The sequence below is a fragment of the Fulmarus glacialis genome, unplaced genomic scaffold (genome assembly GCF_000690835.1).
Source record: "Fulmarus glacialis isolate BGI_N327 unplaced genomic scaffold, ASM69083v1 scaffold26488, whole genome shotgun sequence".
NCBI classification, from domain to species: Eukaryota; Metazoa; Chordata; class Aves; order Procellariiformes; family Procellariidae; genus Fulmarus; species Fulmarus glacialis.
This window is the reverse complement of record NW_009228003.1, coordinates 1-52,099: the sequence shown is the minus strand read 5'-3', so window position 1 is coordinate 52,099 and position 52,099 is coordinate 1. Positions and strand designations below refer to the sequence as shown.

The window sequence follows — 52,099 nt, the reverse complement described above, 5'->3', positions numbered from 1 at the left end:
GATGCAGCCCAGGATACGGTTGGCCTTATATGTATGCATATAAAATATATATATAGAAAAATTGCTGTTGGGCCATGAAAAATGGTCCTGTGCTCTTGTTTGGGTTCCTCCCCATAAGGCTGCAGAGTTCCGTGTGTGCTTTTGCTCCAGATTCTCCACAGTCTGTCTGATGGGGCATCCGTCCCTGCCTACATCTACCTCAGGGTCATAGTTTAATGACATGACTATGTAGGATAAGAAATGGCCCAATAACAAAAATCCTTCTTGTGCCTTCCTTCCGTCCCTTGCCTTCATTTAGTGATCTTTTTGTATGAATTAAAAAGATGTTTGGAGGAAATGCAGAACTTTCTAGCTTGAGCATGACACATTGGAGACATCAGTTTGCCTAAAGGTGCCTGTAAGAAAATGTAGGTTTCATTCATCAAATCTTTTGCATATTTTCTAGAAAGACCACAATTCTCAATATGCAGGGGAACTTTTTAAACTTACAAATACTCATGTCTCTTCATTTTTAATTTCTTCTGTCTTGAGTAAATCCCTCGATCATGTCAATTGGAGTTTTATTTGCAATAGAATACAAAAAAGGAGGAGTTAGATCTTAACTTTGTATACATTCAGTAAGCTAGCAATTTGAGGTATGAATGTGCCTTGAAAGCCATATGGAATACTGGGGCCCAAAACCACAAGAAAGAAAATTTATGATTTGGCTTTGTAGCAATTGTGGATTGTATATTCTGGGGGGAATCCTGTAAGTCCTTACTTATGCCTCAGCTAGGCAAAATGCCCATTATTCTCAAGTCATATGCCCGAAATATTACTGGGTAAGGCTGTGGCATAAATTATTTTGGATTTTATATGCAGTAAAGCACTAGAAACTGGAGGTGGTGGCAGCAAGCAGAAAGCAATTTGCTGCAGAGTCAACAAATACCACATCAGCCACAATGGTATGCACAGCAATTGGGTTTTGCTCCCATTTTTTTAAGTTTGAAAACTTAGTGTTTTGTACACTTTTTTGCATGCTTGTCATCTGCCAGGGAAACAGATTTCTGGGTGAATTCCACTAAGCTTCAGTGAAAGCAGTAAAAAAAGTAATAGTTATCAGCTAGAAGGCACTTGGCCAATCATTGTTTTCTGCCCAGTTACTTTTTTTTTTTTTCCCTTTTCATGTGAAACTTCTAAATTAGAACATGTTAAATGTACTGCACTGCTCACTGACAGGTCAATGTCAAGTCTATTGTGGATGAAATAAAACTGCAGAGCATTACAGACTTCACATATTGAGAGAATTACATGCTTTTCCCTGGGACATTTCCAACAAGCGCTTTTATCTAAATATAATATATGTTGGAGGCAAATTTGACATTGTTTCAGTAGCTGAAGGTTTTTACCCTTCATGTTAGCGGCCCTGCGTGCGATTTATGCTGAGGTACTCGGAGGCGATTCACCAGAGTTATTTGAATGTGGTTGGAGAATCTGCTTGCATTTCATATTATGAAACAGATCATCAGTTTTCAGCCGTGAGGGAAAAAAAAATAGGCGCGTGCATGAGTCATCCTGCCTTTGTGCAGAATGATGCAGTGATGTTACAGACTGGCTCTAACTACGAGGCCCAGGTTTTAGGGGTTGAATCTAAAACCAAAGCAGCAGTATTGTTACGAGCAGAAAACTGCAAGAAATGAGACAAGGCATTGGAAATCCTGGGCGTCTATGCAACTGAAACTTACTTTTTTAACAGAAACCAGTAATTTGGGAAGCCAAGATCTGTCCTGGAGGCCTCAGTGCCATCTTCAGCAATGAAATAAAATCTCTGGCTACTTTTGGCATGAATTACTTGGTAGTCACCAAGTATTTTTGTTGTCAATGTGGAGTCATTTTCCCTTGTGGTTATTGGCTTGCATATCACTTTTTATGCTTCATTCTTCCATGTGGATTGCTTGCACCTTAGCTTTTTAGAATCAAACTGTTAAAGGGATGAGTGTAGCTACTCTTTCCTTACCTGTGGAAAAAACTAAATGTCAAAAACATCAAAAGGAAAGAAACCATAAAGAAGAATGTACACAAGCTGGACCTCTCAGAAGACTTTTTCTTTCCCATGCTTAACTGTTTTGCCATGCAAACAAGATAACAATCTCACAGCCAGATCCTTAACCAATGTAAATAATCTAAAGATTTTGCTCAGCTGAAACAAAAAAATTAGTTGTTAAAATGCACATTGTTTTATGTTTTAGGTATTTTAGATCGAGGTTTAAAGTAGGAGAAAGGCTTCTAAAGATATGGTAGGAAATTAAGGATGCAAGATCTGACAGAAAGAACGTTCTTCTGCTAACCCATTGAATAAGTGGTACTCAGCAGAAGAATAATAATCCTTGAACTCTTTGGAGCTATGAAAAATAAGAAAGGATATTAGAAACACACAGTATGAAAATGATGTAAATGAGAAGGGAATGCATTGAAAGGTGTGTCAGTCTTTATTTTTCCTAGAGAACTATGTGGATATCTGGGTAATTTGCCCGCTCAGGAGTATAGGCTGTGTAGCTCCGGAGGATGTGTGGGTGAAAAGAGTAAAAATATTTGTGAGACAGAGGTAAATTATGAGCAGAATGAGAAGGCACGTACCTTCTGTAAATGGAAGATGGTAGTGTTTAAGTCCAGTAGGTGCCACCGTATAATCTAGTCTAACTTTCCATACCTACCTAAGAAATAATGGAATTTCACCAAGTTCTGTCCATAATGAACCCCCAAATTGGTATTTCACTGTAGTATAATTTCCAAAAAGGCATCCATCTTAATGTGGAGATGCAAGAGATGGATGTTCCATCATTTCTTGTATATTTAATCACCCTCACTCTTAAAAACATGTGCTTCATTTCCAGTTTTAATTTGTCTGGGTTTAATTTCCAGCCATTGGTTAATTTTATCCACTTGTCTCTCCTACATTCAATGTGAAAAAAATGGTGCATGTCAAATTGAGAAATATGTGAAAAATACGGGTGTTAATAACAGCATTCATGCACAACATTGGACTGAGAACTGTGGTGGCATGTCTGCATGTCTCCAGCATAATCCCCTGTTTTCACTCTCTACATCTTTTTGAAACATGAGCATTTTGGACTGAAATTCTGCTCGTTCCTTCATAAAAATGAATCTTCTTGAGCAGGTCTGAGCAGAATGCTGGCGGCTCTTGTTGAATTATGGAGGAATGATTAGAAGAAACAGTTTTCTTCACAACTGCCCCCCACCATTCACCACATTTTTAGATATGACTTGAACGAAATACAGCTGATGTTTGACACGCAAAGCTTGACAGAGGCATAATCCTCTGGAAGCATGTGTATTTGTTATATTTTTCTGAGGTGAAGATTGATCAGTTGTTTATATCCACGTTTCGAAGCGTTCCTATCATAACACAAATTAAATGAACAATAAAAAAATTAAAAACATACGCAATCATAAATAAAAGGGGACTGAATATCAGCAGTGACACAAAGAGCACTCCCCAGTGGATGTTATAACAGAGTCCATCCTCACCCCGCCCATCCTTTCAGGAAGAGCCTGGGTAAATAGCAGGGCGTTCTAAGAGCACAGAAGGCCAACAAATGCAGCTTCTATAGACTGAGTCTGGCAGTGAAATTTGTCATCAAGGACGTTTTACTGACGTCCTCCATCTGTCATCAGTTTGGAGATATAGAAGTCAACAGATGTCACTTCAACTGCTGTGGTGTTGTTAGGCAATGAAGGGTGAAGGTCTTAGAAGCAGGTTAGATTGCAAATGGAGGTGCAACAGTTTCATACAGGATGAATGATCTCATTTCTTGGGGTGGACCACAGAGAAAATCAATCTCTAATAGATGTAAAGGCTTCTAGATAACAAAGTTGTGTGCGGAAGAGCTTGCTGAATAGGTACAGTTGCATCTAATTGAGGTACGTGTTGAGAGGGCAGTGCTATGAATGCAAGATGTTTTTGCAGGCAGGAGAAAGGGAAGACAGACTGGCATTTGAGTGAATCATGGGGGAAAGAAGAGGCAGATCTGGGTTGCCTGTTTAAGTTAAAAATCTAGTCTTAAAGGCTTTTGTTCTGTTTGGAAATTTTTCATGTATTTCTGACACCTTTGAGGTGGAATCAAAGCTCAGATCCAGAGCTCTTCTTTCTCCCTGCTTCCTCTAGAATGGAGTAGTGTGATCCAGCTTAAATTAGGCGTTGCTTTTTTCCACCCCTGTGAAAAATGAAAAAGAATTTAGATTCATCAGGTTTAGCTTACGACACACTGAGGGCAGGTAGTGCTACAAATTATTAAGTTTCTCTTTAATCAGAATACACACCATTTAGAACAGGGACCAGATCTTCCCCTCTCTTTATAAAATGCCTACTGTAGCAAGTCCCTGAGCTTGATCAGGAAATTTCAGTGCTGTCATAATTCAGAGAATAAATAATAACATAGTAGTACTGGGCAAGAAACTCTAAAACCAAAGTGCCTCAGATAATGTTTGAACTGGTTTGCGGTTTCAAGTGGAAACCAGTTGAAGCTGGATTGTATGAAATGGCTTCAGCCTCATAATCATCCTAGCTATTACCAAGTTTCTTACTGGGTTATAACTTTATTTAAATTCAGTGCTCGACACAAAATAGAGAGGGTGCTGAATCTCTCTGAAGAAGTTCTGAGGCAGATGGCCTCATCGCATATATTCCCAGTCCAGCAGAATTATTTTCCACTCTAGGCTGTAGAGTCCCCCCATTCAGTCTAAGGGTAACGTTTCAGACTTACTCAAATAATCAGGAGATTTGTTGTTGACTTCAGGAGGTTTGGGATTTCAATCCTGGAGATATAAATCTGTCCTACCCGCTCAACAGGGCAGAACATCTGTTGTTACTTGTTATCCCTACCTAGCGTGGTGGGAGATGTCCTCTCACGTAGAGGAGATGCTCAGTCTCCTGTACTTGAGTTGTGCTGCGTGGGAGGTATGATAGACTCAGCACTAATGCTTTACTAGAACAACTTATCAATAACGCACAGAGGTTACACTGCTTTTTCTCATGTCAGAAACATAGAGAAGGTAACAGGAGAAGCAGCCAACACTCTGCTATTTTTTTTTCTTTTAGTTGACATTTAGACCAAAGGCGTGTTATCCTTGGTAACAAGGTATAGGATGGTTTCCAAGTCATCATCTTTTCATCTGAATACTTAATAAGAGGTGTCGCGTATCAGAAGGCTTGGCGTACCTCTTTGAGATCACACTGTGCCTCGTGGTCTCGTTGCCTGAGATAGCTGGAACAGCTAACTGTAGGGAGACACTTGCCTGCAAAGACTTTGAACTGTTACACAGAAGGTGACAAATGGATATAAGGTTAGTTTAATTTAGTTGTGGGGTGTGTATGCATGCTGGGCAGCAAGGCTATTCTCCAAGGGTGGAGAAACAACACAGGCCAGTGTGGATCATCAGATTCCCATCTGTCTGAATGGGAAACAGAGCTGGAATCTTTATTATGTTTACTCTTGGTCTAAAGAATGTCAAAAGATGTAGGCAAGTGGAAGATAAACTCTGAAGAGCTCCCAATTGATTTTGCTTGTGATGGGTAGCTAGGGAGAGCTCTAACAGTGGGAGACTGAGTCAGTCTTCCCACGCCCAGTGGAGGGTGCACGAATTCATGTGTTTGCCTGTGGTTTACTTTCTATGTGAAATTTGTTTGACACCATAGGCAGCAGAGGAGGAGGAGACTACTTAGATAACTAAGGAAGAGAGTGGTGTGCCAGCTGAGTTAGGGTGAATGAACTCAGTGCGTGGGGATTGAGAGAATGGCGAGATGAACAATGTAGTCAGAAGAGCTTATTTTTCATGGGCAGAAATGGCATTTGTCTAACTTGCACCATCTTTCCTATGACTGAATTTCTTCATGGAAAGTCAATGGCAGTTAGGGTGACTATGTTGAATCGTTTCATAAATGATCCTGCTGTCAGTTTGCTCACAGCGTGGTCATTAGCCCATTAATTAACATAGCCAACCTGAACCTCCATTTTCAGCCTACTCTACTGTCAGTCTGTGGTGGCTACTCAGGTCTACTCCAGCAAGTCTTGTATTTCCCAAGCAAGCAAAATGCCTGTAGAAGTACAATCTGGGAAGTAGTGTTAACGTAACTGTAAAGAAAATATGATATAGATCTATAAAATACTGCTATTAATTGTTGATATGACCGTTTCCAGATTACTGGGGATGTTTCATGCATCCAAGCTGGTGAACAGAATTGAATACTTAAGGTGATCCTTATGGGTGGAGCCCATATCTGGTGTACTTGCTCACAGTAGGAAACCGCTGTGATATGCAGTGAGGTAGTGGATATACTTAAAAGGATATAGAGAAAGATTGTCAGCTTTCTTAACAGATGATCTATGTGATAAGTGTCCAAGGGCAGGAAATACATATCTCTTTTCATTTGACTTATTTAATGGGTACCATTTGGTGGGAGTTTTTTGCTTTGGGTATTTTTTTCTTTCTTTTTTTAGTTTTCTGAGCAACTGGTGGTTTTTAAGCAGGTGTTTTGAAGAGGCTTTTAAAAGTGGTTGTTCTCCTTGCTGTGTAAGAGTGTTCTGTGTGCGTACAGAGAGTAGGATAAACTACTTCATCCTCCTGTGGTCTCACTGCAAAGACAAATCCTGAGCCATAGGCACTGGGAATCGATTCAGTCATGGCCATTATCCAGCTGCCACAGGCTAAGAGCAGCATGCCCTCTCCTGTGCCCTTACCTTTGGAGTTCAGTGCTAAAAAGATCATAGGCTTCTTGCAGCCAGAACATCTTACTAACAAGTGGGCTTTTTGTGGTCAGTTTGCTAATGCAGTTTTATTCCAGAGAGAGTCTCTTTCTTCTGCAAATTAAAGACCCCATTGGTTTATGATTGTATTTATACGCTTTCTGTTCTAGACCTAAATGAAATGTTGATCCCCCTTTAAATTGCTTACAAATGACAGGAAGTGGTTTTCCTTGCCTTCCCTGCGTCACCTCTAGTGCTTTTATTTCATCTCTTTCCTTTCTTCCTCTTTCCTCTACTCTGATCCTTCATGGCTGTGCTGCTCATGGTTTTCACCCTCTGAGAGGAGCTGTTTCTACAAAGAAAAGGTTGCAAGCTCTTGAAGTGGAGCATGAAAGTAGCAAATCAAATCCTTCATACGCTGAGGCCGAGAAAAGTTGCATGGGATGAAAACGCTGTTCCAGGTCTGGCAAGTGGCTGAACCATGTTGGTTTTTAACTTTGATTTTTCATTTTTAAAGGAAAATTGGGATAATTCAATCTCTGCTGAACTTATACTTTCACCCTTCTTTCAGAAAAGGAGAAAAGCAGTATCAGAACAAGGCGATGGGAGAGCCTGGGACCCAAAGAGTCCAATTCATGACTAAATTAAAATGTTTTAATTGCTTTTAATGTTAAAATAGTCCTTGAAACACAGGTTTAACTGTGCTTGTTTTTACTCGGTGCAGAGCTCTTTTTTCTCTATGTGCATTGTTGTACAGCTAACTTAGATGGGTGACTACATAAGGAAAGGTGACTTCTTAACCATTGTGTATCAGATCATTGCTGGAAGCAAAGTAAACGAATGTCCTGACTGGGTCTGGCACATGTTAGCTTCCTATTTCACTTTCCCTGCACAAAAAGTTAAGAGGAATGCAGGCCTTTCCCTTTATCTCACACAGTAATAATGCACCTCAGCAAAGATTTGAATGGGCTGCAGGATTATTAGGATTGTAATGTCTTGCTTTCCTTTTCAAGTAGGATGAAACTAAATGTAATCATCTGTTGGGTTAGATGAACACAATGGGTTCTCAGCTGTAGGCTTTCATCACAGCGGCGATCTTGTATGATTTGGCCTGGCAGGGCTTCGGGCTCACAAAAATTTTGTAGGTGTCAGATGTTTGGCACTCAGAACCGAGCACTGAGAGCCGTTGTCATGCTTGTGTCTCCCTGCTTTCTAGTCTTTCAATTTTAGAATACTGTCACCAATTTAAGCATGTTATATTTAGAGGGCCGCTAATAAAAAGCTGCTTGGTTAAGTTCAGTTTCAGTTACATGGGCTTGAGCGATAGTCTGCTCAAACGCTGTTGTGTGCATTCTGGCAGGATCATGGTGCAGTCTAGCAGGATGTTTGCTCAGCTACGGAGCTGGGCTTTTATGGTTTTGGTGTTTTCTAGGAGCAAAGTGACAGTATGGTGTGGCTGCTGCCTTCACTATGACTATTTTGTCAAGTTCATTTCTGAAAAAAAAACCCAAAACCAAGCTTTGAAACTATGCATCTCAACTTGACAGCTTATTTTCTAAACAGCATATGGCACAGCCACTGCAGCCATGCTTCTTGTAATTTTTCAGTCACAGTGTCCTATATGCTACAGCCCCTTTTTTTCCATATCCCTAATGCTCTGTTGCAGGCTTTCCTACCAGAGAAACGATGATGATGAGGAAGAAGCCGCCAGAGAACGTCGCCGACGGGCTCGACAGGAGAGACTGCGGCAAAAGGAAGAAGGAGATCTATCAGGAGAAGTAACGGAGAAATCAGAAGTTAATGCCCAAAACAGGTAAACATCTGATGTTGTTTACTGACAAGTCAACAGTAAGTTTTGTTCAGAGTAGAGAAGTATCTTGAAGAGGTCTGTTTTGCTACATAAATTTTAAGCACCAGGTTTGACCATCCTTGCTCTGAAGAGGACCTAACACTGTGAGGAGCACCACTGGCGGTGTCTACACAGTGGGGTGGGAGCATCACTGAAGCTGGGCTTGAGGCCATACTCATAACTCATTCCCAGGGTGTCCTCAGGGCTGTTTGTGGGGTAACTCAGCTGGGGCTCATGGAAGGAAATACCTCTGATGCATCCCGCTGTCATTCCCTCAGGCATGACTGCCTCTGGCCTCACAAACCTCCACATCTTTTGTCCTCCTTATAGGGGCCATGGTGTCATGGTGGGCACCGAGGCCTCAAGTTGCCGCTGAAACATGCCTGCAAGGCACTGGGTGTGAGTGCTAGACCTCAGCCCTCATCTGGCATTGTCAGGGTCATACAGCTATAAACAGCAGAAAAGCTTATGGAGTGAGGCGCCTTGTCACAAGCTCAGTGGGCAGAGCTGGCCTTCCAGTCTGTCCATCATTTATTCAGTTTCACATAGTCACAAATAATATATGCAGATTTCCAGTAGCCATAACACAATTGATAGAGCAGACCAGAAATAAACATTGTGATATCAAGCTAATAGATACTGAGCACAAGTAGCATTCCATTAAAGACAAGGAGAATGGATATAGATAGGAAAACAGCAACATTTCTGATTGTAGATTATAATCTTTTTCCACAATAGAGGGAAAAAAAAGCTAGAAAGAGGGAAGAAACCTGCACACAGGAGAATTGAACAGGTGAATTTTGAAAGAGTCAAAAAACCTCTAGGGACTGGAAGCGAGATCCAGTCCTGATACCTACAGGTGTTGAATGCATGTCTTAAATTAGGTGCTCTGCTCACTCCATTTTCTAACAGATTATTGTCCCTGTACAGACAATCACAACCTCACTGCACCCTTAATTGCCAAGCTATCCCATTATGGACTGTATCTGTGGATGTTGTTGCTGAAAAGGAGTAACTTCTTGTTGCTAAAGAAGTTCACTGAAGTCAGAAAGTATCTTGCTTGTGTAGCATCTTCAAAAATTTTGCCTGGTGGGAAGACTGTGCATAAGACATGTACGCCTCAGGCCAAGCTGAAGGGGACCTTAAAGCAAGCTAAGGTCTTCCAAGCATTCTGCTGCAGGGTGCAGAGGGGGAGGATGAATTTTTCAAGGCTGTTCATGTTTCAGCTGCTCCAAGCATCAGGGACTGTTCCAGTGCCTACTGAGGTCAGTAAGACTCCTGGGGACTTCAGTGGCTGTTGGAGCTCGCCTAGAAGGGAACCTTTCCAGGCTCTGACATTGTGAAACATCGCATTCCTATACATATAGAAAAGCTAAAATTAATCCCCGCAACTATTTTGCTAAATTTCGAAGTATGCAACCTGTTGTGTTTTCAGACCATGGAATGATGTTACAGCAAGCTTTTTTCCTAGAAACAGCTAAGTGCATACATTGTTAAAAAGATTTTTTTTTTTTTTTTTAATGCAAAATTGTCACTTTTATGTAGTGTGGCAGAAGAGGAAACGAAGCGTACTACAACCACAGGGGGAACAGATGACGAAGCTGCATTGTTGGAGAGACTGGCAAGACGGGAGGAGAGACGCCAAAAACGTCTACAGGAAGCCATGGAACGTCAAAAGGAATTTGACCCCACGATCACAGATGGGAGCTTGTCACTGCCCAGCAGGAGAGAAGTAAACAATGTGGAAGAAAACGAGACCATGGGGAAAGAGGAAAAGGCTGAAACACGCCGAGGACGCTATGAGATTGAGGAAACAGAAACGGTTACCAAATCATACCAAAGGAACAACTGGAGGCAAGATGGGGAAGAAGAGGAAAAAAAAGAAGAAAAAGACAAGGAGGAGGTACAGGAGGAGAAACCAAAGGAGGTCCCCATAGAGGAAAATCAGGTAGATGTGACAGCAGAAAAATCCACAGATAAAGAAGAGGTAGTAGAAACAAAAAATCTAGCTATAAATGCAGAGGAACACAAAGCAGAGAATGATACAAATGCTGTGCCAGAAGGGGAGCAGAGTATAACTGATGGTGTAGATAAAGAGAAGCTGAGGGATGAGGAAAAGGCTGAGGAAGAAAGGAAGAAAGCAGAAGAAAGGGAGAAACTTGAGGCAGAAGAAAGGGAGAGGTTAAAAGCAGAGGAAGAAAAGAAGGCAGCTGAGGAAAAACAGAAAGCAGAGGAGGAGAAGAGGGCAGCTGAGGAAAGAGAGAGGGCTAAGGCAGAAGAGGAGGGCAGCTGAGGAAAGAGAGAGGGCTAAGGCAGAAGAGGAGAAGAGGGCAGCTGAGGAAAGAGAGAGGGCTAAGGCAGAAGAGGAGAAGAGGGCAGCTGAGGAAAGAGAGAGGGCTAAGGCAGAAGAGGAGAAGAGGGCAGCTGAGGAAAGAGCAAAAGCTAAGGCAGAAGAGGAAAAGAGGGCAGCTGAAGAAAAGGCTAAGCTAGAAGCAGATAAATTAAAGGAAAAACAAAAGATGGAAGAAAAGAAAATAGAAGATAAACAGGTAAAAGAGAAGAAAGTACAAGAGGAAAAACCTGAAGCAGCTTTCCTAAGAAAACAGGTACAGTAAACATTTTGCACCAAAATAAGACACCTGTGGTTTGTGAGAAATGTAATGCAAGAAAAAAAAAAAGATTGAATTGGAATTTCCTCACAGATCTATTCCTGCATTGAAATGACTAATACTCGTGCTCTCTCTTTTTTAAAATAAAGCTCCTTACTTCTGCTTACCAATAATGCAGTGCACAACATGCCTGACCTCACTCCATCGTTCAAAGAAAACCTGCATGTTCAGACTTCTGCATGTTTTTTTGCTGTCTTTTTTTCTCAGCTGCTATAAACGGGCCTAATGCAGTAACACATGAGGTGGAGGCAGACACATCTGGGCACAAAATATTATGAGCACCCGGTAAACTGTGTGAGGAACGTGTGTGTTAAATGCAACCACAAGAGAGGGCTCTCTGCTGGGACATGTGAGCATGATGCCACGCAAGGGAGAAAGGCCCAGATGGGGGAATGGGAGCATTTGGAGAGGGTGGAGGGAACACAACTGCACACGGAGATGTGGGCACAGCAGCATATGATGGAGATGTGGCTGCACATGAACACAGTGTGGAGAAACAAAAGTTGCAAACAGATGTGATATTTTTGTATTAAAAAAAAATTATTAAAACCCCAAAAACAAAGGGGGAAGAAAAAGAGGTTACAGTGGAAGCTAAAAAGGAAAAGTTACCAGATGAGAAGCTCCGACCTACCTCCAAAAAAGATCAGGTAACTTGTAAACCTTTTTGGAAACTCGAGATAAGAAAATAAATTAGGGACCTATAACTGAATGTTGCTTGTTCAGCAAAGTACTTAAGCATGTGCTTCACTTCAAGAACGTGGGTAATCCTGCTGGAATAAATAGGGATGAAGCTACTTATATGCTTAAAATGAAGTAAATGCTTAAGTATTTTGTTCTTTTGGGGCTTTAGAACCAAATCCTGTTTGTCTTAGAAAAAATATTTCAGGAAACTCAGTTCGGTCAATGATACAAGGATGGTTTGCACCCTAGGGATGAATTTTTCAGGACTGTATCAACTAATCATCCTTCCCTGGTTTCCTCCCACTTTTCTGTGAACTTTTTCCCTATGACTGAGACCTACTCTTACAATAATAATAATAATAATCATCATCTAGGCCCTTTGGCGACCTGACTGCCTTAACTAATTATTTTCCCCCAAACTGCAACGCCCCATGATATAAACCATGCACACACAAGATTCTTCTTTTGTTTTAAAGAGAAAATCTACAAAATTTACTGCATTGCATTTCCACTGTAAACACAGGACCTGGTGCCATGGTGTTTTACTGTATGGTAAGTAAATAAGATTTGGGGACCATTTACTCTTCAGGTCACAGCTGGATACAGGTAGCCACGTTCATTGTTGTGTAGCAACTATGTTTTTGGTTCAATGCAGCAGGTATCAAAATATCCCTTGATTCTAATCAGACATCAAGACTGGTCAGGGCCTTGGAGATTTGGACCCATTTGGGTTCAGCCAGGCCTGTGTGGCTTAAAGGGGGAGCCACAACACAGAGATCTAGTAACAGGCAGCTTGCTGCCTCTCCAGCTGCTTGGGAGCATTGAGGGTTGTAGAGGGTGCGGTCCAGTGTCCTTAGTTGTTGGATTAATGTAGAACATGCTGTAGATGCTTAGCTTACCCTCAGAAGGTGAGCAAATCATGTCACAAGGTTCTATGTCCAGTTGCCTTGCTGGCAGGGTATCATATCCAAGGTATTATATTTTGGGTAAGGTACACATGAGATTGAAAAGGCAAATGAAGTGATGAAGATGGTTAGAAGAAAGGTTCCTAATGAACAGGGAGAGAGATTGGCAATACTAGAGTAAGTTACTCTAGAAAGGGGAAGAGTTAAATGAGACCTGATGGAGATTCTTCAAAATAGCGCACTAGAAAAACTAAACAATCACTCTACTCTAAATTAACCCGATTGCGAAAGCAGAGGAAAGAGCTGCGCAAAAAATAAGGGATGGATTATATTAAGAGTTCTTAGAAGACAGAATCGGCTTGTAATATTCACTGTTGCACACTATCTTTGAATATTACAAGTAAATGTAAAAAGGAGGCTGTAACTGACAACAAATACTGATTTTGGGGGGGACTTGAGACACAATCATCCTGCTTGTGTTTATGTGGAGCTCAGTCAATTCCCACTGGAGCTCTCATCATGCTTTTAAACCATAGCCATGGGGCTAGATTATTCCAGGAAATTGGTAAGACTTTTAAAAGTGACTTGCGATTTTAGTGCTTCCATTTTTGGATACTCAAGCTAAGACAATTTAAAAGAGTCCCACTTTTAGTGCAATGCTGAATACCCATCCACTGAAAGGTAAATCTTTTGCATGTGTAACAAACTGAGCATTCAAAGTGTTTTGCTCAGTTCTGAAAAATCTCAGTTGTTGCTTCTTGGCTTGTGAAGAAAAATTGACAATCTCAGACTCTAAACCAAGTCAAGGTCAGGCTCCCATCTCCACTCCTTCCCCCCTTCAGAAGGACATAAAAATTCAACGAGGCCTATTTCTGAACCATATATGCAGTTAAGAGGATGGCAGTACATCATGAACAAGATCCTGAAGGAATACAGTGTATTACATAATCAGATTTTGCTTTTGCAGTTGTGCAACACAACCACATGCCCTTTCCTAATGTGACCAAAATCTGGCCTTCAAAGTTCAGGTTTTGATCAAATTAGCAAGCAAAATCTGTCTCCTTTTCTGAACTGCCCCACAATTTTTGGTTCTCAAAAGTGGCCTGGAAAGTTCATAAGAACAAGCTTTCTCATGATGTGAGACTCCTGGTATTTCCTGCTTCCAGTTTGGCTAGACATGCTGCAACAGTTGCTTTTCTCATGGTATTTGGGTATGGTAGCTGGCTCTAAATGGAAGCCCTAGGCCCAGATGCCCACAGCTTTTAAGTCACCAAGTAATTGAGCCCAAATAAGGAATCAAATTTGCCAAGTGGCCCCAACCTCAGTAACTGGTTCACTACGATCTGAAGGTGTTCTAACACTAGATTTAGGAATCTCAACTCTCAAATATTAGCATAACACCCTAACAGGAAAGAAGCAGTGTAGAGCAAGATTAAAATATAAATGAATGAAGCTGGAAATCAGCTAAACATGCTTTTGGTCGTGTTCTATCTTGACTTGATGGTCAAGATTCATGAGAGCATGTGAACTGTTTTCAGTTCAGGTAATACCACCTGTCTACTCCCACTGGAGTCAGTCTAGTCCTTTTTACTGAATTCAACAGAAGCTGAATTAGCCTGTAATTTAGGGAAGCACTGAGCCAAGGGAAAGTACTTTTTCTGTTGCCTGCCTTTGGAATGGGACACAATGGTTTCTGTTTCTGTGCTAATCCATCTCTGTTTTGGCATTAAAATTAGTAGGAGAAGGATCGGGCCCGAAAGCTGTGAAATGTTTCTGTAATATCTTGTTTTATCGTCTTTTTGAATAAAGAGGCCAAGCTGTATTAATGGTTTTCTCAAGTGCAGGCACATTACCATAAATTCTACTGGCTTCTGAAATGCTATTTCCTAACCTATTAATTTTTAAACTATATTGTTTTAATATTAGTTTTCTCAGCGATTTCAATTAAGATGTAAGAGATATGAACCTCCCCAGTGGACTTCAATATATCAGGCAGCTGGAAGTATTGGCTTTTTAATGAGACTTAGAAAGGTCTTGATGAAAATCTCAGCAAAGGAAATCCTATGCTCTCAAAATCCCAATGCAGACATCCTGGCATGTGAAATCTTGCAACAATCAACATCGCCGGTTTCAGTATCACCCTGACTGGGACTGAAGGGTTAGGAGATTGCTAACAGGCAGCAGAGATTTTTGCTGTGAACATGATCACTAGCTACAATCTTGCCCAGATTTGGGAGCACCCAAAAGATGTTACTGTATGATGGCATTCATTAGGCTCAATGAATAGCCCTGGTTGTCTCAGCCCTGCTCCTAGAAAACAGAAAACCATTCCCTGAGGCTGCTAGCAATAATGGCCTTGTTTGCTAGTGGTCATAGCATCATGGCCAAAGAATGCATGGTCATGGAAACTGAACTCCCCTCTTGTCTGTCAGGACTCTTCTGCCAGGTCGTGGCTGAAGCCCGTTGGCAGGAGAGGGTGGGGAAAGCCTGCGCTGCTGCTGCCTGCTCTCAGGACAGAGCGAATGTCTCTGTGGGTTGTGTCCAACATCCCTCACCAGTGGCAAATTTACTCAAGTAGTTTAACGACCCAGTACTCACTTGTAGTGTGTGCCACCTTGGCATTGTCCATCATATGAGTTTCTGTGAGTGAGCAAACTGGCCTCAGGTAAAGTCAGAGGCTGACTTTGGGACTTTACTCAGTGGCTTAATACAACGCCTCAGGAGGATCTTGACTTTGAAGACCCTGAACTCATCCTTTATTGATAATACTGCATCTCCAGAAGCTCTTCTTTGATGAGGAAGGATAGAATTTTGATTTGATTTGGGGGGTGGTGGTGTGGTGTGTGTTAGTTTTTTATTTCAAGGTGCAGCAGTTGTGTTGCAGACAGGACTGTTAGGGAAGTTCTTTCTCTTTCTAGTTAGCAAATGGGATGGCAACGGGCTTCCAAGGGACAAAAGTATTTTTTTTCTAAAGGTCTTCATATGAATTTTTCGCAGGAGGTATTTCTTGCTTGCCAGCTAGAATCTTCCTCCAACATGGTAGAGCTGGGGAAAAAAAAAAAAAATTTTGGAGGTAAATGTTTCATCTGCTGTTGTTGAAAGTTTATTTAGGCTGGTAGTCTAACTAACTGAGTGGGAGTAATTCTACATGAGGATAAAGAACTTAAATCAATCCATATCCTCCTCCTCTTATCAGCATCTAGCCATGACTCAGCATGCTGGGTTCAGGCCATCTGTGGTATTGAGAAATACTTCAAGCTCATAGCTCTGAAGGAATACTGGAAAGTGAAATCCATGCACTAAATATACTTGATTATTATTAAGAATTATAGGACAATGCTTTGTAAGGATAGAAGGAATTTTTGCTCTAGTGTTTCCAGAGAGAACATTTGCTTCCTCATAGGATTAAATATTCATGTCTGATAACACTATCCATGACTAGCCCCTGGTAGGACTGTGCTTTTTGTCACAGTAAGTTTTACTCTGATATAAAGATAATTTTCTTGCAATACTTAAGTATCCATCTGCTATGATACTGAAAAGAGCGTGAACTTTGTCGAGCAAACTTGACAATCGGTGAAGGTTATTTGTTATTTTTATTGCTCCGATGCCCTAAACCTTGTACCAAGAATGTATCAACAAGCCTAGTCCCAAAGAATTTGCAACCCAGAATCTTAATAGGCAACAGGTGAATGATGCTGCAGTGGGAGGGAAGAGGGTTGGGGTGCCTCAGTGGGGTGCAGTTGCAGAATGAAGCAATGTGGTAGCATAGTCCCATGGCCGCAACAAACTTTCACAGAAGACTGATAATGTTATTCAAGATGTTTTCATCTTGAATTCAGAGCAGGACAGCAGAGTGGTGGTTGGTCACAGTTTAGAGCTTTACAGACTACTACTGCCATAAAGCATGTAAACATTCTGAAGACAGTTGCTTAGTTAATCATTAATACCAAGAAATCTGTGTTCCTCTGCTGTTATTTAGAATTCCTCACTGTGACTTCTTTTGTTTGTTTGTTTGTTTTTTGTTTTTGTCCTGTGATTTACGGTATCTCCTGAGCAGGTAAAAGATGACAAGGATAAAGGAAAAGCACCCAAAGAGGAAATGAAAAGTATCTGGGATCGTAAGAAGGGAGTTCCTGAAAAAAAGGCACAGAACGGAGAACGTGAACTCACTGTCCCAAAACTTAAGTCTACTGAGAATGCTTTTGGGTAAGTTCCAAGTGAGCGTTGGGCTTGCTTATATTATAGCAGAGCAGAGAGGGGGGCCATCTCTGGGTCTATCTTTAATAGCCTTGTAGCAGCGGAGTAGAAGACTTCGGTTGGCAGCATCAGCAGAGGCTCTAGTGTTCATTGGGTTGTAGGTATGAATTAAGGCTTTGAGCCTATTTTCTAACGAACTGCCCCCACACTGTTGCAGTAGCAAAATGAAGTACAGAAAGCAGATGTAAATAATAGTCTTGCTCCCTCAGTAGAGACGAGTGGCTTATTTTTGCTCTGCTGGGGTTTTCCTTCCTTGGAGGACATTTATTTTTAATATTTGCACAGAGGCCAGTAATGACCACAGCCCAGATTTTGTGTTCTCTAATTTTTTAAGTCAGATCTCAACCTTTACTGACGTAACCTATTTCCAGTTACCCAACTGCTTTTAATCAGACTCTGCATATCAGTATGGAGCACAATCCAGTTGGTAACTCTTGAAAGAGCGTCTCTCTTGATTTCAAGGCAAAGCTTGAAATTAATGGCTTCTCTATAAAAGTGATTTTTCAGGCAGGTCATTTCCTAGCCAAAATGTTCTATTTTTTGTCGTCTTATAAGCTGTATCACAGTCTGATTTTATTTTTCTTTTCAAGGAAATATTGGCCTTATGGCTATATTGGGAAATTCAATGAAAGTAACAAATTTCTAGTAAAAAGTTTAGTAAAAAAGGATTCTGCCTGCTAAAAGGAGGAGATACATGAAGCAGAGCAGAAGTTCTTCCTTTTAGCAGAAAAACAGGAATGAATAGGTTAGAAATCTAAATTTTTTTCCTTCTGCACCTCTCTTCCTCTTTTATGTTGACACAGGCAAAGAAAAGGTTAAGCTCTCCATGCAGTTTTAGAAATCTGTGCATGGTAGATGGGATTTGCTGTTGTATCTCAGCATTCCGCTTGTGATTCTTCCGGGAAAAACAAACTTTCTCAAAATAAAATGCAGTTCAGAAGTCTCTGGAGACACCCTGACCTAAGGCCAAAAGACAGACAGAGATGGAGATGGAATAGCAGGAAATCGGCCTTGCTCAGAACTGTCCTGCTTCATGACTTGGGTCACATCATCAATAACATGAGAATGGTTTTCTAAAAATATTTTTGTTGTGTTTTCATTTGCTTTACTTCCTGTGGGAGACAGGCCTTAGTGGCAAAATGTAGATTTGAGTTTCCACTCCTTTTTTTTCTTTTTCTGTTTTTCTTCTACTATTTCCCAAATGTGGGAAGAAGCCTGTTTAATAGCCTTTTATCAGCTTGAGTAGAAGACTTGAGTTGGCAACATCAGCAGAGACTCTAGTGTTCGTTGGGTTGTTAGGTATGAATTAAGGCTGTTGGCCTATTTTCTAATGAACTGCCCCCACATTGTTGGGCTTTGTTTGGAACTGTCTGTCGTCTTGTTTTTACTTGAACATATCAGATACTAGTTAGGAAGCATGTAACTTGGCTAAATCTCAGTGGTGAGGATTGAGAATAAAACAGGGTAGTGGAGGCTAAAGAAAAATCTTATCTGTGTCTTGTTTGTCTACATCAGTCAGTAAGAGAAATACAGAATAAAAACCCATTTTATGGCTTCCCCTTCCCATCTTCCCTCCCACCTGCCTTCCTCCCTATTCTCATACAGGACTGCAAAAGTCCTAAATATGACATAACGTGTTTTTTCACATTGTTCTGACATTTTTGGCTCCCACAAACCACTTCTTTCCTTTTCCTCCTTGTCTGAAAGCTGGCAACCAACTTCATTTCTTAGCACCAAAGAGGTGCTTACGAAACTCTTCCTCCACCCAGCATCTCAATATTAATTTCCCAATGTCGACAGTAGGCAACAGAGATTCCCAGAATCTGTTGAAAACAGAGGAGTTTGGGAGGTGGAGGAAAATAAGGGGAATTACTGCCAGTTTATTGTTTGCTATTTTGGATCATGCAGAACCAGTAGGGGAAGTACTGTAAGCTGCGTGAGAATAAAATAAGCTAGAAACTTTAAATGTCCTTCTTTGTAAGGAGGACAAAATAGTCACCTGAGGTCTCCAAACAAAAAGACTAGATTCTACTTTGGCTTTTATCAGTTGAAAGCTGAGAGTAGCTGTTAATTTCATTGAGGCTATCTGCACTGAAGTCACTGAGGACTAACCTTTCTTCTGTGCTGATATAAAACAGAGTGGCTATTTATTAAAAGAATCTTGGCAAATGTTATGTTCTTTGTTCTCTTAATTCTGAGGGCTGAGTATTTGCCATTGCCAGGGATATCATTATGTCTATCAGAAGTGACCTCTTGCATGTTCTCTGGTCCCAAAGCTTGCAGGTCTGGGTGGGCTGGCAACACAGACTTCAGAGACCAAGAGAAGAAGGAAAAAAAAAAAAAAAAAAAAAGTGAAGTTCCTAGGATGTTTACTATAAAGGCTACAACCTTGCAATGAAGCAGGAAAGTCTTAAAATAGCCAGGGATTTCTCATGGCCTGTGCAGGATAGATGCACTGGATCCTTTAAAATACTTAGTGCCTTATAGAGGCTTGTGGAATATTTTGGGTTCTCAGTACTTCTGCAAACTGAATCAGAGGTATTTCAGGCTGGACACCCAAAATCATACTTCACACCTCAGCTATTGGTTCTCACTTTGTTTTTGAATGGGCTAAATGAAATTTCAAATAAAGTTTCCAATGTTTTCTCACAATGCTTTAGTTAATTGTATGTGTATTTTTCATTAAAAAAGCATGAGTTCCTTTCTTTATTTAGATGTCGCTACCTGATGCAAGCCCTTATTCGTGACCATTTACGTTAACTTGATGCTTATGGTGGAGCGTGATCTTGTGGTTCTTCTTTCATGGTTTAAGTGATTCCACTGCAAAAGCACATTCAGGAATAGGGCCTGGAGTAGAAAAGGATTGTGATAAGGTGATATGAGGGAAATATATATTATGTACTTGTAACTCTACGTTGGAAAATCAGGTATGACAATGTACCGGGGTACATACATTCACAGATCTCTGGGACATTTTGGTTTTTTTAGCTTTGCTTTGTGATGTTACGCTCTTGCATAGAAAAGACTTCCTAAAACCAAGTAAACACATGGCAAAATAAGTGCCAGGTCTTACTACTTCAGTGTTGAACTTGCACAGATGAAGCACAGCAGCTGAATTCACATCATAGCGTCAGTTTGGTTATGCAATTTTGCCATATATCTTTTAATGTTACAATTCCTAAATCATGCATGCCCCGATAGAACCGAATTTAATCTAATTTGGTAAGGTCATACGGGGACAGAGGGCTCTGTGTTAGTAGATTCTATTGTGATATTGAAACCACAGATAATGCAGCCTATTTCATATGGTTAGCTTCATCTAGATGAGGCACTTATCTGAATGAAGAGTACCTTTGCAGGCTTGGGTGTGATTCACCGGATTGCAAATTTATATGATATTTTTTCTTCATGTTGTCATCTCTAATCTGATCATCTCTAACAGTTATTGCTATTGTTGGAACGCTTGATTTGTACTGTCTTGTGGTATTATATTCTGCAACACTCTGGTCGCATTAATGAAGTCATTAATATCCAGTTTTTTTAAGTGCCAACAGAACAGAGTAGAAAGTTTTAAAAAAAAAATCGGTAAGTACCTTCCGTTTCTGTCTCTTGTGAATAGCACACTGATACCTCTTAGGTACCTATCTCCTTGTCAGCAGTAATATTAAATGCACTCAGGGAGCAGACATTTGTCTAAAGACTGGTGTGGTAATTGTTTAACTAGGCGATGCTATCTGACTCTGTTGGAAATATGCACTTCACCTATGCAAAATCTTTGTCGTTTTTTTGTTTTTTGTTTTTTTTTTTTGGTTTGATTTTGGTTTTTTTTTAATATTCTTTCTTTCTGTCTCATATATTGCAGCTGGTTGGAAAACTTCTGGTTTTCTCCTGTGGAAAGTTGCCATTAATAAATAATTTCCAGTTCCTTAATAAAAAGTCATATTTTCCCTGGAAAATATCAGCAAAAGATCTGATGAATCTTTCTGTTCATACAGGCTGGGAGAGTTCAAGTGATAGGTGTTACAGATGAGATAGGAACCTTTTTAGGTTTTTAAAACACTGTTGGAGCTGTCAGATTCTCTCCCCTCTCCTGTCTCCTTCTGTTTTCCCTAAGTCAAGTAATTTATTCTGTCCCCAAAGATGCTTGTCTTTTTCTAGAGCGTTTATAAAAAATACTTGCCTTTGAAAGCAAAGGATTAGTGCATCTTTTATTACACAGAACATAGCATAATATTTTTGCTAAGAGTTTTTTAATACGTAAATTTATCTCATTTAAAATCAACAGAGAGGAATTAGTTATGGCTTTCCATTGCTTTGTTTTCTCTATGAAGTATAACATGCTTTTGGAAATGTTTCCTCTGCACACAAACTGCAGAGCAGAGGTGTGAAACTGTAACAGTTTACTGTATGCCATAGAGATGGTGAAGAGATATGATACCTCTTGCTGAAGTTACATGAGATGTTAAATATTTCAAGCTCAGTTACTGAATTCTCTTAAGAATGGAGGTGGCCTGAGTTCTCAGGCAGGGTGGTGCAGCTCCTGTGCACAGAAGCACACGAGTCCTTCATTCCTGGCAGCAGATGGGAGAGGTGCTCCTTGTAGTATCCCAGCCTACTAACTCCTGATGAAAATGTTTTGGGCCTGTCGTAGTTTGCAAGGAGCAAAAGGTCTTATAAGGCAATATCTCTGAGCGCCAGGCTCTCATATTGGTGGTGAGTGCATGGCAGTGGGTGGCTCTGGCCAGGAAGGGAAAACCCATGGCGCCTCACCTTCCCTTCCATTTCTTTGCCAGCCGCTCCAATTTGAAAGGGACCGCAAATGCCGAGGAAGCGAAGCTGGGGTCTCAGGTCGAGGCTGGAAAGCGGCTAGAAGATCAGCGCCGTCGCCGAGGCGAGAACGAGGAGTTTGAGAAGCTGAAGGAGAAGCAGCAGGAGGCGGCGGCAGAGCTGGACGAACTGAAGAAAAGGCGGGAGGAGCGCCGGAAAATCCTGGAGGAAGAGGAGCAGAAGAAGAAGCAGGAGGAGGCTGAGCGAAAAGCCAGAGAGGAGGTAAGTGTAAAATATGAAGTATTGGACTCTGTTTTTATTCCCTTGTTGTTATTACTTTACGTCCATTGGCCTTGCATTAGTTGATAACTCTTTACAGCAGTGTCTGCACGGACACTTTTAGGCAAAGAAGTTGGTGGGGCTGGAGGTCAATGGGTCTGTATTTAACAAAAGGGCAGAATGAGGCCACGGGAGACTGGCTCACAGGTGAGGAAGGAGCTTGCAACAAGGAAGGCAAGACCAAACCCAAGCATACAGGCCGAAGTGTGCTTCTCCTTCTTGGATCTGATGTTGCTGTGTGGGGAATTGCTGCTGTGACTGTGCTTCAAATTGCACCCTTCACCTGGGCCCTCTGGGTTGTGTGCTCTTCTGGGCATCGTTGTTTTTTAGTGCCTGTCAGGAGATGTTCTGTCGCGACAGACCTTGATTTCAAATATACTACCCAGCATTAAAATCACCCCATTTTCTAACCTTCAGATTTAACTGCAACTATGCCATATTTGATATTAAGTGACCACATCACATACATGCTCTAGTGAGGACCCGAGGTAAAACATGCAGTCATCCAGGGTAGAAAGAAACGTTACAGTTCTAGCCTCAGGAAAGATAGGGCTCTAATAAATGTCTTTACGAGTCAGGATTTCATCTGTGATAGTTGCGAATTTCTTGTCTTCTTGGGCATGCAAAATATTGGGCGCAGTGTTATAGCCACAGAGTTCTTAATTTATTCAGGGTGTCTTTTTGACACGACACAAATTGAATTACAAAGCACATGTCAAAATTCGTCTGCTGAAGATGAGCTGGAATGCTAATTTTATATATAGTTACGATGGGCTAGATCTCATTAGGAAGATATTCTTGTCTATTTAAATATTGAGTACCCAAGCACATCTGTTTGCTTATACTTTCTCTGCCAAGGGACTCTATAAATAGGATATCCAAATCTCTGGTGCATCATTTAGGAATCTTAGTTGTTTGGAAAACAAATGGTAGATGAATAATAATAATGTTTGGCAGCTGAATGCCAATTGCTTTAATATACTAAGCTCTTTACAGTAGAACTCAATAGATGCTGAGATTGCACAATACCTTGCTGGTCAGACCCTGCTGATCAGTGCTCACAATGATTGTGCTTTGAGGGCTTCTGGTTTGACTTGTAGCTTGTGAAGTAAAAACTCAAGTTATCTTTTTGGAGGGAAAACTGTAAGCATTTAATCTTCACTTTTTTGGGCACCTATTGATTTTTCCTTGTGAAGTATTAACCTTGGCACAACAAGTGCCAGAGTAGATGGACAGAAGAACAGTACAAAGATGATACATGAGGATACAGAGAAACTGAATTTGAGTATTTTTATAAATGTGCTTTTTTCTCTCTTTACGTGGCACTATATGGCAATAAATTTGGTGACCTCACTGTGAGGAGACACTAAAGCAGCACAGACTAGCTGTCTTCCCTGCTTCCTTAACACTGTGATGGATTAGCAGCAATACGTTGCTAGATTTCAGATAGGTCACTGAACTTTTTTGACCGGCATAAAAATCTGTTCTTAGAAAATTTGGTAAATGTTTGCAGGACTGCAAAGCCCTGTAATGGTGATGTAGTTTCTGAAAAAATAAGTGACCATTCATTTTTTTTTAAGGAGGAGAAGAGGAGGATGAAGGAAGAAATTGAAAGGAGAAGGGCTGAAGCTGCTGAGAAACGTCAAAAGATGCCAGAAGATGGCTTATCTGAAGACAAGAAGCCATTTAAATGTTTCAGTCCTAAAGGTTCATCTCTCAAGGTAGCCTCTCCACTAACATCTATATAGTACATTAAAAATAATGGGGGTTGCAGTCCAAACCAACAGCCAAACACCAAAGCAGTGTGGAAATACTTGAAATCAGACATGGGACAATGCTCTGAAATAGACCCTAGCCTGAAACCTTCAGCTGAAAGTCTTCATTCATTGGGATGATTGAAAATTAGAGATCCTTTCTAAAAATAGAGTCTAGACTGGGATTTACCTGTTCTTGTTGATGAAAAATGTCCAAAAAGGGTCTTCACCTTCAAGAGAAAATTATTTTGGAAATTTAGAGCTGTATTACTGTGTTGATTTTCAATGTTAATTTATTATGGGAGTGCTTTCTGAACCGGAGTAGATAAAGATCACAAATGTTTTCTCTCTCCTTCCATATCCACAATTACTTTCTTCCTTGCCAGATTACTTTGTCTTTAAGCATATTAAACCTAATCATCATTAATTGCAATTGCCCCATATGGGAGTTCTAGCTTATGTCTAATCCCCCTAAAAATAACATCTAGAAGTACCGGGCTGGATTTCATTTTCTTACATAACAGGAAAAAAACCCATTCTGTTGCTGCAGGAATTTCTAAGTGGTCTTCTGTGGCCTATATTGTATTGGAAGTCAGATAAATCAATTAAATGGCCTTTCAGCATGGAAGAGGAATCCTGGCCCCACTGAAATTACTGGGAACTTTGTTTTAGTGTGCAGTCCAGTTGCTTTCTCAGCTCAAGCTCAAACTACAGATCTATTAATCGTTTTCAACTATCTTTTCCTTTTCTCATTTTGTGTCATTAGTCATTTAAGAATCCAAAATATTTGTCGAAAAAGGCCCCTTAGTGGGCACTAGGAGAGAAAAGAACCAGGCAGGAGGTTATCAGGTAGGAGCTCATTGGACCATGAAGTGGATCTCCATGGGATTAAGAACTATATTTGTTGAGTGACAAACTGCATTTGGTCAAAATTACATTTCCGCTCATAGAGTGCTACACTTTGAATTGATCTGGAGCTTAGCCCTGTACTGTTTTGGGTCCAGTTCTAGCAAATACAGTGTCCAAATGCTTTTGACTGGACTTGCCTTTGACTTCTCAGACATATCTGAACCTGAAATATAAGGACAGAATACATACAGCTGTAAATGAAGATTGCCAAGCTTCATGACTTGCTCCTAGTAGATAAACCTGGTCTTGCCATTTCGGTTGCAAAAGACCATGTCAGTAACAGACACTATAAATGTACAGCTTCTTCTCAGCCCTCCTGGGAGGGCTTCTTTTTCTTCTTTCTGTTTATTGAGATGCTTTTATGACATACATTTGGAGCTTTAGTTCACAGATGACTCAGAAGAGAGGAAATTATACTTGAAAACACATAATAGAAAGATATACATCATAATTTTGGGGAGAGTGGGAAATACACTGCATTTGGCAGGAGGTTAATAGCTTTCAGAGAACTTTTGGACTGATGCTATGCTATTCTACTAAATGTATTTTTAGAGGAAAGCTGGAATTTTCCAAATGTCACTAAGCATCCAAGGTCCAATTTTTTTATGATTATAATTGCTGCTGGTTTTTATGGCTTGTTAGGTAGAAGTTGTTTGTTACAAAAAATGATATATGCAACTCTGTACACATTTTTTCTCTTTCTTTGTTTCTCTCTCTGAGAAATTGGTGATACTGTACATATTCCAGTCCGGTGCCTGTGTGTGGCCAGAGTAGATACGTAATGCCGTGGAACTTCACACCCTAAACTGTTTCTTGGCCTTCTGTAGTCAATAGCTGAGGAGAGAATAATCTCATTTTAATAACCTGATGTCAAATTTGATGTCAAACTCCAGTTTTTAGAAGACAGTATATTTTGTTACCTTTCATTTAGACATTTCTCAGGCTGGTCTAACCTGGTTGGTACACGGCTTTCTCATTGCTTGTTATGCACTGCCCAAGTTATCTTTTGACTTGTAAAGCATCTGGCACATATTTCTCCCTTGATTAACGTATCATCTGGTTAGATGTGTCATGAGTCATGTGAGAACCCTAAATGCACAATTGTGGGTGGGCGGTTGGAATTAATAATGAAAAAAGGGAGGCTCAGTATCAAAATACTGTATGATACATGTGCACATTCTGACTTCTGCTAGATTACAATCTGGCAAAGCATCTTTTTCTCCTTCCTTGTCCTTCCTGATGTGATAAGGTTTTGGGAAGAAAAAGAAGTTCCTGGGAGTGACTTATATGAGGAAAGTAGGGCATGCTGTTTACCAACTGAACTAGAAGAACAAAGGAAAGAAGGGAGATAAACTGAAAAGGAGTGTGGCATATTACCATCTTATGGACACTGCATTTATCCATCAGGCAGGGCATGGACTAGCATGACGTGCAGACTCAGAATTGAGAGACCGAGATGTGCAACTCATCTCCATGTATTACATGGCTCACGGATGCACATGTGTAAATGTATGTATACAAACACAGACATGATATACATACATGCTTATATTTGGAAAGACCTAATGTGATTATCTAGTCTGGCCTCTAATATATCACAGCCTACACAGTGTTGACCACTTCTGTTTTTTTAACTGTTAAATACAGTATTTCCCTGAAACCTGAGAACTTCAGCAGAACTACTACTGCAGCATGGAGTCCTCCCAGTGACAGCACCAGGGCTGGTACTTTCTGAGGGAACAGTGAAGAGGAAGCATGGAAAGTAAATACAGGCCAAATTCATCACTAGCTCAGGGACAGAAGCAGCTTGGATTTCTCAGGGCTGGTGGAGTCCCTTTGGGCAGTAGCAGCAGTACCAAACCTCTGTTCAGCCTCTGCCCTCTCTCTTGTTGTTTTTTTTTATAAGGACAAAGACTGGAACAACCTCTGCTGCTCTCCCATCCCGCTTTAGCTCATGCTTTCCCTAATTTAGTTCACACAAATGGTGCTGCAGTAGAAGAATGAGATTTCCTGCATAATCTTTGTTCATTTTCCTTTTTAGACAAGTTGATTCCTCTTGTTTTCTTTGGGAAGGAGTGTTATTAACTTCTTGTGTAACTATTCTCTAGATTAATCAGGAGAGAACAGGATATTTCAATACTAAGTCTCCTCTTAGGGGTGAGCTCCACCACTACAGAAATGCAAAAGCTGTTAGACATTGAGGGGAGGAAGCAATGGCAGGAGACTCGGAGCCTGGGATGTCTCCTGTCTTTGCAGAAAATGTCTCCTAAGAAACACGGGCTGATGCGGCAGCCTGCACCTTCTGCAAGGCGATGCTGACAGCTAAGCCAGAAGATAGGACTTTTCAGGGCTTGAGATTTTTTTTTTTTTCTTTTCTTAAAGACCTGTCTTGTCCTATCTCATTATTTCTCTCAATACCTGACAGCTGGAGCAGTGACTGGAAAGAATTAGACTCCACACAATCAGTTCTTCCTAGCTGAGCTACTCATACAGCAGAGGGAAGATAGAGTGGTAAGAACAGGATTTGTGACATTTGTTTTTCCCCCATCTTTGATGCTGATGGCAGCACTCGAGTCTGGCAGGTAAACTGGAGTAAATTGATGCAGTCTGCACAGGTGCTGCTGACAGCAGGAAAAAGCCTAACTGTGCTTAATGAAGCAAAAGAGCGCGTGAGCCACTCAGGGAGGTTAAGGAGAAGCCACTTTACTCCCAGGGACTAGCACTCAAAATGGATTTCCACTAGGTTCTTCCATCTGTTGGATATGAGGCAAAATTATAATACAGGGATTTCTGTTTTCTGCATGCATTTCTTATTCCTCTTCCTCCTTGACCCGTTTTTTGAGAAGAGTTTTTCTATACATCAGTTTACAACACTTTCTGTCGCATAATATCTAATACACAGTTTAAAATTCCTAAGAATCATTTAATACCTTTGTATGAAAAAAGTTTTACTGGGAATATCTAGATGTTTTATATTTCCCAAGTCATTGGCTCCAATTGTGTGTTAACTCATTCCTCTTCCATTCTGTTTCTGTTCTTGGAGAATGTACAGATGGAAGACAGTGCACTTTGACACTCACGCTTGAACTGCATTTTTAATAGGCAAGACATTTCTTGCCCAATCAGCGACCAAAACATCTGTATAATATTGAATGTGGATAAATGCATACATATATCTCTGTATAACATCTTGCTTAATTTATTCCTTGCCATTTGTATGTGCTGACCCTGTTGAGTAAGGCCCTAATCAGGTGTGAGACTCCGCATGGTTTTGATTTATGTCCATTGCTTTCATTTCATCCGACTTTACCAGCAGAAGGGTAGGTGTCCATCTAAGCATTTTGTTATCTAATCTAAGCTTCTTTGGTAGTTAATGGAAAGAGCGAGAGCCACCCTCAGTGGACAAGCAATCCCACCTTTCCTAGGGTGAGGTGAGGTCCTCTGCCTCTCCACTGACTATAGAGGGAACCAAAATGAGTAATTTTGACTAAATGCTTAACTTTCAAGCAACTGAGGTTAGGTGGGAGAGATGCAACCTGAGATCCTGTGTTCTTTCTCTCCGGTCATAATTTAATTAGAGGCTGGCAGGTTGACTTTTTGGAGTACGTGTGTGTTCTGTGTCAGAGGCTTTGGAAAGTATTCCATGGTGACAAAACGTAGTCCAAGCTATTTAACAAGATCCTGTTTAAATGAATGCAGCAAAAAGATTATTCTTATTTCCTGGTCTCAAATTGAGGAAATATCTTGCATTTTGTGCTAACCACCTTGCTTTGCCTATTCTCTTACAGATCTATTTTGTAATACTGTTTACTGTATGTGCCAAACATTTTAAATTCTTTGCATGGAGTTTGTGTGGTGTGCAGTGGATAAATGACCTTTAGGTGTTGCTGTGCAGTCTAAATGTATTTGACCTATATGTTGAATACACATGTGTATAGAGGTGTTCTAAGTGTATTCAATGTATGCTTCTGTTCCATGCATGCTGTGTTTTAAGGAAGATGCTCTAGAGCAAATTCTCTTATAAATGTGCAGAGAATGTGTTATCCATCCACAAAAGACACCTGCTTCCTCGGGAAGAGGACCATGTTCAGCTCTGAGGGTCGCTTCCTAACTCTGCTTTCCTGTTTAATTTATTTTCTCATTTGCTTCCTCACCTTCCTATTCTGAACAATCCCGGACTTATTCCTTATACCACAGCAAGTGCTCTGAGAACCGCTGTTTCCAGCGGATAAAGAATGACCCCATGTCTTTTTACTACAGCCCCAAGAATACATGTCCGTCTTCCCCCAACCTATCCCCCTCTTACACCAGTGACTACCACCGCCAGGTTTTCGTGCTGCGTAGAAACATCTCTCCTTTCTGAACACAGGAAGACCATAGAGAGTCTACTGTTAGCATCTTCTAAGCATCTTTTAAGATCTGTACCTTTTGTAAGATTTCAAGTGGAATCTCAGTTGATCTGAACTAGAAAATGCTGTAAATGAACTATTAGATGGTTACCTTGAGTCCTGGTTCTTTGAGATAGTCCATATTGTTCGTCCTTGCTGCCAGCCAGGGTTTCACTTATTGGTGCAGTCGGGGAACTACCTGTTCATGCAGAGCATGGGAGAAACCAGCGTCTCCTGGTGGTGTAACTCACCGTTCTGATGCACTGCTGGTTATGACCCAGAAATCAGCGTTGTGGGAAACTTCTCCTACCGTACCGTAATTGAGGAGAGGTGACATATTTTAAGTTACCATCGTAGATCTGCGTAGTCACTTTAAACCAAATAATTTACTTGCTCGTTTTACGGCAATGCCGACTGTATTTCCTCTGGGTGAAACTGAGTTGTAAACTGCTGGGGCTGGCAGAGGGAGAGCGGCAGCTGCGGACCCGTGTGGGTGTGCGGGGCTCTGCAGCTCCTGCCTGGTGTATGGCTGCCACCTTGTGACAACACTGCGTCGGAACAGTTGGTACATATCCGAGCAAAGCCCATCTTTCCACTCAGGACTGTATTTAGATCATACATTGGCAACTAAACTGTTAATGTAAATTACTCTCTAAATGGTGTATGTTTTTATAGAGGTGCCTTTGAGCTGGACTGATGCTAGCTGGAGTTCCTCCAGTGAGCTTGTTTGGCAAATTCTGCACTGAAGTGAACTGCCTGAGTTTTTGCTTGTATGGGCTTGAGAAATAAAATATGCATGTCCTTTGATGGGACTGCTGTGGGATTTAGTATTCTGGTACAGCCTGGATGCTAAGGGCACCGAGGAGAACCATTTAAAGGAATGGCTGTCATTGCCTTATTTTGAAGGCATGAATGCCACAGCACTCACTGTTAAAGTAACTTGAAAATGGACAACCCATACTGAGACGGGGGAATCCACAGGAATCCAGCCGGGCTGATTAATAGTCATTTCTATCCCCTGGAGCTGTCTGTGTATATTTTACTCTTAAGTAAAACTGTAGAGCCTGGGACAAGAAGTGGAACAATGCAATATGGAAGAGACATGCGGAAGTTGATTAAAGTATTTCTTGACCCAGAATGCAAATATTGTGAAATGTTTTAAAACTTTATTCAGGGATGGAGTCTTTTTGCTTTCAAATTATTGAGAGATTTGGCATAAGTCTTATGAGACCTTCATGATTCTTTTTCCTGAAAACATTGCAATATTTTTCTACACATAGAGTAGAAAATAATGATGAAATGTAAGATATGAGTTTGTATAATAACAGCTGGTAGATATTTGCTGAACATGAGCAGAGTACAATCTGATTGGTTTCTTAGAGCTCAAATTAAATTGTCAGTGTCCTGCAAAAACATGCATGAGATAGGGTACGTGGCTGAGCTCCAAACCTGGCCTAGTCTGATGTCTCAACTCAGAAATTAAATTTGCTGTCTGTCTCAAGAGATACATACTTGCTCTTATGTGGAAGATATGAGGAAATTTGACATAGATTTTGTGAATATCAACCCCTTTCATAAGATAAACTTCTTCCCTTTTCTCCTTTCTGTATTGGTGGTTTATTCTCTTGTAACAAATGAGGCACTGAATATGCAGGATGCAAACATTAATGCAGAAAATATATCCACCCTTACGAATCTGTAGCATAATAGGCTCCTAACTATAAAAGCTATGTGTGTGTCTGTGGTGATTTCTGTTGGAATGCATCTTTTTCAGACTGACCTTTTGACATTTTAGCCTGGCCTTGTACAGGCTGCCTTTTTATTAACTTACAGCTCTTTTTTCTCTCTTTTCTAGATAGAGGAGCGAGCAGAATTTTTGAACAAATCCGCTCAGAAGAGGTAAAGCTTAAAACAGTAGGTTCAGTCAAAACAGCAGTGTTTAATTGGAGGGAATAATAATTTCTTTCTCTCTTTTTTCTACTTCCTACAGTGGTATGAAACCCACCCACACGACAGCAGTTGTCTCAAAGATTGACAGTAGACTTGAGCAATACACTAGTGCAATTGAGGTAAGTTAATTCCAGGTCACGATGGCTCTAGTTACTAATGGCTTTTGGGACTTCAATCAGCCTATGTTTTCCTGTTCAAGAATTGCAGGGTTTTTTGGTCGCAAACTCTTTTTTAATGTGACTTCAAGAACAAAATGGTTGAGGCACACCTATAACCAACAACTAGATATATATCTAAACAAAACCTCAGATTCCTGTCTTCCCTTTCATGCTACAATTTATTCTGTCTGCTTTGTAAGCTTGGAGTAGCTCTTGAAGGACTCAGTCAGCATCTCTGGAGTGACAGTCGCGTTCTCTTCTTGGCTGCTGAGGGTACTATCAGCAGAGAGCTGATAGTCATCCTGAGCAAAGCTGACTTAGCAGCTTATTTAGGAGAGCAAGGAACTGGGCCTGTGTTGCTGGCTGCCACTTCAGAATGAAATTCCTTGGCAAAGACAGACATTTTAGTGAACTAGGGAGTTAAGTAGTGACAAAGGAAAAACAATCAAAATAAAACGCAGAATTTGACCTCAGGTGATTTTGACAACTAGTGGCTAATAAGGTGCCTTGAAGCCAGAATTGAGGGCTTTTTCTTTTCATAGTCCAAGAAAAAATATGTGTTCGGTGTTTTTTTGTTTGTTTGTTTGTTTGGTTTGTTTTTGTTTGGTTTTTTCCCTGTTTTTATAAATCAGTGAGTACATGCAATGTGAAAGCTACTAGTTAATATAGCAGGCCAACTGGACTGGGTTGGCAAGTGTCATGGGAATAGAATAGTATAAAAAGGGATATTATCTTGATAGCTGTGATTAAGGTGCATCACTTCTTCATTCCCTGCTGGATTTTTTTTCTCCTCTCGTTCATATATGGAGTCTAAGCATGGTATTCTGTTAAGGTATCAATCGGTTAGGCTTTATTATACTTTAACTTAAAGGACACTTTAGTAATTAAAGATCAATTAACAAAGGCTTTTTTCTGTGACTGCTGCCCATTTAATCTTTCTGCTAGGAAGCCTGTCAGTGCTGAAGAGTTTTATACTGTGTGTCAGTTCCTGACGAAAAAACCTCATGCATGACAGTGCTGAAGGCTCAGGCTTGCCTCCAGCACGTATGTCATTCTGAAGGTAGCTCAGACCCCTCCATTAGAGATGAATGTCAGCATGGCACCCAATAGTCCCTATGTCATCGAAAGAGGAGGGTACAGCTTCTGTCCTCCTGCTTCACTCTGTGCCTCTTCTGGATGAGACATAACCACCCTAGAGTGACCAAGGGCTTTAATTTGGCGCTGGGGTTTGATGTTAAACTCCTTAAAGAGAGTGGATGGGTTGGAGCTACAGCTCCATCTGTTATAAGAAATTTATGTAATAATGAAGTCAAGGTTTACCAACCCATAAACACTGGACCAGCCCACCCATCAACTTATATTAGGTTCTCCAGTATTTTCAGTAGGGCTGTGCTAAGGTCCTGAGTCTTTATGCTGCATTTAGATATTAAAAAGCATAACCCTACAGCAAGGGGCAGGCAGTGCAGCTTCACAGCTATATACAGCTCCCATCTGATCTGAAATTATTCCTTTGCTGAGTTTCTGATTTTTCCAAAAGTTGTCAAATATGACTTGCTTTGCAACTAGAGAGGCAAAGCCTCAGCTCATACAGGTTCCTATTCTCGGCAAATTTGTGTTATGTAAAATGTACAAGAATTTTGAAAAGAAGGAACAGGAGGAGTTTGGTCCAGCATTTTTGGTAACCATGCAAAAGATACACTGCCAAAAACCCCCGCAGTCCCCCAACCCACCACTCTTTAAAAAAACACCTCATTCCAAATATACTGTAATTGCTGAAATTTACCCCTGGAATCCCAAGTTGTGAGGTTAAGTTGTCTGGGACAGATGGAGCAGAGTCTGATACTGAATGACAGAGCAGCTTTTCTCCCCTGCCTCCACATAAGGATTTCCTTAGCTGTGTCCCTGAACGAGCCATGCTTCCAGGATGCAGGTGCTGAGACTTGAAGGAGGACAAATGAAAGCCTTCGAGGAGTTATGTGCAGAGCTGTGGTTTTCCATGAGCTTTAGAAATGTAACAAATGGAAAAATCTAAGTGATTGCAGTTTTCATAGGCAGTCGTGTCAAGGGTGCAACTGCACATCAGAAGGGGGAGAGTCTCAGTGGCATCTCTTGAGCTGGGTACTCCTTTCCATCTTTGCATGATCATCGCTAGAACTACTTACAGCTGCTGCATTCCCCAGCACTGCCCCAGAGTCAAACCACCCCGCAATTCCAGCTTTTAATGCCAAACACCAACTGGCTTCAATTCTTCTGCAGGGCACAAAGGCTGCAAGACCAGCTAAGCCAGCAGCCTCCGACCTTCCTGTTCCAGCTGAGGGTGTCCGTAATATCAAGAGCATGTGGGAGAAAGGGAATGTTTTTTCATCACCCTCTGGGACAGGAACACCAAATAAGGTATGTCTTTAATTTTACATAGTGATTATAAAGAATTATGTTATGGACCTGACCTTGCCATTCATGTTCCTATGAGTAAGCCTGGCTGCTCCTGTTGACATCACTGGTGAAGAACATCCCAAAGGATCCTGAGGTCCTCAGAAACCCACAAAATTGTGTGGCTGCAATATGGAGTATAAAGGAAGAATTTAGTGACATACTGAGCTAAGTTATGAGGCATTCCAGAGCCACATCAGATATCTTAGACAAATATATCTGGGTAGTTCAAGTGGAGTACAAAGAAATTCTTTGTGTTGGAAAAGATTCTTTCGGGGGGCAGAGGAGGATTAAATAGGCAAGATAATGATGATGTTTTATAGATAATGCATAGAAGCATTTGTGAGACCTTTATCTTTTCTACGTAAAACCTTAAGGCAACATTTCCTTTCTGTAAATTGGTGTGAGTTGATGAGCATTCATCATAGCCAAAAAACTGAGCTATGGATTGAGGGGGGTTATTAATAGCCATGAAATTTCAGTAATTTATTTTAACCTTTTAAAGTTTTATTTTAATGATTGAAATTTTAGGCCACTTAAGTCCTCTATTATGTGCTTTTTGAAAAATTTTAGTTTAACAAAAAAAAATGTAGACAGACTTGTGTCTCTTCTTCTTTCAGGCTAAATATTTTTTTCTCCTTGGAGTTTGGGGTTATGACAGAAGCAGCAGATGTATGTCTAACATTTATTCCTGGGTTAGCACTAAAGTGGAAATGATTTTGTCAGCCCCCATTTATCATTATTGAAAACTAGAGGGTAGTAGTACTGTGTAGTTCATAGGGACAATATCTTCAGAGCACACAGGATGACTCTTAGCTAGCCATAGTCTCAGTGAGGACCTCTATTTTGAACTCAGGCTTGGCTTTGTTTTTAAATCTAAACCGTGGAAAACATAGCAAAAGCTATTCTGAAAGTCTTCTGATTAGATTTTATTATTTTGCAGGAAACTGCTGGACTGAAGGTTGGTGTCTCCAGTCGTATCAACGAGTGGTTAACCAAGACCCCAGAGAGCAACAAATCACCTGCTCCAAAACCTTCTGTGAGTAAACCTGCAACAACCATACCCTCAGTAGGTGGGTTCTTTCCTGGGGCGGAGGTGGTGATGGTGCTTCCTCAACCAGCTGATGGTCTTTGGATAAACCTGGCTGCATGTCCTCTCTTGCAAGCTCAGAGAGGCCCTCTGGCTGCTGACTCCTGGGTAGTCAGAAAAGGTGGGGATAAAACAGGGCAGTTCTCACCTTAAAGCTTAGGGGTGCTCTAAAAAGGCAGTGTTCAGAGAAGCACTTCTCTGGTAGAGAAGGACATTAATTTACCACCTGTGAAAGGCCTACCATTAATTTAGAAATTACCAGCCATAGACCTTGCATGAAACACTTGTGCTTTCGCCCTTGCCCTGTAAAAATCTTCCAAGTATATTTTTAAACACAACTGAAATATTTTAATCCTTTAAGAGCCTAAATGTCATTTCTAATGAAGGCCCTTTAGCATGCCCACTGCTTCAGCAAGAATCAGAGCAGAAAATGCTATCAAAGTAATAAGCTGGGAGTGTGGGAAGCAGCAGTATGGATGTGGGAAGGAGCAGAAACAGGTAATTTGGGGTGGGGAAGGGTAGAGATGAGGAACTGGAGCTGTAGGTGTCCCTATTGGAGAATGGTAGGGCATCACTCGTGGTGTTAATGATTCAACTTCGGGATTTTATTAAAGAACTGGTTTCTTCCCATATCTTTGTGTAGCGTTTTTCTGCCAGTCCGCTTGCCCTTTATGAAAGGTGCAGCCTTACAAATGCTTTCTCAAGTCACACTCCTATCTTTCCCAAAGAGGAGCTTGAAATTTGCAGCGTTGTCCCTAATGTCAGTATTTACTGGTCGTCACGTGGAGATTGTGTCCTTATGGACATGGATATAAAACCAAAAGAAGTCATTGCGGTCACTGTATTTAATCACAACCGCTGAAAACCGGCACAGAATCTGCCTCCAGATTTTCCTCTCTTTCTTTTAAGTTGCATCTTCTAGATAATGTAAAACTAACCTCTTGTTTTCCCCTCAGCCAACTGTTTCTATCTGTGTCTTCATTTCCCTCTTTCTCAATAGATTGCTCTTTCTTCTTTCAATATCTCTGCTTGAAGGAACCTGCCCTCCTCCTATTCTTCTTTGGGGGTCTGTTTGCTAAGGTGGTCAGGTAAACCTGTTTATAATTGACTATGAGGAATGATATACATCTGTAATGTGTGATTTTTACTTTTTTTACCAGGATAAATCAAAGGGAAACCTAGAATTTCTTAGTCAGCAAGTAACTTCCTGCCCCCATCACATTCCACCAAAATAAAGAATTCTTTGAAGCTTTTGTGACCATCAAGATTCTTGTGGTTTTTGGAACAACATTCAATTAAAAGTAGAGGGAGCAAAGATCTCAATTAGTTTCATGGTGAACCTAAATCACAGATCCCAAATGATTTCAGAATTATCGAAGTGGTTTTGTGATAATGTCCACTGCAAGTAGTTTTGTGATAAGGTCCACTGCAATTTTGCTGTTTTCTTCCTTCCTCTGTTACTGCTGAACTCGCTTTTTGAGGTACAGAATTGGCTTAAAGTCTTAACTATCCACAGTCCTCTTTGGCTGTAAATTATGATCAGTTCTAGAGCATCTCTGTTGGGTGCAAATACCTCTTGCAGAAATCATATTTCCATTCATCACTGGGCATTTTTCTATCCCAAGTTAGAAATTCTTATGTGCAGAAAACTACCTATCTATGAATGGCAAGAACAAGATTCTGGAAACCTGTGCAGGACTTGAACACTTTTTGAAAGGGAGAGTACTTATGTCGTTGTTTCAAGAGTCTTTTGTTTGCCAACCACAGAGGTAGATACCAATCCATCTGACCTTAAGCTAGCATTGCTACTAGCCTAACATACATCGTGCTGATTTGTAGCCCTGCTTTTCCCCAAGAAGCAGCTTGACGTTTTTACCGAGTTTGGCTTAGTGTCTCCATATACATTCATTTTCAGAGAATATTACTATTTTTTAATTACTTTACCTCAGTTGTTTTTTTCTGCCAGGCTACTGATTGGTACATGCTAAGGTTTTAAAGGATGCAATGGAAATTCAAATAGATATGAAGGACTACAGTGTTAAATCCTGAAGCCTGTATTTAAGAATGCAGAGGAGGATCTGCTTTTCTGTTGTATTAGAAGTCCTACTCTATTATTTTTTACAGTTTTTTTTAATGAAATATTTTGATTCTGATCTAAAATACCTGAGACAAGCTACTTTTGAATTCCTCCCTAGTAGAAATACTGTTTCTGAAAAAATCTTTTTTTCTGCAAAAATTGGAATTGTCCTTCTCAAAAACCCGGTGATGCAGTAACTTTTCACTGTACTCCCTAGGATGAAAGTAATAAGTTATGGCCAGTCTGTGCAATACTAAATAGATGCAGCAGGATTGATTTTTGTCGCAAAGCATGTATATGTGTGGAGTGATTATGTGAAGTGTCATTCTGAATAGCTTTTTAATTGATAGACAATGTAATATTTACCCCGGTGGATGCTCCTCAACTTTTCTTACGAGGAAGATGCATTTTAACTTTTCCTCTACTAAATTAAAATAAACCTGAACTAATGTTGGTTTCTGTTCTCTGACATTAATTTAAAAATACAGGATTTAAAACCAGGAGATGTATCCGGCAAACGTAATCTCTGGGAGAAGCAGTCAGTTGAAAAACCTTCTTCTTCTTCTTCTAAGGTAACACTTCAGTGCATTGTTAAAAGGATAATATCTCTGTGGGAGGCTTTCTAGGGGGAAGGTGCTGTTCGCCTTTACATGCTCAGTTAGTTGGAACTAGGCCTCCACATGCCTTTTGTTACTAACCTGCCTTTTCATCTGTAAGAGAAAGTACAGTGAGGCACAGAAAGCCATGGGCAGCATGTAACTTTTATATTCCTATTTGGCAGAGTTGTTGTGCGTATGGAAATCTGTCCTTTGCATGGAGTTGATTTTTCTCCCTGTTATAAATAGCTATGTTTTCCCATATTCAACTTTAATAATGGGTTATTACTTCTTCAAACAGGTATCGGCTATGGGGAAAAAATCAGAGACTAATGGTAAGTAATTCTAATAATACACCTGCATATTAAATAGAAACTTTGCCACGTTTTCCTACAGGCATATCTGAGTTTTAAAATTCTACGTCTGTTAATGAAAAAAAAAACCCTCTTTTTGCCTTTACCTTTCACAAGCTCCATTGCAATGTCATCAAAACATGAGTGTTTGAGAAATAAGCCTGAATCATCTTTCTAGGAGGACTGAGGACTAGCAGTGCTCTGGCCATGTTTGCAAAGCCTTGTTGGAGTGACACGCGTAGCATGTTTGCTGTAGCTGGAGAGCGTCATTAAACTGTGTGAGGTCCGAGGAATGGGATGGTCATTTAACTAACTACAGCAAATGCAAGGCATCTGGGAAAGGCTCTTTCAAAGGCTGCCTTCCATGAGCGAAGAGGGGAAACCCAAAAAGTGAGGCTGTTGCCGCAGCATTATTTGAGCAGAAATGGAAGATTTCAGTGCTACTGAGAATGAGCCCTGCGTCTGATTTTAAACACTGCCACTGGGTAATAGGGAAGCCTGATGAAAATTCAGCAGTGTTGATTTTAAAAAATGACTCCTCTGGCTGGTTGTGAGTCTCATGTGCTCCTGCATACCCAGACTGGAATGGAGTTCAAATGCACTCAACAGCAGCACTGCTTTTTCTGGAGCTGTGCATTGGTGTCTTCTCAAGGCAAAAAGAGTCCTACTACTGTCATTTTGAAACTAGTGGTTTGGGAAACACAACCTAGTTGTATGGAAAGAAATCAGCAAAATTCCCCTCCTAGCTTTTGTGCACTTTTTAAATTTTTATTTTAATCTGAAACACTCCAAATAAAACCAATTAAAGGAAATATGGGCCTAAGGACCAGTGGGGAAGAATGGAAATTCACTGATCAATTTAATAGCTTTAAGATGTCTTGCAACGTCCCTTGACTCTTCACTAGGAATGAAATGATCAAATATAGAAAAACTTTTGGTTTTCTACACATTAATATGTGCACACATTTTTCTTCACATTCATATGTATGCCTGTGAACTTTTCTTATCAGTTTAGAGTCATGCAAACTGGAATTGTCTTCCTCCTCCTCCTATCTTTTTTCAAACCGAGCTGTTAGGAGAGGGGTTTTCAGGCTTGCTCAGCGGTAGCGCTGCTCTGCTCCCATGGAAGGCGTTAGCAGTCACGCATCGTTGCCTATGGGAGCAGACCCCGCTGAGTGGTTCGGACACGGCCGAGCCCCTCCTCTAAGGCTGGGTGAGATGAGGGCTTCAGCAGAGGGGTCGCAGGAGGAGGCTCTCAGGAGCCGGCTTTCAGTCTTGCCGTGGGCTCGGAGAGCGTGCACCAAGCACTGCAGCACAGCCTGCCTTAGCGTGCAGCCACCCATGTGTGGCTGGGGAGAGCGCTGGGTGCAGCACCCCCTGCATTTCTGGGTGGGAAGCTCCTGAGCTCTCCCTGAGCTGCTTCCCGGGGCTGTCAGAGGCAAGAGAGGCGAAATCCTGCTTGTCCTCTTGGAGACCACCTCTGAGCAATCCCAGTACACAAGCACAGCAGCGTCCAGCTTGTGTCCTGCCTTCTTACGTGCTGTGTGTTAATCTAGAGCCACGCCTTCTCTATTTTAGAGATACGGTTGGGTTATTCCAAGCCATCTTTAATCTTTCTCTTTCTCAGCAGGTTTGAGACAATTTGAGAAAGAACCGTAGAAGGCCACTAAAGACGCTGGACCAATCAGTTGGGGGGAAAAAAAAAAAAGGAAAAAGTGCTAAATTGTTCTTTTTATATTTATGTTTATTTACCAAAATGTCTTTTTGCATTATCCCAGTTAAAACCATGTATATTAGCACTGTATTTAATAATCAGTCTAGACATTCATCATAATAGTACTGCCTTTGCACAAGAGCCTTTATTCCTGAAGAAACCCATGCTGTGAAATATATAGACTCTCCTACTGATAGTCCTAAATAACTATGTATCTGAACAGTGATTTCAACTGGCATAAGAGGTCAATCCAAAATGCACGTAAAGTGAAATTGCTTAAGAAAGGTGTGCAGTAAACCTATAAAAACAATGGTTACTTTTGTAATACAGAAGTCTTTCTTTCTGCACTTTAGACTAAGGCATGGAAGAAATATCTTTAGTTGACAATGTAATATTTTCTGTAAGTTGCCCATGTCATGAGAAATACTGCATCAATAACGTGTTTTAATTTTTTTGTTTTATACTTTTTTTAAGTATCAATTTTTCCATTCTAGTTTAAGTTAATACCTAAATTTGGATGATTATGTTAGCTGACAGCGGTACTGATATTTCTTTTTGTTGTTAGTGACTAGTAATTGAATGCAATTTAGAATATATACACACATAGCTTTAAAAAGTTTAGCCTAAAGGCACTACTAATGGTAGAATGCTTTAATACGTGCTAGAGTATTATATTTAGTAATAAACATACATAATTAGCCAATATCACAGCTTAAAAAAATAAAGACAAAATCACACACTTTTCTATAGTAAAATTTCATAATTGCCATTAGAGGTATGGTAAGATAAGTATTAAAAAATTTTAAATGTCAGTTGCCCAGTAATGGGTAATTAAAAAGAAAGTATAGTTTTTAAAAGAGGAAAAGGTAAGGTTATAGAGGGTCAAAAATAGGTCACTTGTATAAAACATTGTAGTTTAATTTATATAAAACTACCATAATTAAAAAGAAAAAAAACCTAAACACCGTTGGAGCTTGTTTCAAATGACTGTACACTAAATCTTGCCATCCATCAGTGCCGTACACTAAGTCCACCTAAAATGAAGTAAACCTCTATCTTTATAGTGCTTCTTCTTAACTCTCACTCCCGAATATCTTATTTACATTACAGATGTTTTCATTTGTATATAGTAAACACATGGCTATAAGACGTCAGCTTGGTTTGAATTTACATGCCATACAGTTTAGCATTTACATCCTACAGTGTATGGGTGGCATAAACTGAGCAACTGAACTAGCCCCTCAGCACGTTGTTAACAGCTTTGTTGTGCATCGGAACTACCAGGATCTCCCTTTTCACCACTTCCATCTCTTACAGCATCTGACTTCTTCCTAAAGGAGAATAATGTTATATTTCAACCCAAAGATGAGCTCCCTCGCTTGGCTGAAACATCTTGTTTACATATAGAGATGCACGTAGTTATCTGTAGGGGGTGAAACTGTGCCTGACATTGTCTATGAGTTGTCATGTTTTTTGTTTGGGGGTTTTGTAAACACTCCTCTGAGTCTTTCAAATACATCCGATAGCTGCAATAAAAATTATTTGTTCAAACAATGTATTCTGAAACTGCATCCACAATAAATGGAGTATTTCCATCAGCAGCCCCGTGTTTGTTAATGAGTAGGTACAAGCCAGTTGTTGTAACTGGGATAGGAATCATGCTAAGGCCGTGTAAAATAAGGTATCGTTGCAAAGAACCTCAAAGAATGTCTCTCCTGGTGTACTATCCTACACCAGACAGCCAAGTCGTAAAATCAGCAGCTTTAACCTACTTATTCTTGAGGAAAAAAAAAAATCTTAATTGTCATGCCTATCAGTACAAGACAGGAGCTGTGCATCATCCAGAAGTCAGCGTGCTCAATGAAGTAGGTTCTGACCTAGCAGCATAGCTGTCTGCTTTCCTGCTTTGAAAAATGTTCTCGGTGTGAGAGCCGTCGTATTTCTTCTGTCTGCCTCGGTGGGATGTGCTTCCAGGCTTGGATGATTGGGGGAGCTGCTGGCTTTCCTGTTGTCCTCCTATCCCTTTCATTTTTTCTCTAACGGCAGCACAGCATGTTAACGCCCTGCTTTGACCAGGTCATGGTCATCTGAAAGAGGCCCCCCAGCCTGCTGCCAGCTCCACGGGAAGCACTGGGAAGGCTGCAGCTTTCGGAACCGCTGGGGGAGAAATAATCTGATGCTGCCTAATTTAACCTGAAAAGAGCTTGTACGCTTGCAAGCGTGCCTGTTCTCCTGCCTTGTACTGACCAACTACCTTGCTACGTTCCTCTGCAATCTTTGCTGAAGTGAGGCTTTTCCTTCTTGATGTAGGTAAGTTTCTTTTGCTCCTGGTTATTGCCTTTTCTGAGAGGGTGGAAGCGTGCTGGGCACGCTTCAGTTTTACTTGTAGGAAATACTGTAAAGTGGTGCAGTCATGGTTTGTTCCCACCAGCTGGCATCACCTCCTGGCAGAATTTGCCAAAGACAGATCCTGGTGGCTGAGTCAGCAGTGCTGCAAGTTTTTTTGGTGTTTCAATACCATGATGAGGTGATGATTTTTCAGATGATACCAGATTGTCACCTTAGCTTCTGGTCATGCTTTCCTGCAGCTCACTCGGCGTCCGAGACAGACTTTCTCTTGTCAGTGTGCAGAATGCCACAAAACAGCCTTTTTCAAGCCTGCCTTTGCATTACCCATCTGAAAATACCTTAAAGCAATTGTAAGTCTACCTGAGGGTTTGCTTTTGTGTTTTTAAAGAAAAGTTTTTCTATGTTTTCCTTAGATAAAGCCAACCCTTGTCTGGATATATTGTTCTGAATGCTGCCAGCAGAGGTGCAAAAATCTAATTTGTGTTTGAGATTTCCAGAGCAAGTCAGTCTGATTTTTTAGGTAGCCCTTATGTTTGGCTGGGTGTATTTTGATGTGTATTATCACTGCATATGATGCTGTCTTCAACTTTTCACCTCTTATCACACAAGAGTTCAATTTCTAGTTGTCCGGAGGGAGGGCTACGTGGAGTAATAGGTACAACTTTGTTCTTTAGGTTCTAGCTAGAGCACGATCCTCTTTGATGCATAAGCCACAAAGTAGTCTCTATGTATTGTCCTTGTACAGGAATTACAAAAGCTCATTTCTATCTGTATTAAAATTTAAAAAAAACCAGACTTCAGGCATGTTTTATAACTTATTGTATGAAACAATTTAAGCACTACACTGATTAAGTTTTGTTGTTATTCAAACTTTATTCATATAAAATATTAAAGCATTAGAGATTCACACTATAAAAATCACAACTATGTAAAAAGCAAAGTAATTAAAGACAGCATTCCTTGACAGCAATTCATGAGCCAGTATGACTGACCGCACTGGAAATAACATATAAAAAATCTTGTAACCAACCAAAGTTTTTTGTTAAACATGTCTTTAATTAAGGAAGACAAGGAAAAAAGGAAATGAAGAGACGTTGTCTTTTTACTACTAATCAAAACCAGATTTCTGTTAATCATCATAACAAAAGACCCATCCCTATTGATGCATTTTTATACCAGCTAGTGGTCTCCTCCTAAAAAAGGAGGACAAGTAACTGCTCTTAATGATTGTCAAGTACAGAAGAACTCATCAAGACTAAGCTACAGCGTACGTCTTCTAATCTGGAAGGAGTTACACGGACGTCTCGCAGAAACCGCTGGTATTAATATTCTGCTTTGAATGGGTAGTCCTTGTGATTGACAGCTCTGAGAAGAGAAAGAACTGGTTATTTAAGTATTGTAGAAAGTATCTTCAGCAGCATTTCCCTACTGCAGTCTCCCTCCCCTACCGCCAATGTACTCAAGTTTTGCTGCTGTCATTAATTTGAACACAGGCTTGTGAACAAGCACGTGCAACACCAAGATGCTGAAGGGAATGCCCTGAATGAATCACCCTCCTGATGTCAGTTCCAGGACATGTTTCATTGCCTGAGGTCCAGGCGTTAAGATATGAGCTCTACCTGGTTGTGGTCATGTAGGTTTTCAAGATATGGCGGATGAAAATACATATAGAGATAGGCCTAGAGGATAATAAGGAACATACGGGAGCACTGGAACTGCCCTCCAGTTCCTGTTAAAGCTGAGGATGACATCCATCTCCTTTTCAGACAGTTCAAAGTCAAACACCTAGCAGGGGGGAAAAAAAAAAATGTAAGCCCCTTTTTACATAGGTTCATGAGTAGTTAGCTACTAAGCGTGCTTTATGCATTTATGACTTGAGGTAGGAACATACTGCATCCACACTAAGCATGCTTAAGAAATCCTCTTATTTCTCAGCCAAATACCAATTTGCCCTTGAAGTAATCAAGATAGTCCTTTTCTCTCTAAGGCGCTGTTCATAGCAGTGTCTTATAGTTCCGGGTGGTTGAGTGCAAACACCACTGCAGTTTGTGTTGTCATGCACAGACAGAAAACTTAAGGTGCTAGGGATGGATTACTTGATCCATCACAATTACTGGAACCAGCAATAAATATTTCTGCTACAACAGAGGACTACTGGGTACCAACTGCAAATAGTTAATCAATCATCTAAGAATTCTTGCTAGTGGTTCACAGGAGAAATAAGTCCAAAATGTAGCAGCATGAATTGAAAGTAACACAGAGATATCATCTAAGATGCCAGGCCTTATGAGCAAACATCCAGCTGAACCTCCCTGCCAAGGGGCACCACAGCCTCAAAGTGAGACATAAACCATAATGGGTCTGGTGTTTACAGTTTGTTCCTTTACACCCTAAAGAGGGGCTCATTAAGCATCTCCCAGAGGGCAAGTTCAAAGCTGGGACTCCCCTTCCAGGGCAGCAGAGCTTGGACCACCCTGGTGTAACCCATTTCTCTCTTGACAGGAACAAAATGGGACAAATGTTCCCTAGAGAACAAGTGTGGATGGTTAGGTAGTGCTGAGCCCCAATCTTTACATCTCTGCACTCCCCTTCCAATGCCTCTCAGGTGCTGCTTGGAAACATGGAGGAGATATGGGTGTGGGGGCTTATCCTGTGTAAAAAGGTGGCAGCAGTCCCAATGGAAACTTCACCTTGATGTTTTCCTCAATATGCTGTGGTTTGTCAGACTTGGGAATGACAATCACGTCTCTTTGGATAAGAAACCGGATCAGAACCTAGGAGAGGAGGGTAAGGAGGAGCATGAACACAGGGGTACCAAGAAATCTGTTCAAATGCATTTTGTGTTCTCTCTTACCTTTTTTGTTTTTTCGTGCACAAACCAATTTCTCTTTCTACAACCATGTTTACTATTTGGAAGATTCTACTGGTTTGCATACAGGAGTTTGATGTGTGTTGTGGTTTAACCCCAGTCGGCAACTAAGCACCACACAGCTGCTCGCTCACCCTTCCCCCCAGTGGGATGGGGGAGAGAATTGAAAGGGTAGAAGTAAGAAAACTCGTGGATTGAGAGAAGAACAGTTTAATACTTGAAATAAAATAGTAACAGCAACAATAATAATAAATTGAAATGAAGAGGAAAACGACGAGAGAGAGGGGAACAAAACCCAGGAAAAACAAGTGATGCAGCTGCTCTCCACCCACTGACCGATGCCCAGCCAGTCCCCGAGCAGCAATCGCTGCTCCCCGGCCAACTCCTCCCAGTTTATATTCTGAGCATGATGTTATATGGTATGGAATATCCCTTTGGTTAGTTTGGGTCAGCTGTCCTGGCTGTGCCCCCTCCCAGCTTCTTGTGCACCTGGCAGAGCATGGGAAGCTGAAAAGTCCTTGTCTACATAAGCACCACTTAGCAACAACTAAAACATCAGTGTGTCATCAACATTCTTCTCATACTAAATCCAAAACACAGCACTATGCCAGCTACTAGGAAGAAAGTTAACTCTATCCCAGCTGAAACCAGGATAATGTGCCAGCATTTGCTTGCAGTCTACTGACAGCTATAATGGTTTCTGGCCTATGTTGTTTCTACATCCTAGCTTCTCCAGGATTTGTTTTGTTTTCATTTAGGGTAGGAGGGGGGAGAAAAATGATGATGGTTCTGTCTTGCGTTCTATGGGTGCTCAGACCAAATGAGCATAATGATACTGCAGATTATTTTGGGCTCACAGGTAAGTATCTTACCTAGGTTAAGCTTTTTGAAGTCCTTAAAAGGAAAAACATATTTATAGATTTTAAAAGTTTTCTCACCTCAAAAGAGGACTGTTGCATACAGTTTTTTGTCCTGCTCTGCCTGTCTTAAAATATGACTATGGTTGATTGCCTGTGAACATGTGGATTGTTTGAAGTGCAGTTTCTGCAGACCCTGCGCAAGAACTCATTTGTGCGACTAGCAACTGATAGAGAAAAATTTTCATCTTGAATAATCACGCAGCTTTCAATGATTCTTTGTGAACATGAGCAAACAGGGAGCAATCAAATACGTCTGCAAATTACAGGGCTTCTCTGAAGAATAACTTGGCTAACTTAGCTGGAGAAAGGAGTAACAAGTTGGCTTGATGATTTGTGTAAACCTCAGAGGAAAGGGGTTCTCAGGGAGCAAGCTCTTCTCTCTGGGAGCAGAAGAAATCTCTCTAGGAAGGGGGACACCTGAAGTCAGCACGTACCACTGCTGATCAGCTCCCCCAAAGCTCAGCACTCAAGTTCTCTTAGAAAATACCTGATAATTCGTATGAGTGCTGGTAAGAACTGGGGCAGTATGAAGAGTCAAGTGCAGTTCAACACCATTATACTGTACCTTTAGAGAAGGCAGCATCTGCTAAGACTGGCCACCAGCCTGTAAAAACGTCTGAGGAGGAACAGTTGGCCTGACAACCCCACTTACCTGGGCAGGGGTTTTATGATGTCTAACTGCAATCTCTTTAATCTTGGGATCATCCAGCAGCACAGGGTCCCCTGGCTTGGCCCTATTAAAAACAAAAGCCAGGATATTGATAGTAGAAAGGTATCAGCTTCCCTGTGGGAAGCCTGGCATTTTGTGTGAAATAATCTGCAACAAAGCAACAGTGCTTTTCTCATTATACCTGCATTATTTACATCATTTGCCTCAAAGATTCAAGTTGCAAATGTATTGTTCTGTACACAGAAAGGCTGCAATGCTTTCTTACCATGGACGGTTAGGAGACCCAAGGGGGCTGTAAGCAGTCACAGCAATCCCTTTGGATTTACAGTACTTGATCAACTTTTCCTGGGTTAGGTACGGATGACATTCGATCTGCAAGCACAGAAACACGGTGGTTGACACAGAGGCAGATTGCACTGAGCTTCAGGGCATAACTAACACTTTAATTCTTGGGTGTGAAGATGTGAAAATGTGAAGAAAAGACTCCCAATATCATGATTAAAATCTATCTTATAAAAAAGTTATTCATGTCACAGCAATGTCTAGAGGCCTGGCACAGAGAATAGGGCTTCCTCATGCTACATATTACACAAAGATAGTGAGAAATAGATGAGAAGAGTGAAAGTGCTATCTGTATCAGGAATCGGGGAAATCAGTCTTCCTGGACTTCTGGGGAGCAGGACTGCATCTTCAGAGGGGCAGCTCAGAATACCTGAGGTTTAGTTTCTGCTCCGGGTCACCCAACTTCTCCTCAAGGAGTCTCCCCAACTCCTGAAGACATCTGGGGAGAGGAACTTCCATAGGTTAGCTCAGATCATGTTGAGACCAGCCACTCCGGCAAGACGTCCTTTAACTGGAAATAACAGGAGCCTACACGGGGATGCAGCTCAACTTGCCACACGCCATAGTATGACCACAGGGCTATGTCTACGCTGCATAACGTAGCACCATGCATATACCAGCCATTTCTAAATGCTACAGCTTTGCTACCAGGCATGGTGACATGAAATCCATGTACAGTAGTTTATTTAGACCTGAGCTAGACTAGGCAACTACTGTAATGACAGTGTGTGGCACAGGCACACCCATGGAGAAGCAAACTGGAGTCAAGGCCTGCAGTTCTTTAAAGTGTCGAAGTTGGTGCAGCTTTTAATATGGGGGTAGTTGGGTCCATCCCCACCAGAACTTTATAACCCTCGATAAAATTTTTCTAAGTCCTATGTCCCCCTTGTGCTAAGCCTGGCCAGTCCACACGCTAGCCCCAAGCCCAGCACCACAGCACAGCAGCACAGGCAGCACCACGTCTGCACGGGACCCGGTGTGGGGATTTCCCCGGATATTCCCAAGCCAGCAGAGATGGGCATTCAGCACCCTCAGCCAAGTGCAAAGAAGTTGCACATGGAAGAAAGTCAGAAGGTCCTGATGCCCCTCCTGTCCTGTGATTTCATTCATGAGGTATGTGGTGAAAATTTGTTATATAACTGTAGACTTCAACCCTCCTTTTTATAATGAAGTTTAGTGAAATGATTTATTTTATGTTGAAAAGTAAGTCCAGTGAATGAGTTGGAGCATCCCTGTACATTCCCATGCCTGTGCAGTAGCTCGCAGTGGGGATTTTGCTGGTTATCCCAGGGCTGGCAGAAGTGGCCTGTGGCAACTTGGGCTGTGACACTGGGAGCGTGAAAGAGGACGTGTGGCAGGAAGTTGCAAGGTCTTATACAAGGTAATGGATATTTTCACTTTTTTCCAATGTCTAAAAAGGAAATATTTTCATCTGTTTCATATTACTGTGATAGGAATAATCCATGCTGTTTTGTATGGTATTGCTCTCAAATCTCCACTGCATTATATACACACAAGTCTGTTGAGATCCCTGTCAGCTAAAACCCATCAACACTCACACCATACCAAAGCCTTGCATATTGCAGGCAGTACTGACTTGAAGGGACTTTCAGACAACCAGCGATACCTAGTGCTTTGCAAGATCTTTCCATGGCACCAAAACTACTTAAAGGTCGTGGCGGAAGGCAGTTTTAGAGCTGAAGTGTAGCAAGAACATATTTAGGAATATTCCAAGGTTAGTTGACATCAATGGAAATAAAAATCTTACCTGGTTATTTACTGGCTTGTATTTTAGACCTGGCTTGTTCAAGATTCTTTCGATCTGCTCATGGTTAAAGTTGCAGATACCAATGGCTTTTACCAGACCAGCATCCACCAGCTCTTCCATGGCCTAATGGGTAAGGACAACCAATGTGTATTTACAAGGTGGTATTACTGTCAACTACACTATTCTATTTCCCTAAAGCTAGTGACAAACCAACAAACAACCCACACTAGATTAAATAATAGTATCTCAAAAAAAAAAAAAAAAATCTTTGCACCTTGTATTATCTGTATGCTTTATGTCCCATTGCAGATGGGAAAGTAATATAAGAAGAACAGCTTGGCCAACCGTTTTGTAATGGGAAGCAAAATCTTTTGCTTTGTCTTCTTTTGGGGTCATTTCACCAGAGCTAAAAAACCAAGGGAGACCCCTCCACCTCCTCCTATGCCAGCACACTACCTCCGAGTCGGCAGAACACAGCAGGGAGGATGTTAGCTTAAACTCAGTTACCTCAGAATACTTCCTTGCAACTGTAATCTGCTACTGTGGAGAAAACTATTAATTCCCAGAGTTGCAGCATCACAGAGGTGCAGGTGCAGGAGCAGACCCTGAATCCTCTCAGTCCACAAGGAAAGGAGGATGGAAGGACAGCCTGAGGTGTTGATGCCCAACACCGAAAAGTGTAAGAATTCCCTATCTGTATGAAACACCCAGTAAATTAACAGCCACGCCTGGATTAATCTACGCTTCAATTCTACCATTGTGCATATTCAAATATTATTTTAGTGACAGAACCTACAGTGCTGATAGTTTCCTACTCTTCAGTCTTATTAAAGACATCCCCTCTTGCTCCTCAAAACAAGGGGTAGCAGCAGCTCTGCTCGTTCTGGTCATGAAGTACAATTTTGTGTGACTACCCTCTGTACCCAAACCTATCCTTTAATTTCATCATGCACGCAGATCTCTGCTCCATCTTTAGTGCTGACACCTCTCAAAAGAGAAAACATTAACTTACCTCCCATGTGTCCAGAAAATCGGTATCACTGGGGATACTCATACCATTGTCATCCACAGGATGCAGTTTTTCACCAGCCTGTTATTTCAAGGCAGATAATACATAGACTTTTTAAAAGTGTTTAATTTCCTACTGTTTACTAGCACTTCTGACTGAAATTATAGGCAGCAACTTAGCAGGTTATTTAAACATATCGCATAACTAAAAATTATGCATGTTCATCAGTATTCTCTTTTGGACGAAGGCCGTATTTCTACAAATCAATCCCTGCATACAAAGAGTGGGGATTAGTAGCAATTATGTGAGTAATTTAGGCAGATCTAGAGAGAAGGGAACAGACACGCCTTTATTCTAGAGGTTTTATTTATTTTACAGAGGTGTAGACTGGGGAAAAAAAGAAGCACGTTCGTTCTGCGCTGTGCTTAATTTTTCCCTGTTGGTTACTCCAGATCAAGCCAACACCTCCAAAACCTGAGGCGTTGACACTGTCCCGGGGCCCAGCAGAAGGCCACGATCCCAAACTGCACCATCGTGTGTTGGTTACAGTTTCCCTGAAGTCCCAGGGGTCTCATTAGCAGTGGTTGTACCTACAACTATCTTGCTCCAACAGGTGTGGAAAGCTAGACCCATGTGCTAAAACATACCACTACCTAGTTAGTGACTGAATGCTTGCTACCACCAGGTTCAGCTAAGAGCCAAATGAACCACTGCATAATGAAGATGGTCACAGCATAGATAAGACAATATGCCATGTTTCTAGCCAGGTAAGGAGAAGAGGAATGTAGAGCAGGACTACCTTAAATCCCATAGGGAAGTGTATCAGGTAGAGGTCAAGGTAGTCCAGTTGCAGTGCAGCGAGGCTCTTCTTGCACGCTACCTTAACCAAGGACCTCTCGTGAAACGTGTTCCACAACTGTGGGAAGAAACCAAGCCCAACCGTGACTCTACAGCTTCCACAGTCCAGACCAGGAGACAGAAGCTTCTCCCTTGGCGGTCTGGGAAGACAACTCCCTCCCCACCTACCCAGAGCACACTGAATGGATGCCAATATTTTAACAGTCAGGTAGGACAAACGTACCACAAATAAGGGAGTCAGTAGTGAAGGTGGACAATCAGTGTTCCTATTTACGAAAAGAGATTCTCAGAACTAAATATAACACTCTGCCATGTGTATCGGACACAGAAAAGCTGTTAGTGTTAGAATTTTATTTGTTTTCAGCCTAAATTTTGAGTCTTGAGCAGCTCATAGCTACTCTCCTTCCGTCACTTTTAACTGGCCACAGTGAGAACTGTTGTCAATTTTACTTCATTTTTGAAATGAAAATTCAAGTCGTTTAAGTAGAAGAACTTGCAAGTATTATTCAAGTTAAAACCTGTTCTTTAACAAAAACGAAGAGTATGTGGAAAAGTTTAGTTATGCTCAATGTTTTCTGGTTTTGTTGATGAAAACCCCAAGTCATAAGTTCTTTAGTTGAAGTGTTCTCACATTTTGGTAAAGGGCATTGCTGAGACAAGTAGATGAGATGAAGAAATCGGAGTAAATACACAGAAAATACTTCAGACTTAAGTCCCATACTTTAATTTCTATTCTCTTTCAGACTTACATTTTGTACATGACACCATTTTCAAATGTCTTGCAAACCATTAAGTAGCACAGCACCTCTGAATTCAGACATCTGTCTTGCCTTTTTTTTCTGATCTTTCTAGGGTGCATGCAAATGAACCTTCAGTATAATTAAGTGACTTAATAGATGCAAGAAAATTATTAGATCAGCAACAGCCAGCTATCTTTCCAAAGTTGTCAATGGTTCCGTAGGTAAAGCTCAGTCCAAATTGCAAATAAAGGATGGAATTTATAGCACACAATGAGACAACAATGAAATTAATATCGTAGAAGGGAGTAAGTCCTTACGTTACTTTACAGATGGAACGAGAGTTTCTCTTTGAGAATAGCTAAATGCCCCAGTAATCCTGCATCCTTGTACCTTAGTGACAATGAAGAGGTCTTCCCGTTTCACAGCCCCCTCCTTGATCTTCTGCTGGATTGCATTCCCTATTTCATTTTCATTCTGGTAGAAATAGGCACAGTCGAAGAGGCGGTAGCCTGCATCAATAGCAAACTTCACCACTTCTTCCACCTTTCTTGGAGGAGCCTGAAAACAAACATTACCAAACCATGAGCTCTTCCACGGCCTTCTGCCAGCACTCATTGTTGCGACAGCTCCGCAAAGTTTCTCTTTCCAGCTGCTGCTGGAGTTTCCTCGTCACCTGCATTTAAACTGAGTTTCAACTGCCCAGGCAAACAGCGTTTTTGCAGGGAAAGGGAATAGAGCAGAAAGGAGTCGATTTCTGCGAGACATTTGGACTCTGCCATTTCCAGCAGCGTAACGCCCAGCATCATTTCCCCTTATTTTGCCCCCAGTGTTGCCCAAGCAGTTTTGACAGTTTACCTTCCCCAAACCCGTCCCCACGAAGGCAGTTCCGTGGCGCAGGGCTCCCATCAGCCAGCGACCTCATCCCGGGGCTGCGAGCTGCAA

The 52,099-nt window shown here is 41.1% G+C and overlaps 2 protein-coding genes across 2 annotated transcripts; one reads left to right on the top strand and one right to left on the bottom strand.

Annotated features, from left to right (window-relative positions):
* Window positions 1-8,409: 8,409 nt before the first annotated feature.
* Window positions 8,410-39,577, top strand: LOC104072478 (caldesmon-like; the record flags this gene model as incomplete). The annotated part of the gene is given in 14 exon segments (XM_009583356.1): window positions 8,410-8,556; window positions 10,138-10,872; window positions 10,874-11,198; window positions 11,825-11,908; window positions 16,908-17,056; window positions 21,901-22,156; window positions 23,794-23,934; window positions 31,120-31,163; window positions 31,255-31,333; window positions 33,629-33,766; window positions 34,746-34,841; window positions 37,458-37,541; window positions 37,867-37,900; window positions 39,549-39,577. Coding segments are annotated over 14 exon segments (2,341 nt in total), but the record flags the coding sequence as incomplete, so codon positions are not given.
* Window positions 39,578-43,303: 3,726 nt separating this feature from the next.
* Window positions 43,304-51,715, bottom strand: LOC104069388 (aldose reductase-like; the record flags this gene model as incomplete). The annotated part of the gene is made up of 9 exons (XM_009583355.1): window positions 43,304-43,346; window positions 43,684-43,766; window positions 44,672-44,755; window positions 46,423-46,504; window positions 46,706-46,812; window positions 48,551-48,673; window positions 49,563-49,640; window positions 50,359-50,475; window positions 51,548-51,715. Coding segments are annotated over 9 exons (885 nt in total), but the record flags the coding sequence as incomplete, so codon positions are not given.
* Between the last annotated feature and the right edge of the window lie 384 nt (window positions 51,716-52,099).